The sequence below is a fragment of the Tasmannia lanceolata genome, unplaced genomic scaffold, assembly GCF_043159265.1.
Source record: "Tasmannia lanceolata isolate RefF3 unplaced genomic scaffold, GAP_Taslan_0.1 ptg000013l, whole genome shotgun sequence".
NCBI classification, from domain to species: domain Eukaryota; kingdom Viridiplantae; phylum Streptophyta; class Magnoliopsida; order Canellales; family Winteraceae; genus Tasmannia; species Tasmannia lanceolata.
The window spans coordinates 9,014,637-9,069,762 of record NW_027518690.1 but is presented as its reverse complement, the minus strand read 5'-3'; the positions used below and the strand labels follow the sequence as shown (position 1 = coordinate 9,069,762).

The 55,126-nt window shown below is 38.3% G+C and overlaps 2 protein-coding genes and 2 long non-coding RNA genes across 12 annotated transcripts; 2 read left to right on the top strand and 2 right to left on the bottom strand.

Moving 5' to 3' along the window:
* Window positions 1-839: 839 nt before the first annotated feature.
* Window positions 840-1,779, bottom strand: LOC143889354 (uncharacterized). Its single transcript, XR_013254813.1, has 3 exons — window positions 1,645-1,779; window positions 1,118-1,393; window positions 840-1,017 (listed from the first exon to the last, which is right to left on the bottom strand). It is a non-coding gene; the product is annotated as an uncharacterized LOC143889354 (long non-coding RNA).
* Window positions 1,780-13,388: 11,609 nt separating this feature from the next.
* Window positions 13,389-23,913, top strand: LOC143889723 (uncharacterized). Of its 5 annotated transcripts, none has more exons than XR_013254913.1 (5): window positions 13,391-14,408; window positions 21,285-21,377; window positions 21,620-21,710; window positions 21,813-21,917; window positions 22,240-23,913. It is a non-coding gene; the product is annotated as an uncharacterized LOC143889723 (long non-coding RNA). The 5 variants fall into 5 exon arrangements; XR_013254916.1 differs by having other exon boundaries at window positions 13,402-14,408; window positions 21,693-21,710; XR_013254914.1 differs by having other exon boundaries at window positions 13,389-14,408; window positions 21,693-21,917.
* Window positions 23,914-25,734: 1,821 nt separating this feature from the next.
* ACS (acetyl-CoA synthetase) lies at window positions 25,735-36,937 on the bottom strand. 4 transcript variants are annotated; one of them, XM_077394030.1, is made up of 19 exons: window positions 36,571-36,936; window positions 36,191-36,454; window positions 34,165-34,308; window positions 33,914-34,069; window positions 33,687-33,809; window positions 33,427-33,595; window positions 31,978-32,060; window positions 31,784-31,885; window positions 31,603-31,691; window positions 31,383-31,473; window positions 28,714-28,827; window positions 27,640-27,716; window positions 27,484-27,562; window positions 27,239-27,307; window positions 26,945-27,120; window positions 26,718-26,774; window positions 26,485-26,575; window positions 26,212-26,310; window positions 25,735-26,056 (listed from the first exon to the last, which is right to left on the bottom strand). In XM_077394030.1, exons 2-19 carry the CDS (start codon window positions 36,410-36,412, stop codon window positions 25,871-25,873), a joined length of 2,127 nt encoding a protein of 708 aa, XP_077250145.1. In that variant the 5' UTR covers window positions 36,413-36,454; window positions 36,571-36,936; the 3' UTR covers window positions 25,735-25,870. The 4 variants fall into 4 exon arrangements, with proteins under 4 accessions (XP_077250145.1, XP_077250146.1, XP_077250147.1 ...); XM_077394031.1 differs by having other exon boundaries at window positions 36,191-36,428; XM_077394032.1 differs by having other exon boundaries at window positions 36,191-36,428; window positions 36,771-36,936.
* Window positions 36,938-48,739: 11,802 nt separating this feature from the next.
* LOC143889720 (H/ACA ribonucleoprotein complex subunit 4-like) lies at window positions 48,740-54,819 on the top strand. 2 transcript variants are annotated; one of them, XM_077394027.1, is made up of 3 exons: window positions 48,740-49,419; window positions 50,281-51,744; window positions 54,586-54,819. In XM_077394027.1, the coding sequence occupies exons 1-2, from the start codon at window positions 48,871-48,873 to the stop codon at window positions 51,625-51,627; spliced, it is 1,896 nt and encodes a 631-aa protein (XP_077250142.1). In that variant the 5' UTR covers window positions 48,740-48,870; the 3' UTR covers window positions 51,628-51,744; window positions 54,586-54,819. The 2 variants fall into 2 exon arrangements, with proteins under 2 accessions (XP_077250142.1, XP_077250141.1); XM_077394026.1 differs by having other exon boundaries at window positions 54,581-54,819.
* Window positions 54,820-55,126: the final 307 nt, after the last annotated feature.

Sequence of the window (55,126 nt, the reverse complement as noted above, 5' to 3'; positions counted from 1 at the left end):
TTACATCAAAATTGCATATAATCATCCACAACATTATACACAATTATAAAAAGTTCACTGCTTTAATTGATGATCTTTAAAACCACAATTTTCAATGTCGTTGAAATTATCTTCCACATTGTTCAAAATACAAAACTACAAAATAGCAAATGTCTTCAAATTGCTCCCTCAACTAGCTAGACTTGACAAAATTAAACATTGTTTGAAATTCATCAACTACAAAATAACATCAACGCCATCCTCTCCTCGAACTCCATCTTCATTTTCCATTCAACAATTTAACCTACAAACATAAAACATATAAATTAATATATATATAAATTAATGATTCAAAAAAAAAACTAGCAATTAGCAGTTTGCAGGACACCAATGTCCACAGTATGATCCACTACAGTTGATGTTTCTATATATCTGTGCTCTATAGATGCTGAATTGTCAATTAGCATTTTGGAATTGTCCTATCTTGCTGTAGGGACACTTTTAGTGTTGCTAGAGCACATATTACAAGATTTAGCAGAAAATAGTTCCAACTCTAAATGGAATTTTCAATTAGCTAGCCCACTAAAATGATCTCAACAGGCTGTTTTCATGGGAAGTCTTCTTCATTGCCTTGTAGAGGATGCTAGCTAGTGAATCCATATATCAACTACAGAGAATGACAAAAATCAAGGACAATCAAATAACATTGTAACTACAAGCTATAAGTTGTTAACTCTAGTATTTAACCTAAAGACAAAACATATAAACATATAAATATATATAAATTAATTGTACACTTACATATGCACGAGGCCAAGCAACGTTACTTCTTAAGGCATCCGCGATGACTTGCATCTTTCCAGTTGGTCTTGGCAACTTCGCTTCTCGAGATATACCTCCATTAATAGTTACTACACACCATCCCTCTCCCAATTTTTTTCCTCCTATAATTAAGGTGGGATCTTCATTTTTAAAGAACCCTTTTGCCACAAATTTGCCTTCACTATTCTTCAACTTACATGGAATGCATTCATGAGTCTGAAAACAATTAAGTTGCAAATTTGGTGGTCAAATAGATATGAACATCAGTCATCCAACCTTAGAAACTATCATGTACTCACTAAAAAAATGTAAATACCTTGTTATTACGAGCCTTAGCCCGAGGTGAAGCACGAGTGACCTGACCAACAACTGGAGCGGTACGAGGAGCTTTAGAAAAAGGAATGGTAGGAACATCAATAGGAGTATTAGTAGGAGCAATAGGAGGAAGACTAGTGGGAAGAGCCAGTGGATTTGTATGAGGAGCAACAGGAGGAACTATAGATTGGGCAACATGAGCATCGGGTTGATCAACACGACTTGCAACCGAAGAGTGCACTTGATTCGGCAAATCAACGTTGCGTCCGATAATGGCCTGCCATTAATTAATAAAAATGAATCATACATGGATGTATTCATAAACAAAAAAATTGGTGATAAATCGTACATGTATAGGTAAAATTCATTGAATTTGTAAATAAATCACATTGATCACAAGTTCTGAACCCCGAGATCCCATATAAAAGTAGCAATTAAGAAAAATCAAGAATCTAGTACAGAGAGAGAGAGAGAGAGAGAGAGAGAGACAAAGAGACAGAGAGAGAGAGACTAAGGTTATGTTCTTACATTTTGAATGAGTATCTCTTTCACTTGCCTCAGCTCCTCTTCCAAATTGGCTACTTTATTTTGTAATATTACCTCGTTTTTGGACTTAGTCGTTTCACGATGGGATTTTTTGCCCCATAGAGTTGATGGGGTTGGCCCTTTGTCCTTATATTTTCTGAAAATACTAAGTATGTTCTATTTTCCAGTTGAGTGTGGTTCTGGGACTGTTCCTCACTGTTGGGATTTGGATTGGCTTGCAATTTGGATGGAGAGTATTTACAAAGGATCTCAATGTGGTGAAACTGATTCATATAGGAATCACGGTATTTCTTCACTCTTTTTGAAACCTAGAAGTGCCAACGGATGTGCCTACGGTTGCTATATATGAGTGCCATAAGAAGTAAACCGAAAGAGTCGGCCATCACGGAGCAAATCAAAATTATGATGATTGTGAGACAACTTGTCGAGAAACAAATGTTTTCAAACACAAGGAGCAATAGAAAAAAAGTTTTGATAAGAAAAAACCTATATCAGTTAGAAAATTGCAAGCCTTGTCTACAGGTAGCAGTAACCATTCAATTGATGTAACTAGCAAATGAATAATATTAGATAGAGAGGAATCTACTAGTCAAAGATTGCAAGCTTTATGAATAATCCTCCAAGTCCAACACCAAATATTTGTTCAAGACCTTATGAAGAAGAAGAAGACAAAAAGGAACTTACTCGCCCAACTTTGCTTCAGTCCCTCAATATTCAGGCAAAAGAACAGAGTCTCCTTCTTTGAAAGCAACAAGAATAAGATTTCCACCTCTATCACGAGCACCGGGACCCACCGCTACAATTTTTCTAGAGTTTAACTGAATCGAGCACAGGAAAAAAATCAAACTAAATCACAATAAAATAATAAATGAAACATTTTAGAGACCTTTTTTTTTTACTCATAAAAAAATGCGAATGACTTATCTAATTTTAACCCCTTTCAGTTGAAGACCTTTCTGTATTGATCTTCAAATGAACTTTTTTAAGAAAATTGATTGAAACTTTTACAGATTACTTTTGTAAGCTGGCCTAGTATGAGATTGGTTTATGAATTATTATTAATATTTTTTTTTCTCAAGTAGCTCATCCTCCCTGTTGGTCACCAATTCGATTTCTGATCAATTTCATGCCCTTCATTATGTAGAATGATGCCAAATGGGGAGGGCTGAAAACGGGTCAGGTCATGGAAGAACCTAAGCCCATTTTTGCTCGGATCGAAGTTAGAAAGGTCGGAGAAGATGAAGGTGATACAGTTCAGAATGAGGTGAAAGATAACAAGAGAATAAAACAGACTCAAGCCGTTTCAGAAGCATAGACATCTGATTGCGGAGTAGCTAAGATGTCTATAAGCAATTAAATTATCACTTAAGAGTACAAACTGGTATGTATTAATTGATACCTGATTTCTATTGAATTTTGATCATACCCTCTGAAACTTTTATCACATTCTGAGTGGAGTCCTCTAATGTCTATATTCATAAGCTGTCTTGAGCTCATCCTGAAGGCAAGAATTCTCATGTTCCCCCCTTGAGCTGTCTTCTCATTGTTTAAAGCAAAACAGATCAATGGAGACTCTGTAACTGCACATCACATGTTTCTATGTTCCTTATTTTTTTAATGTTTTGCAATTTCTTGATAAAACAATAAAGTCCCGAATTTTTTTCGAGATTATGAAACATAGTCCAGATACCTTCCTATTTTATTTTAGGCAAAAATATTCCGTTAAATTCATGATATTATTTGTTGTCCTAATCTTGTTAAATTTTACTGCATGACGGGAATATCTTTTTTTTTTCCTTTTCTGTTGGGTGTGTAAGCCGGGGTTTGGCGGGGGACCAATACGCCATCCCTAACTCAGAACAGATGAGAGGGAGATCCAGAACTCGGGATAGACGAACACTAAACCTAAGAGTTCGAACTACTCAATACTCGTGAGTTACATAATTGGATAGCTTGATGGGAGTAGGAAATCTATGACCTTATCTACGGCAATGACCGGCAAATGAACGGTTGGGATATCCCTGCCTGTGTTTTGCCCACTCTATTTTTCATTCGCCATCATATATTTTTTATTTCTTTTAAGCGACAAATGGTATATTACATTTTTCTTTCTTTTAAGCAAAAAGATGATTTATTATTTTATTTTTCTTGATAAATTATATGGTGTTTGGCCATATTTTTCTGAGGGTAAAAATATAGCTTACTAAGTAAGACGGAGAGAATTGAGAGGACACGAGTTAGAAGATAATGAGAAGTGGAAGAAAAACAAGATGCTAATAACTCGTGTGGGCTGCTGTTAGCAAGGGCGGTACAGCCTACACAGGACTTGACGGCCTTATAAAAACTCAAATAAAACAATTTTCATTGCCATTTACAAAATTACTTCGGCAAAACCCATATTAAAAAAGTAAAAGCCCTTTCTATTTATTTTAAAAATATTTTCCAATGCCTTCTTCTATAATCTGTAAGCCCTTTATTTACTCAGTTGAAACACCTTTTAAAATCTATACAAGCCTTTCATTGTCCCAGGTTGAACACAGAAATCAAAATATCAGAGTTTCAAGTCAACCATCAGTTCTTGAATATATTCAAAATCTCAAAATAATCAAGCTGAACCTCAACACAGTCAAGAGTAACCCATTACGAGTGCCATGTTTTCTAACATAAGTGTGTCTTGTGGGGGTTTTAAGTGAGTTTTTATTCTATAAAGCAAGTTTTCCACTACTTAAAAAAAAAAATCAGCAAGTTTTCATTCGAATCAGCAATGTCAGGCATAGAAATAAGAAAGTTACCTTTCAGAAACCCTCGAATCCTTCTTCTCTTCTAGATGATTTCGCACCACAAATTTCGCCTTTTTAATGAGAGGGAAATTAGATCCCTTCCTCTTTTCTTCTTCTTTCAAACCCTAAAAGTGCCTCTGCTGTTTTGCTCTTCTCTAAACCCTAAGAAAATTAGAGAACACCTTTCTTCTTTTGGATGGAAGGAATGGAGGTGGAAATGGATAGCTAAGATGGGGGTGGTGATCAAGAGGGTCTATTTATAAACCCTAAGAAAACAGATGAGGGAGAGAGGATGGGTGGAAATGGATGGCTGATTTTACACTTCAAACTCTCTTTTTCTTCCTCTTCTCCTTCTCCCTTCTTCTCCCACAAAACCAAGCCAAAATGAGAAGAAGCTACTTATGGGTTAGGATTAGGGTTTCCTTGCCAAAACCAGAAGAGGCTACTTGTGGGTTAGGGTTACGGGTTGTGACGGGAGAGAGGGAAAGATAAAAAATCGATAACTTCAAGGCTAGGGCATGTTTACCCTCTTGGGGGTAATTTTGCCATTTTAAAAAATAAACAGGGGCGTTACTGGAAAATGAGTTCGGAATTTGTGTTTTCCGCCTTCCCGAGCGCGCCTCAAGTGCGAAAATCAGTAGGGATATAAATAAAATTAATCCCTACGGTATGCTTGGATTATCCGTCGGTAAAAGACCAATTCTGCCTACGGTAAAATACTAATTTCAGTAGGGAAACAAACCGTAGGCGTATATATCGAGATTTCCCTACGGAATACTACAAATTCCGTAGTTAAAAGTTCTACACCTACCGCTAAATAAGTAGCCGTAGGGATACTATTATATTCCCTACAGAATTTAAATCCGTAGGGAAAGACTGAACTTTTCCCTACTGAATAATAACGGGTCGGTAGGGAAAGTACAGTTTTGTTGTAGTGGAGTCAAGATAGATCATGACCCAGACATAGAAAATAGGATCCGATAAGGGATATGAACAGAGCATCGTGACCAAGACATAGGTAGATCTGATTCGAAGTTGATCCATTGACACTCTAATTGCAGAAGAATTTTTTATGTGATACTTCTTTGATCAAGTTGTTTCAACTAGGTATTTATGTTCAAAATTTTTCCAAGAATTTTTGCCTGACTCTATTATAAAGAATACATCAGATAACTGATTACTAAGAAAGTCATCTCTTTTTCTCTTCTCTGATCTGTTGACACTCTGATGGACAGTCCTCGTCTAAGGTCTCAATTCCGTTTTGTTTGCCGCTTCGTTTTGGTCGATGGAAAGCATCGTTTTAGTGTTTTTCAGTTCTAGAGTCGGATAGAAATATTGAATTTAAGAGACACTGACCTGTTTCGTATTCGGGGATGTCTTTTGCCTATTGATACGCAGTTGCATGTCTTCTTTGCATGTTAACAGTTATCTTTCTCTAAAAAAAAATGTGTAACGAAAGAGTGACATGTAATCACTCCATAGGATTGTTTGCAAGATTGGAAAAACAAGTTTGTCACTGTGTCGCAAATAACTTCTTTTATTCAAATTTTGAAATTTATATTGAATATCAAACTCTTGCCTTAACCTGGGAAGATTTCCATAGCTAGTAAGCAAATTTCACCTAATAGAGAATTCTAAGCAAAAATAAGATGAAAGGGGGCTCCCATTGGTTGCTATCACCGGTATGCGTTTATTGCTCTTTGATTTTTAGATTTTTCGGTTATGTTATAAATAAAATACAATTTGGTCATAGCAACTAAGGATTTAAATTTCGGTTTCGAGGGTACTTTCAGACCTAGCCCAAATCGAAATTTTAGCCGAAATCCCCATTTTGGTCATGCGAAATTTGGTAAAGACAGACGAAATCAAATCCCCTTTTTTGGGCCAAAATTTCAGTAATTTCGGCTGAAATTTAGGAAAGGAATAAAAACAGATTTTTTTTAAAAAAAATTTCGTTGAAATTGACAAAATTTCTGAGATTTCGGCCGAAATTTTCAAAATGTAGGCCGAAATTTGGGATGTTTTGCCAATTTCGGTTTCGGAACGTTTTGGTTTTGGTCTTGACCGAAATCCGAAATTTCGGTCCAAAATTTCAGATTTCGGATGAAATTTTAGACCTTGATAGCAACCAATGGGGGCGCCCTTTCATCCGATATTTGCAAGGGCTCCCTTCAGTCTAGTCCTCTTCACCTAGAACATAGCTGTATACATTATTCAAATAGGAAATGATATATTTGCTCCCTTTTCGTCACGGGCTACCCCCTCACAGTGTAAAAGAGTAGTCATAAATACGCTGGAGGGGTGGCCAAGGGAAGAAAAGGAGGCACTGCTTTTGGTGGCTGTTAGCCACTTTATTGGCCCACATTTAGCCTCTCTTTGTAAGTATTTTCCCACACCCATGATTCATGATCTGGCTCTATGAGCCCATGCCTTTGCTTGAACACTTTTCTTGCTTTTAAAGTTTGTTATAATTCCAAAAATGCTTTCAACAACTGATTTTAAAAAAAAGTGCAAAGCAAAGAGTAGTGTTATTATTGAAAAAATGGAGTGGAAATAGTTTAAATAATCTTCGATTTTGTTAATGATGCAGCGGAATATATAGTTTAAATAATCAAAGAAGGAAGTTATCAATCACATCTGATTTTCCTTTAAATATCGTCTGAGAACGGCCACCTCTAATTCTCCAAAGAATAAATAACATGTAACAACACACAGCACTACATTGAGTTGGTTCCATTTTTAATACACTAGCATTCTTGGCATGTAAAGTAGTGGGCCCAGACACATCAAAATGAGAAGTATAAATGGTAGGCCCCACCTCATGCATGGGTTTGGTGGTACTGTTGGGCCCCACTCGTTAAAACATGGGGTGTAAACTGGTAGACCCCACCATGCCATGTCTTGGTGTTAAATGGTGGGCCCCCGTCAAAACATGAGGTGTAAAATGGTAGGCCCTCATCATGATATGCATGGGTGTAAAATGCTGGCCCTACTCCAACAAAACATGAGGCAGAAAGGTGGGCACCACCCGATGCGTGGATTTGTGTGGTGTTGGTGGGACCCACTCCACAGCCTGGTATAAATAGTGGGCACCCTATGCATGGGAATTTGAATTGGGATGGTGGCCCCTCTAGGCGGTTTAGGGTTTCTTCAAAAAACCACGGTGTATGTCAACTGGCCAATAGTGTTCAGCGTAGCAATTGTCCTTATCTCTTCATGTTATGTTTGCATGCATGCCATTTTCTTTACACATAAATTAACCCTATTTTCTAGCACTAAATATATATGTGCAGAATTTTGAAATTCCGAACTTGGAATTTAGTGTGAAAAAAACTAGGGGTGCAACTCAGGTCGGGTTGAGTCCAAGCCGAACCCAACCCGAGGAACCATTTACTCAACCCGGATCCGGTAGAAGCCGACGAGGTTCAATCCGACGAGGTTCAACCCGACCCAACCTCATGAAGTACGCTTTTTTCCAACCCAACCTGACCCAAGTTCCAGCCTGACCCAACTAGGGTTTTTAATTTTACTAGAAGCTAGAAAATGATAAAAAAAATGTCGGGTTTCACTCGGGTCGGGTTGCCCAAGCCATCAACCTGAGCCTGACCTGAACTCAACACGGGTTAGGAAAACCCAACCCGACTTTTTTTCGGGTTGAACTCGACGTGAGTTGCATCCATTTGAGAGATATCAGTATGGGATCATCCTGGTGATAGAATAGGCAACTAAACTAGAATACATGCAGGGGATGCACCCCTTACACTAGATAGGGTAACTAGGTTAGATTAGGTTTTCTATCGTTAATGCCATTCCATAAATAACTTTAAAAAGGCTTTTTATCATTATTGCCATTCCAGAAATAAAAAAACAAGGTTTTATATCATCATTATTTTTCATGGACTGGTTGTTGCATGAGAGAGCAGCCACCTCATATGAATCAAATGAATAAGACAAAATACCTTGAAAAGTGAGCCTATCTGGCTGCTCTCTCACAACAGCCTGCCCGCGAAATGCCCTCTGCGATAGTCCCTAGCAAATCCCTCTCACATGAATTGATTGAATGAGACAAATTTTGTTCAATCCTCCAAAAGCATGGCTTTCCGTGAAATTGCAGCTGTATAAATACTCATTAGGATTAATTACAATGAATCTAAGATTAGTGATTAATCCATGGCCAAGATGATCTAGATCTCTCATATTCTAACAAATATAGGTATGAGTGGACATGAGATGCACATACCTTGTAATTAAAATCATTATGAGTAATGAGTGGACACAAGATGAAGATTGAAGGAATTCTTTTAATGACTTAGTCATCTATTCCAAATAGCAAATGTAGCATTGCTTTTAATGACTTGGTCATCTATAGAAGTGGGTGGCAACTTTTGTTAAACTAGCAGGCAACTTTTGTTAAACTAGCAAGAGAGTTTTTATATGATGCCAAGATTTAAAAAAAATGGAAATGACTCAGCATAACTATATTTTGATATTTTCACACGCCATCTTGTCTTTTAGTAATTAAAGAGCTGTGAGAAAGTTATTACATTTCCCCAAAAGCTCTCACGAGTCACGAGTCAATAATCAGAAGGAAAAGACAGCTGGGTTTGTGAAATTATCAAAATGTGGTTGTGCTAATAACATTTTCCATGATAAATTCCCTTTTCTTTACATGGGACAGTGTACGTGTCAATCAGGCCCGTTGAATCTTTCCCACGCGAGGTACATCAGCCTTCCTGCAATAATGCATTAGTGCTGGCTTTGGGTATTCCCTTTCGGGTGTCCCTTCTGTTTCTTCTATAATATATGCCATTTCAACAAAAAAAAAATCATTAGTTGGTTTCATTTTAAGGAACTCGAGTATGCAAGGACAGTGAGTGAATCATTCTAGGATATCCAACGAAAATAAGCAAAAAATCATACACAGAGAGAGGGGAACGGGGTAGGACAGGAAACTAGGGTTTCTAGAGTTTAAACTGGTTTTCTTAGGAAAACAGTATTTTAGTCTTTTTTTCTCTCAAAAACTTTAGTTTACTGGTAGTTTCTTATTTCTTAATTTAAAGCTTGGCAAGATGGTTATTTTGACAAAGTTAACTTTGAGAACTTTTCCAAAGTATGAGTATGAAAGTTGTCAAATCGTACGTGAGTTTTTGGCCATGGCATTTCCACTACAAGTACTCTAAGCTAGGTTTGGTTATAGGTCCATTTTGTGGTGATAAAAAGTTGGTGGGCCGAATTATCTGTGTCTCCAAGCCTATAATATCATTCTCCTTATTAATGCTATCTCTTAAAGATAGAGAGATCAGGAGAGAGAGAGAGAGGTAATATGTGTTTATGTTTCCAAAATTCTCCCTCCGTGGAATCCCAATATCTTTGCTTCTTTTTCCTACAAAAAGAGTACCCCTCCTTAAATAATGAAACTGCCTCTCACCTCGTGAACCATAAATACCCATCTCATAGCTTTTTATTACATTTGATTGCTAACGAGCGCCCTAAGGGCACTGTTAAGCACCATTTAATTGCCCTTGGGATCTTGAATTTACACATACTTTGAGGATAAAATCTCAAAACATGTGTAAAAGTCAAAATGTATGTGTAAATTCCAATTCCCAGAGGCATTTAAATGATGCTTAACAAATACCCATCTCATAGCTTTTTGTTACATTTGATGATTTGAAGATGGGACTGTCATTTTTTCTTTCTTTTACAAAACGGTCATTTCATCCAATGCTAAAGAGGAATGAAATCAAGGGGTGGAATCGACACCAGAATGGACTACCGAGTGGAATTAATTAGTGGGGGGGAATTAATGTTGGAATCTGTTCTCCGTCCCAAGAGGAGGTGGTGTTTTGAATTAAAATTATTATTTTTATTTTGTTCTCATTCCATTTAGGCTCTGTTCACTTGTTTTTCCGGGAAAGGAAAGGAAAAGGCTTCTCGGGAATCTGACGTGCATTAGGAAAAGAAATACAGGGAAACTGTGTAAGAAAAGGTTTCCCGCGCCTGTTCATGTGCGCAGGATCTGTGCAGGAAAAGGTTTCCTGAGAAACTGCTTGCCCATCTTTTTTCACTAGTTTTTCCGGGAAAGCAAATCCGACCAAAATAGTGGGATTTGGTTTCCCACACTTGTGAGAAAAGAGACATTTCCACATTATTTTTGGCAATTTCCATGTCATTATTTGACATTTTCCACCTAGGCTTGTTAGTTTCTCAGGAAAGGAAGTGAACACCAGAATTTTGTCTTGTCAAGAAAAAAAGAGGCTATTTTCCAGGGATTTACTTTCCCGAGAACGCAAGTGAACAGACTTTCCCGGAAACACAAGTGATCAGAGCCTTAAGGGAGAATGGGAGTATAATTTTGAGTCCCGAGTCCTGATTCCTGCAACCTGAGAACGCAGCAAAAGGGGGAAAAAGATCAAAGAACAAAAAAGGTAAAAGAACACGGTGATCATGAGGAAGGGTATTATAGGAAAGAGAAAAATGAAGAGACGGTCATTCATCGGAATGGGAGAATCGGGAGGAGGGGTATTTTAGAAAGGGAGATGATATTTTGACCCCTCTTCGTTACGTGCACACCCCCTTATAACTTGATTAGACGTGAAAAGTGGGCAACTTTATCTCAAACCACGTTACATGACGGGTGTGCAAGTACTGCAGGGGGTGAAAATATCATCACCCTTTAGAAAATAGGAGGGAAGAAGCAGGGGGGTGTATTAGAGAATCGATAATGGTATGTCACTGTCAAACAGAAGCAGGGCTGTCTCCTGAAACGGCAGCGAAGACAAGACAGAAGAAGCACATCCCTATGTACATATTTATTAGAAAATTGATTGGGGCCCTTATTCCAAGATCCGAACCTTTCATTTGATTTTCTACAAAAATCATCTTCATATGATAATCTTAATGCTCCGATCTGTTGGGGCCAACAAATGGACGGTTTGGATTTTTGAATCAGGTTTTTTTTTTTTTTTTAATTACACTTTTTAGTGTAAGGTGTGCAGTGGAAGGGGGGAGGCTAATTATATTTTAGGAAAAATTACATTTACACCCCCTCTAGTTTCTTCTGACACATCCACTTCTACGCCTATAGTTTAAAATGTGACAACTACACCCCATGTGGTTTCAATTTGTGTAAGGTAGACCCCCTCAGTTGACGGTTCGTCCACATATTGAAGGGTTAGGATGATCCGATGGAGCTGATTTTTTAGGCACACCCTATCTATGTGAGGGCCCATCAAATGAACGCTTTGGATCATCCAAACAATGTGGGCCACCCTATCTATGTCAAGGCCCATCAAATGAACGCTTTGGATATCCAAAGCGTTCATTTGATGGGCCCTCACATAGATAGGGTGTGTCCAAAAAATAAGCTCCATCGGATCATCCTTACCCTTCAATCTGTGGACGAACTGTCAACTGAGGGGCCTACCTTATACAAATTGAAACTACAGGGGGTGTAGTTGTCAAGTTTTAAACTATAGGGGTAGAAGTGGATGTGTCAGAAACGGGGTGTAAATGTAATTTTCCCTATATTTTACTGATGTTGTAAACTAATCAAGGGCCCACTAACTGTTGATGTTGGAGAAAGGGGGTATGTAGATGTACAAAAGTGTTGCACTAGTGAGAGGGAGCTAGAGAGTTGTACTTTAGGGAGAGACGATAAGTTCTGGTTGTTCAAAAGTAGGTAGGGTTTGATGGGATTCAGAGAAGGGAGAGAAAAGGAAATGGGGAGGATTTGGTAGAATGAAAGCATTTCAAAGAGGAGGGTTCTGGAAAACCTCTGAGCAGAAGATAAGAAGTTGTTTCCCCTCTTCCTCCCACGGTTTGTTTTCTTTCTACTTTCCTTCTGTTTTTTTTCCTGTTTCATCTTAAAAGAAGAGTCGTCGTGGGAAGCAATATAGTTGGAACTTGGAACCACCTTCACCGTACTTGTCTTTCTCCTCTCCTCTGCCTCGAGAAAGAAATTGGGTGTGCCATTACTAAACATGTATGTGTAGACACCCCATTTTTACCAGACCCTTTTCCCCAAAATCGAATAAAGTCCCGAAACTAATCCCAAAATTCTCGAAGAACCGACCCCGAGTGCGAAATAAACCCAAAAAATACTCATTTCAAGATTATTCTCAAAGTCTCATTGAAGCCCAATTAATCTCTAAACTCTCATTAGGTACCTTTGTTTAGTTGCCCCAATCTTTTCTCTTCATTTTTGAAAGAAAATTGAAAAATTACAAAAGTATCCCTGAGTTTTGGTTTTGGCACCTCTATACAAACCTCCCAAATGCAGATGATGCCGACTCGACCTCGCTTTGATACTTTCACTAACTTACCTTGTCTTTTGGTATTTAAACAGCAATCAAATGGTTATTACATTTTCAAGTTAAAATCAGACAAAAGACAAGCTAAGTTTGTGCTCTTACCAAAGCATGGACGTGGTGATATCAATTGCAAATCAATCAAGTAGAAAAGTCAAGGCCAGTTAGTGCAATAATCAAAGCATGGAAAATCAAATATCATTTTGGCGCAAAGGGGGGTGAATCGGCTGGATGAACAATGCCCATCAAGTATAAAAGGTTAAATATATTGCAATATTTTCATCACTTGGCTTCTTTGTCCAGACCACCCTCCCTTTGGAAATTGGCAAAAATCTCCTAAATGGGGGCTGTTTATAGAAAGGAAAAGGGGTCAATACATCATTTTTGTTTACTTGGGTTTGTCTCACCCGAGACACCCCCTTGTAATATGAAAAGAGTATTCATAATCCCACTAGAAGGGGCTGTCCAGATGAGGATGGAGGAAGCAAATATTTTACTTTTTCTATAAAATGGGCGGTACAAAGGAAGAGGGGAGTGGCTTATCAAACTAAGGGTGTGCCAATATCAGTCCCCATGTACAAATGATTAAAGGAGGAGAACTGGAGAAGACATACACAAAGTGGAATTATCAAAACAAGCGGGTGCTGAAATGGGCATTCCCCCCTTTTTCATATAAGCAGAAACGATGAGGGATTTAGGGGGGTCTATTCATCAGCAAGAAAGAAAGGCAGAGAGAGAGAGAGAGAGAGAGATGGGTCTTCTTCAACCTCTCCCATCTTCGGCCGCTCCACCCTCGCCACCACCATCTGCACCTTTGCACCACCACCTCCACGAACACCATTTTTCACTCTTCTCTACTTCTCAAACCCTCATCTAGATCTCTCCACCATCGCCCCTTTGCGGCCACAGCCTCCATTTCTGCCATCTCTTTCACACCCATCGTTTCCTCCACCATTTTTATTGTTCTTCACATCACCATCGCCACCACCACCTCCATTTCCAATGTCTCCATCTCCAGATCTCAATCCACCATTTCAATTCGATTTCACCACCAACATCTTCTCCTCAATCCACCCAACATTTCAATCTCTTTCTCTTTCTCTTTCTGACTTTTGCTGTAGAAATTCATATGGGTTTTAAGGAAGAAGTAGAAGAAAATGAAATGGGTTCCAAGGAGAAAGGGTTGCAGGCTTTAGGGTTCTAGAGGAGGAAGAAGAGGGTTTGAAGGAAAGTAGCTTTGCCTTTAGGGTTCGGTGAAGAAGAGAAAGAGGAGAAGGTTTGGCAGCCATCAACATACCCCCTTTTGCACCACGTCAGCCCCATTTTCTTATTTCCATCAAAACCCCTTTCTATCTCCTTCGATAATTTAGTCCCAACCCCATTGCCGACCCCCCCAGCTACCAATAGCCACCTCCTACCTCTACCACCATCATTTTCTCCGTCACAGACCCCGTGAATCACGAAACCCTCCTCCATATCAATTTCGGAAAAAGGGGAACAATCAACTTGATTTGTATTTCTTTTTTCTTTTAAAAGAGCTTGTAGAGGAGTATAGAAGAGGGGAGAAGGAGCCATCAATTTCGGATTTCATTAACGCTGTTTCGCCCAATATCGACACCGGCAACGGAAAATAAAAAAAGTACCTACGCCAGCTCAGGTAATTTCTCACCCTCTTAAGCACTTTGGTCAGAATTTACAGTAGGGACTGGTTGTCTGGTTGAGTTTTGAAGTTTAATTGTGATCTCTGAAAATTCTTTGGACTTATTTCTCGAAATTCTGTTCCCAGGTATTCTTTTTTTGTCACCTCTATTCTTGGTGTTTCATGATTCAATGCCCCTTGATTTGCAAGCTTGAGCTTATGGTAGTCATCTTCAGATGATGATTTTCTTTATTGTTTAGTTGGAAATCTATCAATTGGCTCATCTCATGGCATTCCTTTTATCTCTCCACTCCTGATGATTAATCTTTATCTTCATGATTCCTAGCTCATGAATTTCAGCATTTTAGTAATTTCCTTCATATGCTAGGGGTCTAAAGAAAGCAAAGAATTATGCAATCATCACAACAGGGTAGCGCTTATAAGGGTCCCTCAGTTGATAATTTCGATACTACCTTGTGTTGGTGAATGTAATTAATCCACTTGCTATTAGTTGGAGAACCCATTTGCCTTGCCTTTGGTTTTTCCCTACCTCTCTAGTTTGTGCTCTTGATCATCAGATTGTAGTGAGCTATGGGACATCAATTTTTAATAATATATTATGGTTCACAGACTTTGGTTTGATTTCTTTTACCCGAACCCATGAATGATAGTAATATTGCGATTACCCATAGATTTGATGATGTTCTTCCTGTTCAACAAATTCAGTGCATGCATTTCTACCTTTATTTCGCCAATGGCTCATCATTGAATGCTTGGAATCCCTTTTACATAGAAATGCTTTGCTCTCATATTGAAATCATGTGTTAGCTTTCTTTGTCAATTTCCATAGGGGTCAGAGGCTCTTTTGTCAATGGCTTCTCATTTGATTTCGAAAATTTACAGAGCATGGGTCAGAGGCCCTGTTCTTCAACTCGGTTTCGATGTCTACTTGCTTCTTAAGCTCTAAAGGCCATGGATTAGGTTCTTTGTTCTTTGGAACTTTTTTTAATGTCTGTGTTTGGTCATTGAATAGCATGAGCTTACTTTGCTAAAATCATCCAAGGGTGTAAACCTAAGTCATTCGCTCTTCAAATAATGTGAGTTTGCTCTGTTGGGTCGTCGGAGTGTGATCTGATCATTTTAGGTTGTTCCTGTTATGTACAAAAATAGATTTCAATCCCAAACCCGGATTTCTCTTGATACCCACCTTCAATCTTATTTGAGAAACAGGTATATAGCCTAATTCAATCCTTCTCGACTGTTCGTGTTTTCATTTTGGAAAGGGATGAGTTCTGTTTAGTATGGGTTGTGGTGCTCAGTTGTAAATTAGGCCTCACTCTATAACCAAGAAGTCAGTCAAGGCGACGAACCCTTTATCAATTCTTCTTGATTATCCTTCATACTTTGCCTCAGTTTTTGAGATCTTCATAGTGTTCATGTGATCTTCTCAGTTTCGCGCTTCTTTGGGATTTTCGAGATCATCTTCGTCTTTCTAGATCTACCCCAGTTCTTTGGGGTTACCCCTTATATGTTCTTTTTAGGATCCCATTCGAGTTTTGGGATTCCATCGATTTCGGAAACATCTCATTCGGATTCAGGCAACGACGGACGGCGATCTCCTGAGCCAGAACCCTTATTCAATCAAAAGGGATAAAAAACATAAAAATCAAATAATAAAAGTCCAAAAAAACAAAAAAAAAAACTTAAAAAACACCAAAATGTTTTTCGAAAAGCTGTTTCGAACTACGTTGGCTTGATCCCTTTCCTCAGGGTACGTAGGCAGCTTGAGACCGTCATCCCAAGTCCAGTCAAACTTTGTAAATAAATCTTTTCAAAAACCCTTTTGATAAATTTTTTCAAACTTTGTAAATAAATATTTTCGGACTTTTTAAATAAAACATTTTCAAACCTTTTAAAGCAAAAAAAAAACTAAAAAATTCAAAAACTAAAAATTGGCAAGGATGGTGATTGCCAAGTCACTCGGAGCCCTCTTTTTATTCAATTTTCGATTTTGATCGTTGTTTTTCAATTTTTATTGGTTTTCCGACGTTTTCTCTGGTTTTGGGACGGGCGACGACGTAGTGTGACCCCTTCACAAGGATTGTCCTCGCTGAGCATGACAATAGGCTATGACGACCGCGAGACTTGTCCGATCTTTAGCGGATCAGGATCGCTGTGCTTGATTCCTTTAGAATCGCTCCCTGAGCCTATCGTATGTCTCATTTTCTTTTCCTTGGCATTTTTGGTCATCACATACCGTCGATTTTTCGATTTCTTCCTTTCCTTGCATCTTTTAGCTTATTGCGTGTTTGTCTTTGGTTTCTTTTGTGTTTACTTTCAGCTTGCTTACTTTTCTAGCATGTGATTAGTTACTATTTTCTTAACATTATCTCCTGCATGCTAGTGTATTTATTCTTCTACTTTCGTTATTTACCGCTTAGCATTATCTTCTGCGTAGTTAGGTGCATGTTAGTGTGCTTACTTCATTATCATGAGTGGTTACTCTTTAGATACATCTCTTGTGCAGTTTCACATTCTTAGCTGTAGCATTTATTCATTCATCTTATCTTGATTATCTGCTTAGATATAGTTCTTTACTGCTTATCTCATCATATCTGTCATTATCTGCTTAGTTGTAACTGTGCATGTGGTTGTTTACTGCTTTCTTAGATATGTTGAGTTAGGATTAGATGTGATGAGTTAGGATTTGTGCGCTTTCTTTACCCATCCCTGAGTCATGCATGCTAAGGTAGACGTTTTCTCAGAGACGCCTGTTCCCATTTCACATGATTTTAGCCCAAAATTCTTCGAAAATAATAAAAATGGCATAAGAGACCGAGTGCGCTCGGGCGAGTTGGATGCCTACCTTCCTAACTTGTAACCAGGCACGGACCTTTGTTATCTTTGGTTATCCATTGCAACAGAGTATCTTATGGGTTCCAGGGCCAACTTGCCTGGATGGCAACTCTTTCATAGTTTTGAGTACGTCTTGATTTCGAGGCTTGTGTCTCCGAATCAAGATATATCTCTCATGTTGTGAGGGCACTATTTTCGAGAGTTTCTTGGTAGGGCTCTCGTTCACATGTGGAGATCCAAAGGATGTAGGGGGGTCCGTCCCTCGTCATTCTCGGATCGGGGTACACAATATGCAAATTATATGCACTCCATGTGTTTGACGAGATGCCCTGCTTATATCGCCATGTGTTTGACGAAATGCCACAACGAGTCACACCCGCTTATACCGCCATGATTTTACCACCATCAACACCCCTCTCCCCTCTCTCCCTCATTCTCTGTCTCTCTCTCTAGTGTAACATGAAAACCTAACCCTAAAGCCTCTAATCTCTCTTCTTCTTGTTCTTATTATGTGCAAAACTTCTGATGAATGTTTAAGGGCTGCCAAGAATTTTCTACTTTTGAAGAATGGAGATTAATTTATGCTCGTGAGAAGATCATTTTCTAGTCATTTTCGTCACAAAATGGCGGAGGATCGCGGATTATACTATCTAGCTGAAGCATTTGAGTTGGAATGAGAAATCTGATGTTTCTCTAGTGGTTGCAGAGGAATGGCGGGAGATTTTGAAGATTTCAATGGATTTTAGCTAGAGTTTATGAAAACATTGATTACAAGCATAATATGACTTAGCCATATTTTAAGTTATTATGTACTTAAAATATGACTAAGAAAGCTAGCTAATATGAATAGCAAATCTTGCACTTGTGTAATGACTTGCTATGGGTAGTTCAAACACATAAAATAGTTACATGGGAAGATTATAAACCTTTAATTTCTGGAGGCTTTCATGGTGAATGTTAATTGTTTCATTCTATTTGAGAGGCAAACGAATTGGAGGGTTAGAATCTTGTGATGATGGCAAAACTTTGGCAAGACGTAGAAGATAACTGATTTTTATATTTAAACAAGTAGCTGATATTTCTAGGTTGAGGACCTACCTGTAGGTCTGCTAGCATCCATAACATAACAACTTTACACATCTCATTCTTCCACTTCAATGAAAAAATGTATATTTTTTCATTGAAGGTAAGAAAATTTAAAAAATAACCTTTTATGTGTGTAAAGTTAAGTAATATTGTGTTCCATTGCAGATTGAAGGTTTTTTAAAAAAAAAAAACACCACCTAGGAGTAGGTCACCAGAAACATATATGAAATCCACAAAGTAGTAGAGAACATCATCGCAATCTATTTTACCCTTCTTCAATTGTTGCATTCGATTAAACTAAAACTGAAATGATTACATTCACTTTAAATTACAATTACATTACTTGTAAAGTTGATATCTTTTCTTATTTTTACGTAGAATGAAAATAATACTATATATTTAAACTAACTGACGGCACGTAGAGCACGATTCATGTACTACCATTCACTTGTAAATGCAACCACCGTGAAAAATGTGGTTGCATGGGAGGTTTTTAAACAAATGGAACATTCGTCGTCTTGCATGGTTTCTGGTGAATACTGAATCGTCGGCAGTTTTTTCATAGCACCCATGAGTCGACTCCGATCCCGATACTCAGCGATAACGCAGTATAAAAGGAACGCCGCCAAAACCGTAAGCATCAGGGCCACAACCACTGCTAGGGTAATAATTACCTATTTTGGGACGGGGGCCTCAGTCGCTTGAACATCCAAAATCCTGGCCAAAAAAAGAATATTTAGTGTCATCCAAATATCATAAGACGAAAAGATGAAGGAAAAGATATTCAACTTAGGCGCAAGTACGAGAGCTGGTGGTGATAGAAAAGGCATACATGATGGAACTATAGCCTAGAGAAAAGTAAAGCACTTTTTCCTACTCTTCTTGACAATTCAAATAGAAGAAACAGATGTAATCAGAAAAACTAAAAAAAAAAAAACACGCCCCTATTCAAGAATTCAAATAATCATTTTCATAAATTCCAGCTAAAATCTATTGAAATCTTCAAAATCTCGTACTTGCCAAAAACAACCTATAGTTCCATTTGGATGACACTAAATTTTTTTTTTGGCCCAGGATTTTGAAAGATCAAGCGACTGAGGCCCCCCTCCCAAAATGGGTGATTATTACCCTAGTAGTGGTTGTGGCCGTGATATTTACGGTTTTGGGAGGGTTCCTTTTATACTACGTTATCGCTGAGTATCGGGATCGGCGTCGACTCGTGGGTGCCATGAAAGAACTAATGACAATTTAGTATTCACTAGAAATCATGCAAGACGACGAGTATTCCATTTGTTTGGAGAAATTTGAAGAAAGTAATACCAACCTTAAAAAGTTCCCATGCAACCACATTTTTCACCGTGGTTGCATCTACAAGTGGATGATATTATATGGATCGTGCCTTACATGCCGTCAGTTAGTTTAATTATATAGTATTATATTCATCCTATGTAATAATAAGAAAAGATATCAACTTTACAAGTAATGTAATTGTAATTTAAAGTGAATGTAATCATATCATTTTTAGTCTAATTGAATGCAATAATTGAAGAAGGGTAAAATAGATTGCGATGATGTTCTCTGCTATGTGTGTTTCATATATGTTTCTGGTGACCTACTCATAGGTGATGTTAAAAAAAAAAATCTTCAATCTGCAATGGAACACAATATTACTTAGCTTTACACTCACAACATAAAAGGTTATTTTTTTAATTTCCTTACCTTCAATGAAGAAACATACAATTTTTCTCGGAAATGGAAGAATGAGACGTGTAGAGTTGTTATGTTATGAATGCTAGCAGAAGTAGGTCCTCAACCTAGAAGTATATGTTATTTGTTTAAATATAAAAACCAGTTATCTTCTAGGTCTTGCCAAAGTTTCGCCACCATCACATAATTCTAACCCTCCAATTCGTTTGCCTATCAAATAGAAGGAAACAATTAACATTCATCATGAAAGCCTCCAGAAATTAAAAGCTTATAATCTTCACATGTAACTATTTTATGTGTTTGAACTATTCATAGCAAGCCATTACACAAGTGCAAGATTTGCTATTCATATTAGCTAAACTTTCTTAGTCATATTTTAAGTACATAATAACTTAAAAATATGACTAAGTCATATTAGTTTCTTACTATGCTTGTAATCCTATATATATAAGTAAAACGGAATCCTCTAAACCGTGGTGCTGCCACGTGTCAGCCCCTCTCTATTCCGTATATTACAAAGGTTTCTAAAATCCCAATTAACGCGCAATTAGCGGGTCTTGGGCAACGCGTCTCATTCTCGCCTAAATCGCAATTAACGCTCCCTACAAAATAGTAATTGATAAAATAAATGTTATATGTAGGATAGGATTACATGACTCAAAACGTAGTAAAGCGGAATCCTCTAAGCCGTGGTGCTGCCACGTGTCAGCCCCTCTCTATTCCGTATATTACAAAGGTTTCTAAAATCGCAATTAAGGCGCAATTAGGGGGTCTTGGGCAACGCATCTCATTCTCGCCTAAATCGCAATTAACGCTCCCTACAAAATAGTAATTGATAAAATAAATGTTATATATAGGATAGGATTACGTGACTCAAAACGTCATTACTTTTATTTCCAAATAAATGTCCATTAGTTTAATATAAAATGATACTTAATAAAGGGATTTCCAAATAAGATGCATCATGTGCACTATTGAACATGTGATATATGCCTTATATATATATCATATAATATATACATACCGTTTGGAATTCCAGAAGTTGCTTAAGAAAAAAAAACCATTCCATATTCCACCGAACGAGGGCTTTATTTTTCCTCCATTAAATAATCCAATTACTGTCAGATTGGGGCTTCAAAAACAGTACGTTTCCTATTCCAAAAGAGGTTTCTTATTCACTGTAACGTTTCCATTTCCAAACAAGTTATTCCTTCACATCTCTTTTTCTTATTCCCATTTTTACAGCCCCAATTAACAAACTCACGAAGGCCGGGCAACAGAGGCGACTTCTTTTTTCAATTTCTTTTCTGGCCCACATGAAATACCACGAAAACTGAGGTATCTATCTTATTTTTCTTCCCTGTAAGCAACACAGGCCACGCCCAGTCTCTTCTTCCTCCCTCACTGTAATGTTTTCTGGGCTATCTGTGTTTGTTTTCTTATATTTCGTTCTTTTTCACTTTGCTTTTTTGGATTTGAATATTTTGATGTGAGATTTTTTTCCATATCACTCTATAAGATTTTTTATATTTCTTTCATACTAATATGTTCTCATTAAAACGCCCCTTCTATTCTCTAAGATTTCTCTGTGGTTATATTATACTATCGGTGGGTTCGGAAAGAACAATCAACTAATCATTGCTCTGATTGCAGCAAAATCTTTCACCAAGGGTATGAGTTTTAATGATTTCACACAAGTGAAATTCCCTCTCTTGCCTTTTGAATGCTTTGGTTCGGCTCAAATATCTGTCATTTCTGCTATTGTTGGCGCAGGGGATGGTTCTACGCTCTGTCTCCTTAATTGAGGATATATATATATATATATATATATATATATATATGGCTGAGGAGTGCAACTTACAACATCTATCTTATCAGGTAATTTTGGAAACTCAGGTCTTTAAATGTTGTTTAGATTATTAAGCTAAGCAATGTATCTGATCTTATTGGTTTTTTTTTTTAAACAATTCAATGAAATCATAATTAAGGCCATGTTCATTTTGGATATTCAGAATTGATTTTGTGTCTAAAACTGATTTACTGGATACAAATGTGGCCCTCTGTCCCGCCTGTGTAACCGTATTATAATACTAATTGCCTCTGCTTTTTAGTGCTCTGTCATTTTATTTTTTGTGAATAAAGAGTTCTAATACCATTCTATATGAACTGGAATCTGATTTCCCTATGGTGGTGCATGTAGGATGTTGCCAAATTAGAATTTTTGGCCTTTTATGGAGATGATAATTGTATTGATCAACACAGATGTGGTTGGCAATAGATGACATGCCTTATGAGGTAAAAAGGACAGACTCCTATATGTTTATTTTATTTTTTCTCTTCTGAATTTCTCTGTGTTTAGAGGTGGGTCTTTGTATCCTCCTTCCTTCTACTTTGTTCTACTTATTCATCTGGACAAATGATTTTTTGATATGCAGTAATCCTATATATTTAATGGAATTTCATTGGGATTAGAAGAGTCATTTGCTTTTTCCCCAGGACAAACAGTAGGTTCACTTCCAAAAAATAAAAAAAATACAAAAGACAGCAGGTTCACTTCCAAAATAAGTGGAAGCAAAGTGATCAGTAGCAGTAATCTTGGGTATTTCATATCTTCTTTTTCCTCATTCCTTTTTCTTTTGAAAATTCAAGGAGTTGGTGAAGCATTAAGGTCTCTTTGGAAACCATTGATTATATCATTTCAAAAGCATTAAGGTCTCTTTGAAAAAAAAATGCATTTAAAAATATTTTTAGCATTGTGGAATAACAAAGAAAACACGAAACAGGAATATCACATCTTCTACTTCCAAGACAACCTGGGGTCCCCAAGTTCCTTTTAGGTCTGCTATTAATAGCTTATAAATCTGTGATAAATCAGAGAATGGAAAAACAAATGATTTTAGGGAAGTAGAATAGCTATAGAAATAGCAAAACTGACTGATCTTATTTCCTTTTTCTCTTCAATTTGATATTTCTGGATTTCCTTTAAATCTATGTTTTGACTTTTTTATTTAAATATTAGTTACTCATTCCATATTGATTATTAGTTTTTTTTCATCCACTTCATTTGGTTCTTTGTTTTTCGTGCAACTAGTCAATGTTTAAGTTAAGATCAAAATTTTAAATGCTAAAACTACATGAATATTATCCTCTTCCTAACAGACACTTATTGGGACCCACTTCTACCTCGTGGATGTGATAAAATTTCTTGATCTGAACATCACTCGTAAAATTAACCAAATGTTTGTCTAAAATACCTAGATCAGATGATCATAGCCCTTGGATCCATCAACCCTGGTGGGGACTTGAGGCCTCTTTCAGCCATATGTAGCACCAGACTAGTAGCCTAGTAGGTTGTTGATGTTGTTGCTACAGATTGATGTGGTCCATGGTGGTTTATACACATCTAATTAGTTGCTAAATTTGCTTACATTGGAAATTCAAGATACTGATCACCTAATGAACGGTCTGGATCACACGCACATATGCACTGAAGGGGATCCAAGGCTAGGCCTATGAAATGGACGGTTCAGATAAGTCGAGCGTGGGACCCAATATACATATATAGTGGATGCACCAGATTTTACGGGAATGTGATCATTGCAAGTTTGTAGATGCCATATGTAAAATTTCTCACCGAATTTCTGGGAGTTCAAATGAAATATTGTTTAAGACTCGTTCAATCCTTCAAGTTTTCTCAAGATTGTTGATAAACTAGCAATCAAGACAATTAAGGTATGGTTTTGGAAAAGATGTAGCATTGTTGAAGGGTGATATCATGCCTCAAAATGCATCCCCCGATTACCAAAGTAGTAATTCCTATGTTTGTGTTCGAGACCTCAATATATGGGAGCCAAAATTTTGAGTTCGCGTTGGACGATATTCTTCAAAGCCACTGACTGACTCTTGTGTTATTTAAATTTAAATTTGTTATTAGGATGCTACTGATTTAAAGTTGTTACCTACAGTTAATAGAGGGGTGAAGATTTTTGCGATGATGTTCTCTGCCCCGGTTTCGTGCAAGTCGCTCGGGACTTGCCCCTAGGCGGTGTTTTTGGATACCCTTCATTCTACAATGGAACCCAATATTACTTCACACTCACTGTATACATGGTAAATTCATTCCTAAACCATCGATAGAAAAGCATGCATTTTTATTTTTCAAGTAAAAGAAGAATAAGACATGTAACTGTTGGAGATTTTATCTTTCTATTAATATTAACTATTATATAATCAAATAAAATAAATAAAACTAATAGAGTAAGGGGAATGGTATCCACACTGTCATGTTTTAATATTTGCACAGAAGCTTCTTGTCTTTTAGTATTTAAAAAGCAGTCAGGAGGTTGTTACTGTTACCAAAAAGCTCTCTAGATACTAAAAGGGCTCCTCACGAACTCTTATCGCCCATATCGCAAACAACAATAAAACTAAATAAAAAAGATGTAACGATGCTGAGGGAAAAAAAAAATCTATGCAGGTGTTTTTACAAATAGAAGAACGGTGGTGAGAGATAGGAGGAAGAAAACATTGAAGAGTCTCTATCCAGGGAGAGAGATGAGAGAGATAAAGGAATCCCTAAAATCTCTCCCGCTACCCTCAACGTTTCACATCCCTCTATTCTCTCTAAAGATTTTTCCCCATTCATAGCAAATAACATTTTCACTAAAATTTAAATCAACTACAACAGTAACATGTTCTTACATTATGGGTGCTATATTTTTGTTTGAAAACATATGGGTGAGATGGAGTAGAACTAGATTTCACTTGTTCATCCGGGTGTATGAGTAGGAGTTACTATATGGGTGAGATAGCAGCATATTAGGATTTTGAAACATTGTAAAGCGTAAATAAGTTGTAACTTTGGTTCTTATCACTTTACTTACTCTTTTATTTTAATTCTTTTCCTTTTAATTTTCCATTTTATACTAGGATAATGTGAGTAGAGATTGGTGGCTATTATTTGGAAGCAATAATAAGATGGTGGGGTATTGGCCAAGTGTCCTCTTCAATTCTACATTCCCCAACTATGCTAGTATTGTTCAATGGGGAGGGGGGTGGTTTGATCCTTGGCCTCAGATGGGAAGTGGACATTTTGCAGATGAACAATATTGGGGCACATTAAGATGATTGATATAAATGGTGATGCTCAGGATGTGAACCCTAGTTCTCTTTTACAGCTTAGCTACCAAAAAAACACAGAAAATAAAAGGAAAAATAGGTTAGAGGAGTGCTACAGGTTGATGGAGTAGAGGTTGTGCAAGGATGATCCTAACCCTCTCATCTGTTAAGGTTCCAGCAAATGAAGGGTTTTAATTATCCTATGAAGTGGACCTACTGTACTTTTCGAAAAATACTAGAGTACATGCGAGCACTCATTGTCACATGTAGTACACACCAAAAACATCTTTTCTGACTTTGGTGGTTGGCTGCCTTATTTCGAGAGTACACTAGTGCAGGTGAGTAATTTTCTTGAAAAAATTACATGCATCAAATTTATAAGAATCCCATAAAGGGGAAAATGAAGCATTTTAAGAAAATTTGAGATGGTACAAGGCATCATATAAGGCCCCTCTGTGTATGGAATTCCAACTCTCTGTAGTTTCTACCATTTTAATGTGTTCTTTACTAACGTCAAGCAGACTTGGATGGGTTTGATGAGAAAATTTGTAGTAACTCCACAACAGTACTCCAATAATACACTGAAATCAACCAGATTATTTCCCAGATATATCACTACATTAGCTAAGAAGCGCTTGCACGACATTATTCAATGTCCAATTTTACAAACTGTGATTGGGATTCCAGCATGACAATGGAGGTTGAGGCCCATATTAGGAATCACTTAGTGCAATGAGCTGATCCACCACACTGGGCTCTGCAAGTGTGCTTGTGTCTCCAAGTTCATCCAACTGTCTAGAAGCAATCTTTCTCAGAATCCTTCTCATGATCTTCCCACTTCTCGTCTTTGGTAGGCCTGGTGCCCAATGTACTTTGTCTGGAGCAGCAAACGCCCCAATCTGAAAAACAAACAATCTCATGGTTGGTTTTAGAATACAAATGCAAATGGATTCAATTGTGGCCATATATGTGCATCCTTTACTTCTATCATTGTTGATGCATCATAAGTTCAAAAGGTTAATAGCATGTTAAGCAAGTCATCGTAAAGCCATACCTGATTCCTCACTGCCAGTACAAGACTTCGTCGAAGTTCTTCACTGTAAGGAACACCCTCCACCAAAGTAACAAAAGCATAAATGCCCTGTCCTTTGACCTAGGAGCAAAGACAGTAACAGGTTAAGCTGAGGGATTAGAGAGGTTCGGATTTGAGACTATCCATCTAGTGATTCCACTAGTTTTGTTTGTCAAGTTTTGCTCTGCCTCAAAGCATTTTCGGCAGCTAAAACCCCACATACAAGTATATACTCAAAGGGGGTGAGAGAGGTACCTCATGCTCAACACCAACCACGGCAGCCTCTGCACATTGGGGGTGTGAGACCAGAGCAGATTCTACTTCAGCTGTGCCAATACGGTGTCCACTGCATATATTAATAACAAAATACTTAAATTACATCAATAAACTTTTCACGAATAAAACACATCCAGCTGGTTTAGGCCCTTCAATAGTTGCATATCCCACATGTAATCTTCTAAAATTAAGAGAACATTTTGAAACAGTACCTCACATTGATAACATCATCGACTCTTCCTGTGAGCCAATGATAGCCATCCTTGTCCCTAAAACATAAAAAAAGCAAACCAGATTCAGCTAGAGGGAAACAATTGTAGGTATGGTGCAAAAAAAATGAGAAAACCTGAAAAGTCATAGCTTTTGAAAAAAGAAAACTCAGTAAGCTTATAATGGAATGAGGAGATAGAATGGCAAGAACTGGAATTCCTGTAATTACCTGCTACAGCCATCACCAGTGAAATAATAACCTGGGAATGGCTTAAAGTATGTAGTTTCATATCTTTCATGATCACCATAAAGAGTCCGGAACGCCCCAGGCCACGAGTTCTTCACACAGAGGTAACCATTGCATTCGCCTTCAATCTCAGTTCCCTTCTCATCAACTATGACTGGCTGCAATATTACCCCAACATTAAAAAGGGAAATCAATATTTTTCAAAAAAAAAGAGGGGAAATCAACTAATATAAAGAAAAATCCATTTCACAATATATTGATTGTATTAATACGTACCTGGACCCCAAAGAAGGGGAAAGTAGCAGAACCTGGCTTTTGTGGCCAGGCACCAGGTAAAGGAGTAATCTGCAAGTTAAAGAACGGAAGCCATGAATGTCACGTATCACTAAACATAGTTTCGGACTTTTGCACATGTTTGCAACATGTGGAAGTTAAGGGCTAAGATGTATTCATGCTCAAAACGATATCTCTTGGCATTCAACACAACCATGGAAGCATAGAGAGAAGAACGGAAAAATTACCATGAAGCCACCAGTCTCAGTTTGCCACCAGGTATCTGATATAGGGCAGCGTGCATCTCCAATGACATTGAAAAACCACCTATATGAATTAAAAATATGTACATCGTTTCAGATACAAGATCTAGAGGTGCAAATTAGCTAATAAAGAAGACTAACCTCCATGCACTTGGATTGATGGGCTCTCCCACACTTCCGAGAACTCGTAAAGATTTGCGAGAGTAGCGGGTAACAAACTGCATAGACAAACAGTGCATGCAATTAATATGTCATCGTCAAATATAAGACAAAATCTTTGCATATGCCATTTGAGCCCAGCAAAGAATGTAAAAAGACCACAGTTGTCAGCCACAATTTGGGCCCTTGCAAGTGCATTAGTTCAGTGACTTCAATGCTTCAACCAAGCCATATTTTGTTAAATTTATTTAGTGTTCTCTTTCAGATCTTAAAATCTATACGTCTTTTTCTGTTTTATTTTGGTTTTTGTTCCAGAATAATAATGCAAACTGTTCAATCAACTAATCCTGTGTGAAACAAAATCCAATAACATATTAACCTAATTGAAAAAAATAATAAGTTACTGATATCCGCACAACCATGTTTTTATAATGGGACAACTCACTTAGTTTTACCCTTCTCTGATTGGCTGCTGAGAGCTTTCTGGGAATGGTAATAGACTTTGACCGATGGTTAAACATGTAAGGCAAGGCGAGTTGTCCCATTAACAAAACATGGTCGCGCCGATATCAGTCGCCGAATAATAATACATTAATACTACAGCAATATTAGGTCATATCTGGTTTGGAACCCTTTAAACTTTCAGATAGATGAAACATATAAAAACGGATTAAGCTTATTCACAAATCCTCATTCTACAAAAATTGTTATATGATCTATTATCTATCATGCATATGCAATTTGTTATATAAAAACTAACACAATCAAGTAGGAAACATATTGGAAATTTAATTGAACCTCTCTATTGGTAGATCTTCAATGATGTGCACTAGCTCAAGATGAATGACTGCAGCTTGAACCAAGGCCAGATAAAGCAATTTTTCTATAGGTAAAATAGAACAGCTGAACTAATTATAGTGACAAGAACATTATTAATTCCTCGGCCCATGCATGTGTGGTATTTTTCATTTAACGGGCCGATATGATTCACATTGTCAATACAAGAAAAGTTGCACATGCAAGTAGAAAGCATGAAAGATTGGAGAGAATTCTTGCCTCATCACCCTCCCGCATGAGGGAGCGAACCAGTGTTGGGGCCGTATAAAATATCGAGACTTTGTACTTGTCAACAATGTCCCAACAACGCCCAGAATCCGGATAGTTTGGAGCCTGCAGATAGTAAGCAAAAATCTAGTCAAAATATATGGAATCAAGTATCCAAGTGGATGCATTGTCTTGCACTCTGGCTACAGGGGAAGAAACAAAATAAACATAGATAATACTCGTGTGCCTTAGATGATATCCATAAACAACTTAAACCTTTAGAAGTGGTAGAGTTTAGTGTTAGGGGTATTTTGGTCATTTTGACCAAACCCTATATAAATGTCTTTTTTCTTCTTCTTTTTTGAATGGTCCTGTATACATGTCTTGTATCTTGATTCGCATCATGATGAATGAACTGAATTTTTACTTCCATACAGGATCTCTCCTCTCTCCTTTTTATCTTTAATGCTTTGTCACATTTTTTTTTTTTGAAAAGTAAAATTTTATTCCATTAAATCAGAGGTAATAACAACAATGGACAAGATGTCCCCGAGTACAACAACTGATTTAAAACATAGAAGAGACCAGCACAGCAAAGGTCTCAAGATTAATGTGCAACAGAAGCAGGGACAGAGCTACATGTAGCATAAGGGGGGCAGTTGCCCCTGTTGAGTTGGGCCAAATCCTTAATAGGCCCAACTCAATTGGGCCCAGCCCCCTTTAAAATTTGAAGGCTAGCCCCCCTTATGTATAAGCCTGTATAAGCTTGCCCCCCTATGCATAAATCCTGGCTCCGCCAGTGAACAGAAGCCATCCTGAGCGCAGACTCATCAAAAGTAATGTGAGTGGAATCCCGGTGGGCCCTCTCCTTCGCAAGACCGTCCGCCAGAACATTAGCGGATCTCTACATGTGAGGGATACTTGGACAAATAATAGGACCAGGTCCCTAATTTCTTCAATAGTAGATGAGATCCGCCAGGGACCCGTGCTACGATTTGTGGCCCATGCAATGGCATTGGTTGAATCACCTTCGACAATGAGTGGCCCAAGATTATTCGTAACATAACATTTCAGTCCAAACAAGAGGGCCTTTGCCTCCGCTTCATTTGCATCATAGACACCGGCGGGTCCAGAGCAAGACATAATCGTGACACCAGTTACCCCCTGATCACACCACCAATCCTCACCACACCAGGGTTGCCTAACGAGCTGCCGTCAAAATTGAACCAACCATCCGGCGGTGGAAGCCACCACGGCACCCCATGTTGCTTCTCAGCAATAACAGCTAGCCAGTTGCGGAGAATATCACCAACTGAGAATGGGATCCCCGCTTTCGATTTTGACACTCAATGACGGCCAGTTTTCTTGATTTTTTTTTCCTTTGAAAATTGACAATTTATTGAATCTCGGTTGGGACAAGTTGGCCCCACGCCCGCCACCCCCAAATTACAAGATACGGATCAATGATCCAAAAACATACCCTCAAGGGGCTTAAACGGAAGGGGCGTTATAAGGAACTGACAACCAACATTTCCTCCCTCAAAACTCCTGCTTTTGCTAGTCTATCCGCCTCCTCATTTGCCGATCTCCTTTGATGCTTGATCCTAGGACTCAACGACCTAATTAAATCAAGTACTTTCGCTATTAGATCTTGTAATCGCCAGGGTCCCTTTGAGGTACCTGATGCCCAAGCAACCGCATTTGTCGAGTCTCCCTCAACTATTAATGGTCGTTGATGGTTCTCATATGCCAGTTTTATTGATTTGTCACATTATAACTAGATTTTACATGGTATTAGAGCGAGACAATCAATATCAACATCAATGGGCAAGTGATGTGATTTAGCCCTTAATAACATGTTTTATTTCATTCATGCACTTTTATTTTAGGTGTTCTGCAATACAATGTTACTTTAGTCGTTTGTTTTGTTTTACTAGGCCTAGATGGGGGGGATGTCAAGGCCTATATGCAAGGGATGTCAACATCGCTTACCTACTTAACACCTATCAAACCAATGTCCCACCACCTAAAGCCCAAAACCCATTATCCACTTACCCAACCCATGGCCCACCACTTAACCAAACCCTACCCCATAAGCCTATTTAAACCCATTTTACCAACCCCAACACTACTTTTTGGAAACCAAAGGAAACCCTGCCCGTCCCTCTTGCGTTGGACGCTATCCAATCACTTTGCATCAGCTCATCTGGACTGCGCCTCTCTACCTCCCTCATAGTAAGGAACCCTCTCCCTTATCTTTTCTCCCCCGTCTCTTCTCCCCTTCTACTTTCCTCTTTCTTTTCTTGTTCTCCTCTTTGCTCTTGTTTACTCCACCCTCTTTCCCATGCCAATCCAACCCCTACACCCTTCCCCTTTTGGGTTCTTTCCCATCACACCCATACCTAGATCAACCCTCATGCCTCCAGCCCTCTTGCCCAACCCTAACCTTCCCATAACCTTATCACCACCCCAACAACAGCCAACCCAACCCATCATCCCTATTCCTTGACCCTGATTCTAATCACCAACTTGGAAACATGACAGGTCAGCATAAACCAACCTCCATGGATGCATTTTCTATCAAGAACTTTATATGCATGCCACACAAATTGATTAAATACTATATTTCACAATCATATATCCGCAGACTTATTTTACAATGAAAAGTTTGAATTTGTTACCCCTTCAAAAACAACAACAGTTGCTCCATTTAGCAGAGGACCGTATGTGACGTAGCTATGTCCAGTGATCCAACCACAATCAGCAGTACACCTGAAGTTGGCACAACAGATATAAGCTCCTCATGTATATGATATATGATATATGATATAAGTTTGATAGTTGATTCCTTCGAAGGTAAGTTCTGGAGCCAGTCACATGCAACCAGTTTTGCAAGCATACCAGTATATATCTGATGGCTTGTAGTCAAATGCATACTTAAATGTTGTTGCAGTGTATATCATGTAACCCCCTGTCGTGTGCAGAACACCCTGCATACAGACATGAAATCGATCATTAAAAGTTTACTAGCAAATAACAAGGCATTGGATGACAACAATTATGAGGACTTCAAGGAGATCACCTTTGGCTTTCCGGTGCTCCCACTGGTATACAAGAGAAACAGTGGATCTTCTGCATCAACCCACTCTACGGCACACGATGTTGGATATTTAGGGACAGTGTCCTGTAAGACAATCATAACATATTAGTCATGAATTATGGTCTATTTATTTATTAAGTGGTTGCACAGAACTTTGAGGAGATCGTATATTAAACCTGCCACCAAATATCCCTGCCTTCCTGCCATTTTGTTGCTTCCCTTGTCATTGCTGACTGATTTTCATAAGTTAAACAGACACCTGCTCAAGGAAAGATGATAAGGAAGTCTTCTTCAGAAAGAATCATTACATTGTTAAATGTAAAAAATGAAAACACTACCGATGAAAACATAAAGAAATAAAGAGTAATCTCATGTATTGAGCATAATTCTCATATGTGTCAAAGTATCACATGTATAGTAAGTTAGTAATGTAAACATGAGAAGCCGTTAATAACCATTAAGTGCTACAAGTTTGAAATTAACACGGCTTCCGCAAATATACTAAACCAGTGCTAATTATAGAAAAACCATAATCAGTCAAATATGGCAACAAGTAAATTAGGTAAACTAAGCCTAGAAAACAGGAATACGGTAAATTAATCTAAATATCACATCAGAAGACTATTCATGCATTGTTGACGCCACTACTCACTGGGTTTTTTGGTAGGTAGTTTAGGTATTTAATTTTCATAAGGATTTGGGTTGAAGTGGGCATTGATGTGAAGGGGGCTATAAATACCAATGTAAGCCCACTTTGGGATTGTTTTTGAAGAGAAATAAACAGAGGGTTTTAGAGTTCTTTGTTTCTTGTACAGCTTTGATGTTTTTCTTGTAGGGTTTTGGAGGACGAGGCTTCTAGGATTGAAGATACTTATAACTTGATCTATACCACGCTTTGAAAAACCAACCTATTGGTGTAATCAACCTAGAACGGGTCTTTGCATATAAATTTCTATTTTCAAGTAAATGAAATATTGCTGCATGTTATTTTCATGAATTGTGAGAGTTTGGTTAAATACCGTATACATCAAGTGATATTACATTACTATCAGAGTCAGGGTCTTAGTCGGACGACTTCTCTCGGAGATGGAGGTGGTGTCGGTGATGGGGCGGTGAAGGTGGTGGAAGTTAAGATTCCATCACACTCCTAAACTGTTTGACATGCTTGAGTTTTAAAAGTGTCCCCCAACAGGGTTGAGCTGCTAATTTCCCAAGTTGTAAGCTTTGTCATAAACATATCTTTTATGATGATTTAGTTGTTTCTTGCAAGCTCGTTTAAGCAGGAAGGAAAAGTGTAGTTAGGATAAAACTCAGGATCATTGAATTTTCTTTTCATTTCCACGCTAAAGTTCCTTATTCTTAAATTACTTATACATAGTTAAAGTTTTAAAAGTGTAACCGAATAGGGTGTTCTTCTCTTCAACGAAAATTCCAGTTAAAGTTTGCATGTATGCATGTCTGTCAGGATAATGGAGGAACCGGGAGACCTTAAAAAAGACTACTGCCAAAATGCAGGGGAAATGGATCCATAGAAGTAAGAAAGGAAACAGGATACAGAGATTCCAAAATAAACCTCAAAAGAGGTTATTTTTCTTCAGAGAAGAAGTGATAGTTTACTCCCGTACCTACAGAGACCCCATTGTCGGCCGATTCAGAAAGTGCAAGATCTACAATAACTTTCAGAGGGATGATTTTAGAACCCCTTTGTACAGCATTGCAGGTTATGACGGCTTTCGGCTTGCAGTCCATGATTCTTTGAGCAAGAGACTCTGCAGAGAATCCAGCAAATACAACCTGAAATAACAGAACAACAGCTTAAATTTTAATTCTAAAACTGAAAAAAAACTCAGCTATAAATAAATGGGAAAAAGCAAATCGGTATTACCGAGTGAACAGCACCAATGCGAGCACAAGCCAGCATCGCTATTGGCAATTCCATCAGCATAGGCAAATAAATCACAATAGCATCTCCTTTTTTAACACCAATATCTTTCAAGTAGTTGGAAAGCTGCTTAAAGAAAACATAAGGATGACATTTAAAATAATTCAACGGTGCACCTTATTCCAAGTATTGCAAAAGTAAAAGGCAACAATAAAATGGGTTTAACTTACCTGGCAAACCTTCTCCAGAAGTTCACTGTATGTCAAACTCCCATCAAGGACTGGTTCATTTCCTTCCCAATAAATCGCAATTTTGTCCCCATTTCCAGCTTTGATATTTCTATCCAGGGCATTGTAACATATGTTTGTGACACCTCCTTTGAACCACTATTCAGACATATCCATACAAATCAGGCTCCTTTCTGTGAAGTAATCCTAGTTGACTAGATTCGCATACAAGAAACATTAGAAAAGATATTTACCTCAATTTTTACACTTCCTTTTCTCACATCCAGATTCTCTGAAAATACTTGTTGCCCCCACTTCTTTTCCCAGTAAAACCCCGATGCAATATCTGACCAGAAACCAGCTGGGTCCTGAATAGATCTTTTATACATCTCCAGATACTGACCAAAGCACCAAATGAGAAGCAGTGTCAAAAATAATCAACAAAGAAGGCAACTTCCAAAAAATAGCTGATGCAAACAATCCGAAAAACTGGCAGGATTCTGAATAAAACTTCAATATATCCTCAGATACTTATGAAATGAATCAAACTCATAAGCGAGAAGTTATGCAACTGAATGTGAAATGAATCAAACTCATAAGCGAGAAGTTATGGAACTGAATGAAAATTGCAAAATTTCAATTTAAATTCACCTTCACGAGAAACAAAGCTTTTTCATCATTTGAAAAATAAAACGTTTTGCAAATGAAGTTACTGAAAATTAGCTCCAGCCAGATTGCAATAAAAAGCATCATAAAGAAGAAGAGTTGACTACTACAAAATTTCCAGAAAAAAAAAAAGACGACTTAATCTGTAAACAAAAATGAGGGAATACAAAAAATAAATAAATAATGGCAAAGATCAGTAAAGAAATTACCTTCTCCAGTGAGTAAATGTTGGCATTATAAAAAATGCAAAATAAAATAAAATACCCGCAAATTCTCAAAAGAAAAAAAAAATCCTTCTGTGATAGAAAAACAAAAGAATCACAAAAAGAAGGTCAACTTTTGAGAAATTACATTACAAAAACCACCTTCTCCTGCAACAACAAACAAGTCTAAAAAGTCAAGTTTTCAAAAATATCATTACAAAATCACCTTCTTCTTCTTGTTCTAGTTCTCTGCAATTGCAAGTGAATGGAGAGTGAGACCGCTACATCTTTGGGCCAAAACTGTTATGACTCACTCTGGATTTTCATTCAAACATGAAGAGATTGCAGTTTATTTTTTTAATGGTAAAATTACAATATTATCCTGTTTTTTTCTTTTTGGTTGGTAAGCTGGGATTGAACCGTCGGCCTCAAGGTCAAAGAGCAAAGCCTTTACCCTTGAGCTAGAGGCTCAACCCCTGAGATTGCAGTTTTCTTTGTTTCCCTGTAATATTATAATATTATGTTAGCTTTAATGGGTTTTTAATCTATACTAGATTTTCATTCAAACATGAAAAGATTGCAGTTTTCTTTGGGTCCCTTTTGAGTAATATTATGTTAGCTTTAATGGGTTCTCACTCTATATTCAGAATTTTGTTTTTCTTTAGTTTTGCAGTTTCGCTAGATTGGGAGCTGGAATTCTGAATCATACCTTTTTCAATTTTGAGTGGTTTTTTTTTTTCTAATGGTTTCTTGATATTAAGAATCCATGGCTGAGATTAAAACACAAATTGATTTGTCTAAGAAGTTCAACCGTTTCTAACAGAATCCTAAATCCAAAGAGCATGGGTTGAATAAAAGCTTCAGTGGAATTTCATTACAACTTTTCAAAATTTACATCACAAAATTTCAAAAAGTTATCAAGTTTCCCAGAATTTCTCTACAAAATCACCTTCCTAGAAGCTAAACACGATCATCATAAAGAAAAAAAAAATCAAATTTTGGGATCCTAAATCCATAGAGCATGTATTGAAGAAAGGTTCAATGAAATTTGATTAAAAAATTACATTACAAATTTTCAGAAACTTCATTACAAAATTTCAAAAAGTCATCCCAAAGTTTCTCTAAAAAATCACCTTTCCAGCAGCTAAACACAATCAACATCAATAAAAAAAATCAAATTTTAAAATTCAAATTCCAAATCACCTCCTAATAAAAAAATTAACAAAATTAACAAAATAATGAAATAACCCATATTTCAATCTCCAATAATTAATCCTCCTAATGTGCTATCACATCAAATTTCTTATGGGTCTTCATTCATTATTTTATAAACCCAAATCAACCATTAAATAACCCCATTTTTTCTCAAATTCACAATCTATAATCTATACTGCATCAAAAAAAAAATCACCTTATCAGAGGATTGCACATGAGCCTGTCTTGAAAATTCCACACTTGGGAACACAAGATCGTTCTCCTCGGCCGCAAGCGCTTCTCCGAGAACGACAGCATTCAAGTGCGAGATCTTCCCGGCGCCGGACGGTGGGACCGCCATGGAATCCACGTGGCGAAGATGATTAGACGTCGCCAGTCTCTTACGAGGAGAACACTCTGCCGTTTCTATTGTCGCCATGAACCCTAGCTTCTTCCTGATCTCGTACAAAGAAGAAAAGGTCTGATATGAAAAAGAAAAAGTTTTTTTAAAAGGGTTTGGATTGAAAATTGGAGATGAGGGTTGAACTAAATATAATAAACCCATATGATAAAAAAGGAATTATACAGAGAACTGACCCGTTTTTCCTTTTTTTATTTATATTTTTCGAATTCTTCAAATACAGTAGAGAAAACACGTTGTTTTCTTAATTTAGAAGGTTTTGGGTTTTGACTGGGCTGAATAGGGTTGTTGGGGAGACCATGTGATTTTTAAAAAACGAAAAGGGACAACAAAAAAAAACCAATGGATTGAATTTATGAGAGAATAAATAACAAACCCATGTAAGAAACAGAAGGCGTAGTAATTATAAGAGAATTGAAGGAGAAGTAAAGGTGATTTTGGGGATTGAGTTGTAGGTGGGTTTTATGATTAGGGTTTAGTGGGTCAATGGAATAAAAAGAGGAGAGATTGAAAAAGAAGAAAAGATGATTGATTGGTTTGATGGGAGAGGAGAAATGGGTTAGTGGGTTACCCATTGAGGAGATTCCATGCTAACGATTTTTCGATAGATAAGTGAGTTTGGGGTCTAAAGAGTCGAGAGAATCGTGACTCGGATTGAGTTGTTGATTGTTTGAGCGAGTTAAGAGAGTGACTCAGAGGCTTTAATTTTTTTGGTTAATAAGAATTTGATGTTCTTACAATGAAGACAAAGTAAGATTACCTACCAAAGAGAAGAAAAAGCCAGATTACCTACCAAAGAGAAGAAAAGGCTAGATTTTATCTTACCAATGTGGCAATGTGCTTTTACAGTGGCACCTAGAAAATCTTATGTTAATAGATTAATAAATGCACTTTGGTAGTTTGGTGAGATAATCCTATATGAGCGCCATTGTCTGTGATCTTTTGCAAGGATGTCTTTAAAACGAAGGGTGCCCTTGCAAAACCCTGCTACAAAAGACACCTCCCTTGGACTATTTTCTCATTGGGTAAGCTGGGATTGAACCTATAAAGCCTCAATCAATTGAGCTACATTGGATCATAATTTTTGGTAGGGCTCCATTGTAAATGGTCTTTTGCAAGGGTGTCTTTAAAATGAAAGGTACCCTTGCAAAACCCCGCTACAAAGACACCTCACTTGGACTATTTTGTTAGTAGGTCAGCTGGGATTGAACTTATAAAGCCCCAATCAATTGAGCTACATTGGTACATATTTTTCATTAGGGGGCCTCCATTGTAGGTGGTCTTTTGCAAGATTATCTTTATAATGAAGGGCGCCCTTACAAAAACCTGGTGCATGGGCTCCTCTAATGGCACCTTTCTTTTATAAGTCAAAAACTATCCACATTGGGTATTCTAGTCATAAATTGATGACATGACCTGATTTGAAAAATTCACTCAAATCTGATGGCTATTTGCAATCAAACTAGAAGACTTTTTGCAAATAAAGCAAAGTAGAAGACTTCTTTTGCAAAAATCCCTACTTTAAACGAAGTGGCATAGAACTAGAAAAGGGCCCATTTTGGACAGTTCCACCCATTTAAATTGGGTTTGTTGTTTAGTGGATTTGGTAATCTACTAATTTCGTATAGAAAAACAGAAAGGGAGGAAATTATAAGACATGGCATGAATAAATATGAAGAATAAGAGAAAATATTTGCAAGCTAGTGATGGTCAGATTAGAATTTCAATCATCTTCTGCCTTGCAAGGAGCATTTTTGGGAAACCATCTTGGTCCCTCACTCTTCTAGCCCTTTGTTTCTTTAATAATTTTTTTAGTCATTGAGAAAATAAAAAGAATTTCTCGAGCCATTAAGTCAAAGTCATGTGGTTGAGTCTATTTAGGTGGGTTTAATGCTTATATATGTAAATAGATAAAGGGCTAACATGGTTCTAATAGATTGACCATTGAAATCAATTCAAGAATTTTTATAGGCACGTAGGTACAACTCGGAATTTAATTTAATTTGGATGTTTTATTAGAACCATCCGATCTATAGAGGCTTATGATCAACCTATGGAAATGATTTTTGGGGCGCAACCTATTATTTTAGGTTGTGTCCCATCTAATGGACTGTTTGGATCATACTATGGTGCGGGCCATAACGTACTTTTTAATGAAGTGAGGAGTGCGATCATCAAAATACGGTAGTGGTAATATCATTTCCCTTAACAAAATCTAATATTATTTGAGGGATTTGCTAGGGACCATCATAGAACGCATTTTGCGGCTGGGCGTTTGCATGTGAGAGCAGCCACCTCAGATGAATTAAATGAATAAGACAAAATCTGAGCGTGTGTGGGCCGCTCTCACATGCAACAGTCCATCCGCAAAATGCCTTCTGCGATGGTGATCCCTAGAAAATCCCATTATTTAAAATTAACAAAATCTAACAATCAGAGGGTTAGGATCTTCTTGTGGAGATAATTTTTGGGGCATGGGACATCTAGGTCGGGACCAACAAATGAAATGTTATACATTAAACCATGTGAGTCTCCCTATAGTTTTTTTAAAAAATACTTGCACCCAGGCGTGGATAACATATAAAAACTCATCAATATTTAATTATGATATAATCTGTGGTCACAAGAATTTATCATGAAAGTAGCCGCTTAAGCTACAAAGAGGCACGAAAGAGGAACAAAAGGAGGGAAAGAACGATTACAAAACTTACAAAAAGAAAAGACAAGAATGAAAGGATCTAAGAAATGAGTTGAGTTGTTCAAAAGGCCATGAAACAGAACAATTTCATATGCCTGTTGCTCTTATATTCTTTGTATTCATGCCCGGTCGTTGCTTTTTCTATTTTAATAAGATCCCATCATGTCAAAAAAAAAAAAAAAAAATCAGAAAATGGAAGTTGGTCGATAAGTGAAATTTGGTCAAATGAACAAAATAAATTAGAATAAAGAGGGAAATTGAAATTGAAGAACAATTTTATGTTGATAAATTAACAAAATCTTTGAAAAGAAAAGAAAAGTCCAGCATAGGAAAGCTACACATTCATCTACTTGCCCCGTCAAAATCAATCCCACATCCGATAGAAATGTATCATTGCAAGTCATGCATAGAGTCTTAGGTAAAGAAACTTAAGCATGCATTTATAACAATAGTAAGAAGTTGTCAGTTGTCATTGAAGTGATAAAAACCCCTAAAAAAACATCACAATTCAACGGATCATAATTTTTAATACAACAATCAAAACTCTAAGGCCATGTGGCAGAATTATTATTTGTTTTTCATGATAAATTAGTGTCTCCAAGTAGTGAGAAAGGGGATTTGAGAAGGCATGACTGAGATGAGGGTGAGAAGTAGTTAAAAATAAAGAAAAAGTTGATCATATTTTGAGTTGAGTTTTTTGGTTATGCTTTTTCAGGCATTTCTTGTCCTCTCCTCACTCAATCCTTCTAGTATCTATCCATCTCCCACTGTGTTTCAGCATTGGGTAAGCTAATATTATAGGGGGGAGAAGGAATTCTTGGTAGCGAAATGTGCCCTAAATTCATGGAACAAATGAAGGGAATATGTGGAGGTTTAATGAGAAAGAAAAGCGATTGGGTTTGATTTCAGGGTTAAATGCTCGACAAGACAAGAACTGACGAAGGATAATGATCCTAGAGAGTGGTTGGTAGACAATTAACCTATGGAGAAGCATGTTTTAACTTATAAGTGAAAAATGAGTAGGAATCTTCTGCAACTTCAATCGGGTCGGGTTGATCTTTTGCTCAAAAATAAAATGGAATCAACCCGACCAGACCAGATTTTATGGTAAAAGCTCAACCCGAATTCCCAAAAATCAACCCGAGTTGCACCCTTAATAGAAAGGAGGTTAATAGCTAACAATAGATCAGGACAAAGAGCCATCCATTCAACAATGTGTCTGTCTTGGTATGAATGTGCACATCAAAAGCAACTTACATACTTATTATTCCTCTCATTCCAACGTCCGTAGAGTTACGCTTGGAAGATTCATCAAAATTTAGCTTGAAATCACCAACAAAGGGGGGTGCTAGTTCCATTTGATCACAATCATTATCAAAGATTTGTGCTTTAATTAGTCCATGTGTTGGCAACCATGGAAATTTTTTTCGTATGTAAAATATTAGTTTATCAAGTATTTAGAGAGGGGTAGGGTGTGTGGGAGGAGACATGAGAGGTCAAGATCGAGGAGAAGGTGAGAAGTGAGTAAAAACAGGGGGGGGGGTATATATTTTATTTTGAGTGGATGGTTTTCTTTTCTTGTTTTCCCACCTTTGCGCACCCTCTTCTCATTCAGTCCTCTTAGGTCTCTTCCTCTCCTGCGGCGAACCTAACAACAAGGAGATTTATTAACCAAAGACAGAAATAAGGCTTAATCAACAGTTCCCAACAGAGATAGATTTTGTGAATCTGCAGTTGTTATTCATCGAAAACGAAGAAGGCCGAGGATGGCCTACGGTGTGTGTTATTTGAAGGGTGAAGAGAACACACTTTTTCAACCGCGGTGGTATGATTACCGGGCCCTCTCCTCGTTCCGCCCGCCCCATGCCAAATGTGTCCGAAAAAGAAGAGCAAAGCAAACGTAACATGTCCAAAAGTGAACTAACCCAACTACGAAAAAACACCATCAGCCTTCTTTGCCATTCATACACCATCAGCCTTCTTTGCCATTCATAAGCTAATATTCCGTGGAAAAAAAATATGATTGCCAAACATGATCTTAATTGCATTTTCTTCTATAGCTCAATAAAATTGCTATAAGATTTGAACCCTTCCGATATTTGCCATCTTAATGATTTTTTGGTAGGTAAGTTGGCTTGAACCCACATGACTGCAACAATAGATAGGGGTGTCAATGGACCCAGACGATGCGATGGAGCATCCGAATCTGAACCTTATTGGACGGGATTTGGGTATATGGCGAGGATCCGTGGATGTATTTTCGATCCTGACTATAGGATCCGAAATATTTTTGGATCGGATCAGGACACAAGAAAAATGAGTAGGAATTCTTGGTAGCGAAATGTGCCCTAAACTCATGGAACAAATGAAGGGAATATGTGGAGGTTTAATGAGAAAGAAAAGTGATTGGGTTTGATTTCAGGGTTAAATGCTCGACAAGACAAGAACTGACGAAGGATAATGATCCTAGAGAGTGGTTGGTAGACAATTAAGCTATGGAGAAGCATGTTTTAACTTATAAGTGAAAAATGAGTAGGAATCTTCTGCAACTTCAATCGGGTCGGGTTGATCTTTTGCTCAAAAATAAAATGGAATCAACCCGACCAGACCAGATTTTATGGTAAAAGCTCAACCCGAATTCCCAAAAATCGACCCGAGTTGCACCCTTAATAGAAAGGAGGTTAATAGCTAACAATAGACCAGGACAAAGAGCCATCCATTCAACAATGTGTCTGTCTTGGTATGAATGTGCACATCAAAAGCAACTTACATACTTATTTTTTTTTTTGAAAAGGGCAACAGAATATATATGTAAAAACAGAACCGAGGTGGTCCTGAAGGAATAAAGATAATACAAAGATAGCAGTACAATAATTCAAGGAGGTAGATAGTCAAAGCACTCAAACGCGGCCCGAAAGACTCCTTTCTTGGCAAGGGTGTCTGCTTCCGCATTGGCTGATCTCCTGACATGGCGAAAAACTATTGAGGAGCCCTTAGCTCTGTCCTCTATTTCCTCTAAGAGGGGCAAAAATCGCCAAGGGGGAGAAGCGTTACCCGAAAGCCAGCGAATAACATTTAAGGAATCCCCTTCGACGATAATTTTGTCGCACTCTAGACGAGGCATCGAGAGAAGCCCGCTATGAACGGCTCGGACCTCTGCCTCGTTTGAGTCTGCCATTCCGATAGGCCCCGAGTAGGCCCAGAGGACTTCCCCTTTGTGGTTTCTACATAACCCCCCTACTCCTGCCATTCCTGGATTGCCGATAGACGATCCATCAAAGTTAAGTTTCAGGGACCCCGGAGGAGGAGGAATCCAGGAGGGGAGGATTTTCACTTTGGTAGCCGATTCCAAGCATATGATTGACCATCCTTCCCAGAGGTCGAAAGCTGAAACAAAACGAAACAGGGGAAGGCTTCGAGCCCAGGATATGACCGCAGCTATCAACTGAATATAAATCCAATAGGGAGATCTAGCCTTCCCTTCAAAGATACGAGCATTCCTCTCTTTCCACAAGAACCACCATGAGGCCAGGAGACACATCTTCCACAGCGTTCTGCCTTTCCTTTTCCAAGGAGTCCAGGCCAAACTCTGAATGAATTCAGCCATAGAGTTGGAGGGGACCCAACTGATTCCAAAACGAGAAAAAATAAGACCCCAAATATGGCGAGCGACCTTACAGTGAATGAAAAGGTGGTCAATGGATTCCCCAGCGGATAAACATAGAGGACAGTGATCTACCAACCACATTCCTCGTTTCCTCAAAAAATCCATAGTTTGAATGCGGCCCCAGCTAACCGACCACCCAAAGAAAGCAACTCTCGGAGGGCAAGATTGTCTCCAAACCGAGGAGGACACATGCTCCACTAAAGAAGGGATCAGATAGTTATAAAAAGATTTGACTGAAAATATCCCCGAAGGATTCCAAATCCAAATCCGACGATCTACGCCCGAAGACTTGATGAAGCAAGAATCCAATAAGGAGAGGAGGGCGCTGTAAGAGTTTAACTCCCTAACAAAGAAGTCTCTGCGAAACTTAGGAGACCAAGCCACCTTCTCATGTTCCCTTGCAAAACATTCCGATACCCAGGCTTCTTTCTGAGATGAAACGATGAATAAGTCAGGAAAAATCACTTGAAGAGGAACGTCCGAACACCAAGGATCCTGCCAGAACCGAATCCGATCCCCCCTATATACTCTGAATCAGACGCCAGGAGCAAATAACGACTTCAACTTCAAGATGTCCCTCCAAACCGTGAGACCTTTGAGTTTAAAATTATCAACAGAGTCCCAATGCCCATGATCTGAACCATACTTACTTCCAATGACCCGGACCCACAAAGAGGATTGTTCTTCGCCAAATCTCCACAGCCACTTGCCCATAAGGGCCTGGTTAAAACTCTGAACCCTCCTGATACCCAAACCTTCATTTTTAGTAGGCAAGCAGACCATACTCCATTTAATCAGGGAGACCCCCTTGGAAGACCCTGATCCGCCCCACAGGAAGCGTCTCTGTTATTCCTCCCATTCCAACGTCCGTAGAGTTACGCTTGGAAGATTCATCAAAATTTAGCTTGAAATCACCAACAAAGGGGGGTGCTAGTTTCATTTGATCACAATCATTATCAAAGATTTGTGCTTTAATTAGTCCATGTGTTGGCAACCATGGAAATTTTTTTCATATGTAAAATATTAGTTTATCAAGTATTTAGAGAGGGGTAGGGTGTGTGGGAGGAGACATGAGAGGTCAAGATCGAGGAGAAGGTGAGAAGTGAGTAAAAACAGGGGGGGGGGGGATATATTTTATTTTGAGTGGATGGTTTTCTTTTCTTGTTTCCCCACCTTTGCGCACCCTCTTCTCATTCAGTCCTCTTAGGTATCTTCCTCTCCTGCGGCGAACCTAACAACAAGGAGATTTATTAACCAAAGACAGAAATAAGGCTTAATCAACAGTTCCCAACAGAGATAGATTTTGTGAATCTGCAGTTGTTATTCATCGAAAACGAAGAAGGCCGAGGATGGCCTACGGTGTGTGTTATCTGAAGGGTGAAGAAAACACACTTTTTCGACCGCGGTGGTATGATTGCCGGGCCCTCTCCTCGTTCCGCCCGCCCCATGCCAAATGTGTCCGAAAAAGAAGAGCAAAGCAAACGTAACATGTCCAAAAGTGAACTAACTCCTTTGACAACTACGAAAAAACACCATCAGCCTTCTTTGCCATTCATACACCATCAGCCTTCTTTGCCATTCATAAGCTAATATTCCATGGAAAAAAATTATGATTGCCAAACATGATCTTAATTGCATTTTCTTCTATAGCTCAATAAAATTGCTATAAGATTTGAACCCTTCCGATATTTGCCATCTTAATGATTTTTTGGTAGGTAGGTTGGCTTGAACCCACATGACTGCAACAATAGATAGGGGTGTCAATGGACCCAGACGATGCGATGGATCATCCGAATCCGAACCTTATTGGACGGGATTTGGGTATATGGCGAGGATCCGTGGATGTATTTTCGATCCTGACTATAGGATCCGAAATATTTTTGGATCGAATCAGGACACAAGAAAAATCTGCTGGAGTCACGATCTGAAATTTTTTTCCGATTTTTCCACAAATACCCAAAACACCCTTGATTCAAGCAATGAAAATTATTATAGGAGGGGTATTTCCATAAAAATGAATCTTAATATCGTGATTTATGAGATTCGTTTCAGTTTTAAATTTCCCATTTTCAAACTGACTCTCATCCTTCCTCAAGCCCTTTTTCTCAATTTCTCATAACCCTTAATCACTAATCCACTTCAGTCTTCCCACCTTGTTTTTCCTACATATGATCCACTAAGGTCCCTGTGTTTTTTTTTCTTTTTGAGTAAATATCTTTCAACATTCAATGAGACTTGTTGAGTTGGTGATACAAAATCACCGGTTCTATTTCATTCTTGGAGTGGGTTCCACTTGGTCCTTTTAAGTAGGATGTGTTTTCTCTCTATATATAGGGATTGTATATGTTAGAGAGGGCTTGAAGAAGAAGGGAAAATGTAGAGAGGAGAGAAGGCTAAGGCAAGGTAAGAGGGGTTTTCTCCTGGGGGCCCTAGGAGAGCTTTTGTGGTCAAGCAAAAGCAAGGTTCTCTTCTTGAGGAGAAAGCTAAGGCAAGGCAAGAGGGGTTTTCTCTTTAGGGGTTCTAGGAGGGCTTTTGTGGTGGAGCAAAAGAAAGGTTCTTCTACTCAAGGTTGAAGTGAAAATTAAGGGCAAAAAGAGGGCTCTTTGAAGGGTTTTTGTGGTGAAGCAAAAAGGGTTTCTCCTCAACTTCTTGTTTACTCAAGGAGCATTCTTCTTCTTCCATCTTCTTCTCCATTGGATTTTGTCTATGGTAGCACAAGCATTCTGTTGGATGTTATGTTGTAGAGACTTGGAGGATTTACCGGTGGAGGTAACATTGTACTATTGGTTCTAAATAGTGGATTTTTGTGTTGCCTTGTTCGTGGAGTTGCTCATTTTGATGAACCATGTATATTCTTGTCTTCTTGTGGTTGCTTGTGATTTGTTCTCTTTGGTGGCTGTGGCTTATTGGTGTATATATTTTCTCCATCTTGTTAGTGCAAGATCTTGGGTATTTCCGTGTGTTCGCCTGTGGTAGATTGACGGATTTTATTGGCGGGGGGTTTTGGCCGCAACACGACTAATCCTCCCTACTAATATAAGAAAACAGAGAAGGGTGAATATCCATTCATTAGTTTGTTTTTGTACTTTTGTCAAGCTCAAAATCAAAGCTTAAACACTTCTAGAGAGAGAGGTCTGCATTATCTATCAGAAAAAAACTCAGGCATCATCTGCTGCAAACATCCAAAACAAGCACAGGATGAAAGCAATACTTTTTTATTCAAACGATGGCATTTGCAGTGCTTGCAATCCTGAGCCATAGATCAGTACACTCCTTTCCAATGAGGCTTGTGATTGCATATCCTTTCTTTTCATCTTTGGGTTCACATTCACACCAACATTATTATCTTTGATATACATAAATATAAACACGCTCCTTTCACCATTACTTTCTTAAAACATTTTTGGGTTCTAATGTTACTCCATTACTTTCTTAAAATAAATTTTGTTTAAACCTGTTGGCTTCTGAAACAATTCCATTGCTCAATGTAGTTTGTATTTTTTTTCTTTCTTTTGACTCACAACAATACCATTCAATTATCACGATGGATAATAATGGTAGGGATTGCCCCTTATAGTTTACAAGCATTAATTTACTTATTTAAAAGTTTAGCTCTTATAGATAAATGATTATTAATTTGATTAAGATGCATAGAGACACACTAAACATTCTAACTTCTTTTTAAAATTTTAATTGTGTACAATGTTTAGTAGGACCTATTAGGACACTCCGATCCGATGGACAGTCTGATTTGAAATGGATCGTGACCGTGACACGAAAAGTATGATCCGAAGAACAATCATAATCCGATCTGACTGATAAAGAATTTGATTGGATTTTGACAAGGACATAGGTGGATCCGATCCGAAGTGGATCCATTGACATCCCTGACCGCAGCTCAAAATTAGTATATGGGGACATCATGATCCTCCCATATCCGTCGGTAATGAACAGCACATAGCCATCTACAATTTGGAGTTGGTTGTGCCACTTGTATGGTATCAAATAAGTTGTGTGATGAGTCGTTGTTTGTTTCTTTCTTTTTTTATAGGTAAATGGGATTGAACCTTCCACCTGGTTTTACCAATTAGGCTAGAGGCTTAACCGATTCATTGTTTCTTGTTAGAGCATTTCTAAGCACCCTACATGTCTCATTACCAAAAGACAGTTGACGATATAATCAATGGATGTAGTTTCCTCTCTAGTCGATGTTGGTCATGTTTAGCTGTTAACAATTTTAGGAGCGATGGCATTTGTTTGAAATTTTAACCTTACACAAGAGTGTATTGATAGCATCTTCGTCTTCATTTTGTTTACCAAACCAAAAGGGAAATTATTTCATCACTCCAATGTTATGATAAAGATGCGCGAAGCGTCTTATTGTGTAGTGTTTAAAGGGCTGTCAGAGAAATATTATGGTTCTCGAAAAGCATTTACAAGCTCTTGAAACATTACACGACAAGATGCTTCGCGCATCTTTATCAAACATTGGAGTGCTGAAATCATTTCCCAAACAAAATCTCATTTTACAAGTATTTTGGGGATGAGGAATGATAGAATGAAGGGCGCCCTTGCAAAAATCAGCTCCGAGGGTGCCTATTGGTGGATTTTTGCATAGTCAACTAGTTTTCCACTTTTTTAGGCGCATTCCACTTTTTCACTTTTGAAAAAGTGGAATGCGCCTAAAAAAGTGGAAAACTTGGAGAAGGGCGCCCTTCATTCTATCATTCCTCTTTGGGGATAGGCAATTTTGAAGAAAAAGAAAAACCATTTTGCCACTAACTTTTTCATTACAGAACAGCCACCTCAGATGAACCACTTTTCAGAAGAGAACACCTAACATCATAGCTTGTCTTATTAACTGAAGGGATTTGCTAGGGACCATCGCAGAAGGCATTTTTCATGGAGCGGCTGTTGCATGAGAGAGCAACCACCTTAGATGAATTAAATGAATAAGACAAATCTATGCCTGTGTGGCTGCTCTCTCATGCAACACCCCCTCCCTGGAATGGCTTCTACGATGGTTCCTAGCAAAACCCTTTAGGGCCCGTATGGATGCCGAGAAGATTTTGATTTGGATTTCTCACATTTGAAGCCATTTTTGTGTTGTGATTTGGATCCGATTCAAATCCATGGATTTCCAAATCAGCGACTGGCAATGAAAAAGATCAGATTTCCAAATATGCTGTGGAAATAAGTAATTGAAAATCCACAGATCTGGCAGTTTCCTTCACCCTCTTTGCTCCTCAACCTCTCTCCCTCTGGTAGGAAGTGCCCCCTTCCCTCTCTCTCTCTCTCTCTCTCTCTCTCTCTCTCTCTCTTTCAACATGAGCTGGCGGATCTATTCATTTTGTATCCAAAACTCAATTCCGAATCCAAATACAAAATATGAGGTATCCAAATGGGCCCTTATTTAATTCATCTGAAGTGGCTGTTCTCCCCTGAAAGAAAAAAAAAAGTGAGCCTTGAAGTGGCTTTCTGCAAAATTGTTTAGCAAATCCCATTTTGGGTCTTATTTCATAAATTTTTGGAGTAACATACAAGGGGGTTACTCATTATTCAAACCCTAGTGTATGTGGGCCTGGGCCATGAAGCCCATCCTACATTCCTACGAGATTTTATAAGGGCTATAGTCCCGTATTTTTCAAAAAGTACCGTACGGACCACACTACAGGATGATCCAAACCGTCCATGTGATGGGCCGTAACGTAAATAGGTTGTGCCCAAAAAATCATTTCTATAGGACGATCCCAACCCTCCGATCTATAGAGGAACTGCTTATTATGGAAACTTCTCTAGATCAGAGGGCTGGGATCATCCCATACAAATGATTTTTGGGGTACAACCTATTTACGTTGTGTTCCACCACATGGATGGCTTGGATCATCCTATGATGTGGTCCGTACAGTACTTGTATAAAAATACGGGACTATAAGGGCTTATACCATATAAAGTCTCCATCCCTACTAAGCCTTTAGGGCATGAAGGTCATTAGCCTTTTCAAAACCCTAGATACGCTCTCACCTAAAACCCTAATCCCTTAAAACAATAAAACCCAGAGAGAGCCAACCTGCTTCCATTTCTCATTCTCCACAAAACCTCCCACTAACCATGTCTTCTCCTCTCCCTTCCTCAGACAAGAAAAAGAAGAAGAAACACATGAAAGAAACAAACCCAGAAACAGAATCAGAAGATTTACAACCCCCTAAAACTTCAACTTTCACCCCCTTTGAATCAAACGACCCTCCTCAAAAAGACTACTTAATCAAACCCCAATCTTACACCCCAACCTTAGACACCTCCCAATGGCCTATTCTCTTAAAGAACTATGATCGTCTCAATGTTAGAACAGGCCACTACACTCCTCTTCCTTCAGGCTATTCCCCTCTGAAACGCCCTATTTCAGAATACATTCGATATGGAATAATCAATCTTGACAAACCCGCAAACCCTTCTTCTCATGAAGTTGTTGCCTGGATCAAACGAATCCTACGCGGCGTTGAGAAGACCGGTCATAGCGGGACCCTCGACCCGAAAGTCACCGGAAACCTAATCGTATGTATTGATAGAGCCACCCGTTTAGTAAAATCGCAACAAGGCGCTGGGAAGGAGTATGTCTGCATTGCTCGGCTCCATTCCGCGGTGCCAGAAGTGGCAAAGGTAGTGTGAAATTTATAGTTGGATTTTTAATATTAAGGAGTTGTTGGGTGTTGAACCTAGACTTGAGTTTTTGTAGAATGTGGTTGAGTATTGCTAATTTGTAATTGAGTTTTGGCTATATGGGGTTGAGTATTTTTTTTAATTTTTTTTTTTTTGAATGGTAGATAGTATTAAAAAAATGAAGGGGACCAAGATGGTCAATACAGAAAAATACAGAAAATACAAGAGAAAATATCAAGGGAGGAAATAATCAAATCACTCCAATCTTTCTCGGATACCCCATTTGCACTCTACTTGACATGATAGGCAACTATTTGTGAACATCCAATATTATCTTGAATTTCATCAAAAAGAGCCTCAAATCTCCAAGGAATTGAGTGAGTTCCATTGAACCACCTAATCACATTCTTTGAGTCTCCTTCTATCTCCACCTTTTCCACTTCAACATTGCTTAGAAGTTTAATTCCAAGGAAGTATGGGGTTGAGTATTATTAATCTGTAGTTATTGGCAATGTGTAGTTGACTTTGTTTCATTTTTATTATTTTTTTTTTTTTCAATTTTATTAATGTGTTCATGAGATTCGTTAATGTGTAGTTTAGTTTTGTAGTTTTGTTTTGGTAATGTGTTTAACTTTGTTCATTTGTAGTAAGAATTTTTATAATGTGTGGTTATGTTTTTTTTTGTAATGCATAGTTGTTTTTGGTAATGTGGTGTTGAGTGTTGGTAATTTGTTTTTGAGTTTTGTTAATGTGAAGTTGAGTTTTTTTAATGCATAGTTGAGTTATTGGTGAAAACAAGTAATTACTGCAAAAGCTTAAGCTTTTAGAGTTGGGGTTATTTAATCATTTATATGTCAACAGGTAGCCAGGGCACTAGAGACGCTCACCGGCGCTGTGTTTCAGCGCCCACCACTCATCTCTGCTGTTAAGAGGCAGCTCAGGATACGGACCATCTATGAGAGTAAGCTTCTTGAGTATGACCCAGATAAGCATTTGGTGGTTTTTTGGATTTCTTGTGAGGCGGGGACCTATGTTCGGACGCTTTGTGTTCATCTGGGTCTGATTTTGGGCGTTGGAGGGCATATGCAGGAGCTCAGGAGGGTTAGGTCTGGGATTCTAGGCGAGAAAGATAACATGGTGACTATGCATGATGTGATGGATGCCCAATGGGTTTACGATACTTATCGCGACGAGGCCTATCTGAGGCGAGTGATAATGCCGCTCGAAGTCGTGTTGACGAGCTACAAGAGATTGGTGGTGAAGGATTCCACTGTAAATGCTATCTGTTATGGCGCGAAGCTGATGGTTCCTGGGCTTTTGAGGTTTGAGAATGATATTGAGAATGGTGAGGAGGTCGTGTTGATGACGACTAAGGGAGAGGCAATTGCATTGGGTATTGCGGAAATGACGACTGCGGTGATGGCAACTTGTGATCATGGGGTGGTGGCAAGGATCAAGAGGGTGGTGATGGATAGGGACACATATCCAAGGAAATGGGGTTTGGGTCCGAGGGCTTCAGCGAAGAAGAAGTTGATTGCAGGGGGGTTATTGGATAAACATGGGAAGCCTAATGAGAAGACGCCGGCTGAGTGGTTGAGGAATGTGGTCCTCCCCACTGGGGGAGATTCAATGGTTGCAAGCCTTGCGGCTGAGGGCGGACTCGTTGCTGTGAAAGAGAAGGCACGGGGGGAAGAGAAGGGAGAGAAGAAAAAGAAGAAACACAAGGATGGCGAGGATGGTACGGCGCGGAAACGTAAATTGGAGGAAAGCAATGATAGTCCCCCTGTAGTGGTTGCTAAGAAGATGAAGGTTGAGGAAGACGAGGAAGTTATCGAGAAGGAGGAGAAGAAGAAAAAGTCAAAGAAAGTGAAGGTGGAGATGGAGGAGGTGGTTGAAGTTGAGAAGAGTGAAAAGAAGAAAAAGAAGAAGAACAAAGAGGAGGGTGAAGCAGTAATATCCGACGAGGAGAAAAAGAAAAAGAAGAAAGAGAACGATGAGAAGGATAAGAATGAATCAGGGTTATCTGATGAAGAGAATATTGAGAAGGAAAAGAAAAAGAAGAAAAAGAAGAGCAAAGATATCGATAATGGCATTGACTCAGCATCACCTACTATTGCTGTTGGGAGTGATGGAGAGGCAGACAAAAGGGAGAAGAAGAAGAAGGAGAAGAAAAAGAAGAACAACGACTCTGAAGAAGTGCAACAATAGGAGTTGATAGAAGGAATCGGAAGCTTCACCCTTGATTAAGAAAACACTCCTCTCTATTATTTGAAGGCACTAATTATCTTCTCTACAATTGGGTGTTTGAAGCTTTCACAGTCTAAGGTATGCTTCCTGCAGAACTAATTTTCATTTTTGCTCTGCATAATAGACTCGTTTCTTCTTACCATTTAAAAAAAAAAAGAAAAGAAAAGAAAAGGACGACTAGTTTCTGTGGCCAAATTAATATTATCAATCATGATTTTGTCTTTTAAGGTTTTCCTCTCATGGTCTAGCTCTTTTGAGGTTTTGAATTAAGAGTCCGAATTCTGAAGCAAATGTCTACTAATCAAGCCTGGAGATTACTACCAGTTGAGCTTGTTAAATGAATTTCTGTTTGTTATTCTTTTGCCGTATTTGTTCCCTTTAGAGGTTTCAGAATATCATTTGATCTTCTATATGTTTGTTACCTCTGGTTTCCCTTTTGATTCAAGTATGTAAAACTCCAAAACTGGACCGAGAAATTGTTGAGCATTGAACAAGTGGTTGATTTTGTTGAGAACATTATAATACCCGGAGAAATGACGACACCATACTAGTAAAGTAGTAATTATATCTGTTAAAGTGCCTATTGTCTATAAGAATGAACCTACAAAAAAATCTGTAGTTATGTATAGGCACCTATGAGTTCTCATTGAATGGCTGTAAACACTCATTCAACTATGTCAACCATTTATCAGTGGTTTGGAATAAACGGAAACAGAGGTGAAATTATACCTGGGTTGAGCCTCTGTTCAGTTGGCCATGACCATTGTGAAACACTATTTGAGGCCATGAGTGCAATCTCAGACTACCCCACCCTCAAGAGCGGGAAAGCACCTGCCTTCCGCAAGATTGTCAGATTTCCCCTGCATCCTGTCTTGTGACAACACGGCACAACGAAAAACATTCAGTTAGGTTTCTTCTATGATCAACTTGGTGCTTTCTCATTCTCCATTATTCCAATGATAAAAAGGGAAAACTGTTTTTGGATCTGTTTCTTTCTTGCTACCACTTAATCTACAGGCCTTGTTTATTTTTCATTCAGGATTTTGTCTATTTGCTCCTCTTTGTGCTGCTTTAGTGCTTTATCCCCTCCAGTTCTACTTTATTTTAGTTTTTCTATCATTTATGCTTTTGTTATAGCAACTTTCACCGGTCAAAGTGAAAATCTTCTGACCAAGTTCAGTGTTCGATTATACATGGCCTCAATTCCCATGGAATTTCTGTAAACTCATTCAGATTGGTCTCTCTTTACATACAATGGATAATATGCTCTCACATTGTCCACCATAGTCATTGGAGGACCTTTTGGTGAAGTGGGACGATCATTTTGGAGACTAGTTCCCTATGCTAAGATATGACACCTATGGAAGGAGAGAAATATCCGGATTTTCCAAGATGTTTCCAGAGGTTGGGGGGAAATAGCAATTGATATAAAATCAGACAATATAGCGTGGATTAAAGCGGGGAATGGACAAAACTAAATTTTGATGGAAGCTCAAAAGGAAATTCGGGCCGGGCGGACATTTGGGGGACTATTCCGTGATTCAGGGGAACGAGTAATAGTATCCTATTCCGGGTTAGTTGCATTTGTGACTCAAATGAAGAGGAAGCACGAGCACTTTTATGGGGGTTGAAGTGGTTCTCAACCAATGGTACCGGTCCTTTATTTGTCGAAGGTGATTCATCAAATGTCCTATCATGGGCTAGTTCATTTGGGGGACTATTCCGTGATTCAGGGGAACGAGTAATAGTATCCTATTCCGGGTTAGTTGTGTTTGTGACTCAAATGAAGAGGAAGCACGAGCACTTTCATGGGGGTTGAAGTAGTTCTCAACCAATGGTACCGGTCCTTTATTTGTCGAAGGTGATTCATCAAATGTCCTATCATGGGCTAGTTCAAAAGCAGTGGGACCTCAGACTCTAGCGGATATTATCATAGAAATCCAAGATGTAGTGGCATCGATCAAAACAATGTTCCTGCTTATGCGTCGATCAGAGAATGAGGATGCAAATAAACCGTGAAAGAAGGCGCAGACAGGGAACAACCGTCTCGTGACACTTCAACTATCGAGAAAGGGCCCATGTTTGGGATTCGCTTGGGATGTAAGAAGAGGACCACATGTCTAATGCTTGGAATATCAGATGTAGAGCAGTGGCTGCCTGTTTTAGTGTCTTTGTTTCTGCTAGGATTGTAGATTTTTAGCTCCAATGATGCAGTTATGTTAGTCTTACCCTCTGACAGTTTAGTTCCTGCTAATCAGGTCGGTAGTTGACAAAACATAGGAGGTTGATAGAACATGTGTGTTTTTGTATGGTGAGACTCCCTTGTAACTTTTGGGACGTCTTGCCCCATCTTTGTATTTGGGTTTTTTTCATCAATAAAAGTTCCCTCTTTCAAAAATAAAAATAAAAAATTGGCCACCGTAGTCCATATCCTCTAAAGTCTAAATGCAACTCGTCTTGTACAAAATTTATCCCTGCCTAACTGTAAAAATTTCATTTCGATGGCATACTTAGTTGGTCTCTTCTCTGATCTATTTAGTTCTCTCTTCAAATGCTTAATATTTCGATGATCAAAAAGCAAACTAGGTGTGCTGTTCTTGGTGTTCAATTTCGTGTTTCTGAGATCGGGTTATGGAAGAAGGAATTGATGACGAAGGTATCAGCAACAACTGGTTTAACTACTGGTATTATTACAGGCCACTCTTGTGGTCCTTGTGTGCTATTGTTTGGAGGTCTCCTTAGGTTCTTTTTTTGTTCTTTTTGTGTCTTATCTTTACCCATTACTTATTTCTGTTCTGTTTTTGTAGCTTTGAGTTTTTTGAACTTATCTACAGACATGATTATCCACAACTTCATTTGAAAATCATGTTTTTGTATGATCCTCTTCTTACTTGAATTTTTTTTTTTCATGCAGTCCAGGTGATCAGATTCATCCATTGTGCTCTCATGGTTGATCAGCAGTTTCCCTATGATATGCCGAGGAATGAGCTAATTAGTATATGATTAACACACCTTCTGCCTTTATGCATGGTGATTCTGCCCCCTTTAGAGTCTCGTTTAAACTATCGGCTGGTCGAATATAACATGATGTAATGAATTCTATTTTGGCACTTTGAATTTATAGCATTTCATTTTGTCTGAGTTTTATTTATTTATTTACCTCTTGTTTATTATATTGCATTTGCTCTTTATTTTTAGGTAAAATATAGGGAAATGATTTCAGTACTCCAATGCTTTGATAAACATGCACTCACTTGTTTGTCGTGTAGTATTTAAAGGGTTTTAAGAGCTTTTTGAGAACCGTAGTGTCCTCTGACATCCCTTTAAATACTACACGACAAGCAAGTGGAGCGCTTGTTTATCAGAACACTGGAGCGCAGAAATCATTTCCCAAAATATATTACAGAAAAAGTATATAAATATATGAAAAAGGATAAAATAAGGAAAGGAAAATTATAAT

Bases quoted from the DNA above. Each gene is read 5' to 3' on its own strand.
- ACS (XM_077394029.1), bottom strand. From the start codon at position 36,538: ATGGGTTTATTATATTTAGTTCAACCCTCATCTCCAATTTTCAATCCA. The intron at 33,596-33,686 runs GTAATACCGATT...CTGTTATTTCAG, and splicing joins GCATTGGTGCTGTTCACTCG to GTTGTATTTGCTGGATTCTC. The intron at 27,563-27,639 runs GTTAGTCTTCTT...TAATTCATATAG, and splicing joins ATCAATCCAAGTGCATGGAG to GTGGTTTTTCAATGTCATTG.
- LOC143889720 (XM_077394027.1), top strand. From the start codon at position 48,871: ATGTCTTCTCCTCTCCCTTCCTCAGACAAGAAAAAGAAGAAGAAACAC. The intron at 49,420-50,280 runs GTAGTGTGAAAT...ATATGTCAACAG, and splicing joins CGGTGCCAGAAGTGGCAAAG to GTAGCCAGGGCACTAGAGAC.